Raw genomic sequence first — 72089 nt, 5'->3', positions numbered from 1 at the left:
AGTATGCAACTACAGAGATGAATTTTATATGTGACGTACTATCGTGCAATCAAAGTTTTAGCAGCAGAAATGCAACAATGGGTGAATATATTTGTATGTTTACATGTACATACCTACGCATGCAAGAAAAAACAAAAACAGAAAATTGCAAATAATGAAAAGTAGAGCAACAAAATTTAACAAAAAATACAAAAGACGTTCGGAAGGAAGTAAGACAATCATTAAAACTATAGACACCAGTTTCAAGAGGAAGTCAACAGACAGTTACAGGAAAAGTGCAACAATGCCACAAACGATAGCAAAGGAAGAAATAGTGAAATTGCAAAGTAATAAAGAACAAAATGAATAAAAGGTAACTAAATCAAGCTAACACTAAGAAAAGCAAAAGTAAAAACATAAGAATTCCGAAACTGTCATAGCCACGAGCTACAAAAAAAAGGGGCGGAAACAGATAAAGGGCAGAAAGGGGTGTTAAAATGCACTTAAAAAGTTCGAAATAGCACAGTTGAGTTCTATACAAAAACAGAACGTAGCAACGGAAAGTGATAAAGAAATGGGAGTAGAAAAAAATATCTACGAATACATATACATACATAAGTTTATGTGTATGTATTTTGTGAGTGATATTGCATATCTAAGCAAGTAAATACATTCAGAGGAATTTCGGCTTTTCTGTGTAAGCTGCAGTAAAACGCTAAAAGCGTCTGTTGCTAAAATGCCAAGCAGTGCGGAAACGATTGTTGCATGCCACATTCAATCGGCAAACCAATACAAATGAAGGGTAATGCGACACTGCATAAAGGAATACCCTGCAGGGAAAAGCCAAACTAGTGTGGAAACATTCTAGTTGAGTAGTGCAATTCACTAACTTTAAACGATTCGACTATTGTTATTTTTGTCTACAATATTTGACGTTTGCAAATTGCAATTATTATGTTATGCTATTCACAAGCGTATATTCAAACTGATGGAGAGTAGCATATCTGTCAAATTAAATATCCAAATGAGTGAATAACGCAAAGACGAATAGCGGAAACGACTACCGTTTACTAGCCAATATATTCAATTCAACTTTCCAACTTTCTTCAATTATATTTGCGCAAAGTAAGTAAAATAAAATACCTATTTATTTGGGATTAATATTCACACATAACTTTTTGTAAATACAGGGTGAACGATGTGAAGTGTTACCAACATCACATTGCTCGTATTTGTAAAACAGCTCATGACATCAACGTCAAAATTGTTCTAATGACAGTTCAATATATTGTTTATAAGCCATCAAAAACATTTCGTCTCAGTTTTGTTGAATTTTTTTTTCTGTGATGGAATTGAAACGTAATAGTGTGATTGCGTTATATTTGGCTGGAAAATCACAACCAGTCATTGTTCGTGAGCTCAGTCACTTCAACGTGAATAAAATGTTTGTGTATCGCACTATAAAACGTTACACTGATACTGGTAGCATCGCAAAACTCTATGGAGGTGGACCAAAAAAAACCGCAACAAACCGCCAGAAATGGTTCGGAAAGTGAAGGCTCGACTTGTACGAAATCCACGTCGAAGTGGAAGAAAAATGGCCAAAGAACTGAAAATACCGAAAGACAGCATTCGACGCATATTGAAAAATGAGCTCAAGGTCAAGGCTTACAATTTCCAAAAAGCACACGATCTTTCACCCCAGCAAAACAAAGCTCGGTGCGAAAGAGCAAAGGAGTTGTTGCGCTTGCACGAACGTGGCGAATTTCCTAACATTGTGTTTTCTGATGAAAAAAATTTCCCAATTGAGCAGTTCATAAACACTCAAAACGATAGTGTTTACTTGACCGAACGCTCATACGAGAATTTAAGCCTACGTATGGCCACTCGAAGCAATTTCCCATCGCACGTAATGGTTTAGGCCGCAGTGACCACTGATGGACGCTCTCTAATCGTTTTTATCGAGCCTGGTGTCAAAGTGAATGCGACTTATTGTCGGGAAAATGTTTTAGAAGCTGCTTTAGAGCCGTGAACACGCAAACATTTCGGTCGTAGACCATGGACGTTCCAACAGGACTCGGCACCGTCTTATAAAGCACGTGTGAACCAAGAATGGTTAACAAATCATGTTCCACACTTCATTTTGTCCACACAATGGCTTTCGAATTCGCCAGACGCAAATCCGATGGACTATTTCATCTGGTCCATTTTGGAGAGCAAGGTGAGGACTAAAAAATATGCCAGTATGGATGCGCTGAAAAAAGCGATTATGCAAGAAAGGGCCAAAATACCTTAAGATCACATTCGTGCAGCATGCAACTCATTTTTCGACCGTTTGAAGGCTATAGTCAAGACAAAAGGTGGTCATGTCGCGCTAAAGTGAATATATGTTAAAATTGTAATCATTTAGAACAATTATGTCTTTGAAATCAATAAAAACTAATTTCACACAAAATGTTATGGTGTTTTGAATATCGTTCCCCCTGTATATTGCTTTAGGATGACATCGACAACTCCCAAAAGAATCCGCGCCAAAGTCGAGCAACCCAATCAAAAATTTAGGTGGTAAGAAACTTCTTCTTTGCGCAAGACATGGAGTGTTTGATGTACTCGTATAGTACAGCTAACAGACGACTGGCTCATGGATATTCCCCTTCGCTAACCTACGAGTCGTTGATAGCATCCAGTTCTGAAAAATCGCAATTCAGCTGGAACCTAGTAATTTAAAAGCAGAATTTTGAATTGAGTAAGTTTGAAGGTAATAAGATTTGACTGTAAAGCTGAGAATTAATATGAATTAAAATATTTTAAAGCGTTTAAATGGATGTTTAAGGGAATTACAACTGTCCTCAAACTGTTTTTTTTTAGAAGCATATTGGACTAGATTAACATTTCGTAGACCATCGCCGTGTTAAAAATACCACCTGTTTACATGGAAAAAACATCGAACGCGAATTGGTTGAGCTGAAAAGCGAACTGGCAGTATTCTGGTTCACAATTAGTACTTTTCCCTGCAGGGCACGACGAGTACATACAAATGTAAATGGAAAATGTAGTGGAAAAAATGGAACATAAAGAAAAGGGAAAAGGAAACGCACAGTCAATAGATGACCTAAAAAATTTGAGAATGTTTATTCGTAAGCGAACGTGATATATATTAGTTCGTGTGTGTGTGTTGATTGTAGTGGAATAAGGTCACTTCCATATGTATGTGTATGTAGAGGAATATGAAAATTAAGCAACAATGCTTAAAAAAATAAAGTTAAAGAAAATTTAACAAATTGAGTTATTAATCAAAAACCTACCCAACTCATTTATTTGCTGCATTCACAGAAAAAATTAGTACTGAACTGGTGCGCTCCTAGTGAATTTAGGTTTAACCGAAACTTTTAATTCGTGGTCCTTATTTTCCCCCATACGCAATTATTAAATTTCTACAGCGTAATCTAAAATGTAATTCTTTCAAACCACCATCAAATTCGAAATTTACATCTACATACGTATGAGATACAAAACTGTAACTTAGGGATGGACACCGTTTCCAAATTTTCGATTAATAGCGGTTTTTTTATTTAGGTTTTAAAAACTGATTCACCTTTTTTTCAACGGTTGTAAAATTAATGGAATTTTATGGCTTCAAACATTTGCTTTATTATAGTAAAATTTAATAGCCTTTGAAATTGCATAACAAAAATTCTTCTGAAAGGTTTTTGGAATCTTTTGAATTTTTGTACAATATAAAGCTTGCAACTTTCATTTATATGGTTTTTGTTTATATATTTTTATACGAAAAAAGGGAAAAATAGTTAAAATGTGATATCCTTTTGTCGGGGGGTGTATGTCAAAAGAAACTTCATCGAACTGTGGCAGCTGTCTAAACAATGCATTGCTAACAAACAGACTTGAGCTTGAAAGACCCCGTTTTTAGTTAAAATCATAGTTTTTGGTGGAATCACACAGCTTCACGCACGTTTACATGGATTACGTTATTGCCTTTCCTCACCGTCTACGTTCACGCTTGAAAAAGGATATCACGGCGTATTACGTCATCCAAGTTTCTACTCGAAACTCCCTCAAAATGCCGATGAAAAGTACTTATCAAGCTTTAGGCGCAAATTACGTACATTATACATACATACAATACGTGTATGCATACCTAAAAGTATTGGCACACTTCATCTTGTAAACCTCAGTCGAAATTAATTTTTATTTGTTCAGATACCTATTAAATACAGTCACTCACATTCAAAGTCGGGCAGATGCATACGAAAATTTCTAGTCATAATATCTATGTTTTGATGAAAGAAAACACTTTCTACCTTTTTCTGTTTTTTCACAAAAAGTGTTTTATTTAGTCTCTTATAAAATATACACGAAGGCTTAAGTTAAATAAGGTCACTTTTCAGCCTCACATTCAAAGTCGGGCACGACATAAAAAATCGAAAAAATTTGTACACAACGCAAAATTAATACTTCGTTGCTCCACCTTTTTGCTTTTCAACAGTTTGTAGCCGGCTTGGCATCGATTCCACTAACTTTTTGCAAACATCAGGGCTTATTTTATTCCATTCTTCCTGCAGAGCAATTTTCAAGAGTTGAATTGATGTACACTGCCTTTCCTGCATCCGGCGCCCTAATTCATCCCACAAATGATCAATGGCATTGAGGTCGGGACTTTGCGCAGGGGTTTTTATTACCTTTGGACAGTTATATAACAACCAGCTCTTGACGCCATATGCGGAATGTTTGGGATCGTTATCCTGGTAGAATTGAAAACTACTTTCGATGCCTAGTTTTCTCACGCTTTCTTTCAAATTTTGTTTCAAAATTGTTAAATAAACGTGTTTATTCATTATTCCATCAATGAAATGCAATTTTCCAACTCCCGACGCCGCCATGCATCCCCAAACCGTTACAGATCCACCACCGTGTTTAACCGTTTTTCTTAAATTCTGGCCTTCCAGCTCCTTGTTCGGTTTGCGCCACACTTTACCCCTTCCATTACTTCCAAATAAATTAAATTTACTTTCGTCAGTAAATAATACCTAAAGAATGAATATTAAAATCATGAAATTGTTATTTTTCCCCCACTTACAGTGCTCCAAAAATCGTAATCCTTAGCCATATATTGGCGAGCAAAAACAAGCCGCTCATTCTGGTTTTTCTTGCTGATTAGGGGCTTCTTCCGCGCAACTCGGCCGTGAAAATCAGTTTTTCGAAGAAGTCTTCTTATTGTTTCGGAATTTGCCTCCACCCCAGAAGCTTCTTTAACCATCGCAGTTAATTTTGGAGCAGAAATGAATGGATTTTTCTTCACTTCCCTTAGCACCATGCTCTCATCTTTGGAGGAAAGCTTCTTTGGACCGGTTCCACGATGCTTATTTGCAATGAAACCATTTTCATTGTATCTAGCAATAATATCGTGCACAGTTGACTTGCTTTTTTTTATCAATTTTGATATTGCTCGCTCAGATTTTCCGTCTAAGTGCAGTTGAATTACTATTTTTCGTTCCTCCAATGTAGACTGTTTACCATTACGCGGCATTTTGCAAAATACTTTTATAAACTCACCCAATGATTGACAAGGCAACAATGAACAATAACTTTTAATACAAGTATAGAAAATTTAGAAATAACGGTATGCATATTTGCAAAACATGGTTTGCCCGACTTTAAATGTGAGACAGAGAAGTGGCCTTTTTCACTTTTTTATACATTACCATTTTATAAAGCAACTTGGAATATATTTTTTTTGTTGTTTTTAAATAAAACAATTTTTGTGAAAAAACAGAAAAAGGTAGAACGTGTTTTCTTTCATCAAAACATAGATATTATGACTAGAAGTTTTCGTATGCATCTGCCCGACTTTGAATGTGAGTGACTGTAAATATATTTAGAAAATACCGTTTTCTATTTTTTTATACTTTCATTAGAAGAAAAGTTATAGCACTGAGAACTTTGATTTTTCGAGTGTGCCAATACTTTTTTGATTCACTGTATGTAAGTATTTATGTGCATAAGTAAATTTTCATTTGCGCAGTTTTCACGCTTAACACTTAACTAATCGAAATCACGGAAGGATATTAGCTGACGACTGGAAATTCCGTGAATACCATACTCACCCTTGTTGTTGTGACGATTCAGAACGCAATTTTTGTCACAAAGACAGTCGAAGGTTACTCGTAAAAACGCAATTCAATACAAAAAACCATCTTAACAAAATGACAGAATAGTAAACGCAATCAAAATTACACACATACCTACATACATACATCCAGCCATACATACATTCTGACGGTATTCAAGTGCGTTTATTGTGACGTCATCTTTTACGTCTTCTGCAACTGTAGCTATAGCAGCGGCGTCAGCTATCAACATTCAAGTATTATTTGCTTTGTTATGGAAAGCCCATGAGCAATCGCTGCATTTATGATAAAACGCATATTTTATTACGTTCCAATTTTCGAAATACAGCGGTGGCGCACTAATTAGTACAACTCGGCGTGTTTGAGTATTAGTACTCACTTCATCATATTTTTTCACAACCCCATAATTCCAATCCTTTGAGTACCAAATCCTGATTAAATAAATAATAATAAATTTTACAGATATGTATGACATTTGGTAGGCAGCACTTCTGCGAGATATTGCTCAGGGGCCCTAAGCAGGGACCAAAAATAAATGTATTTTCAATGAAAAAAATTTTTAGCTCCCAAATATCATAGAACAGTTTTGAATACAACACAAGGGCTGAAATGTCTTGAGCTTAACACATACATACATAGATGGAAATAGTATTATTGCATTCACCAGTTTTTTGGTTAATACTAACCTTAAAAAGGCAGCCTTTAAAATTGCATGATATTCTATTCATTAATTCGTGAAATATTGTGCTATGAGTGACGGTACTTTTCTTATTTTCAAAACAATGGATCAAAAAGAATTTCGTGTTTTAATTTTACACTGCTTCTTGATCGGAAGAAATGCCGTTCAAGCGAAGCAATGACTTGAAAAAAACAATAATTTTATTAGAATTATGTCTACAAAACTTTCTTTTTTCTTTCTTTTTTCCGGTGTTTTCTTTGCCGTCGTCCATTTTATTTCGTTTTTACTATGACGTTTCTCTTTGATCTATAACACAGAAAACACATGTATGTAAAAAAGTATGCTAATAATCTAGGATTATTTTATAATCTCAGATTTCGGGAGAGAAATTTTGTATGGGTAATCTCGCTTTTTAATAACGCACGAAAAACTAAATAATCTACTTATGTATATGTGAACGTATTATAACTGTATGTATGTATAGTTAAAACTTCTTTTCTGCGCACTACGCGTTTTATATGCTACAGAGGCGCCAAGAAGCCAGTCCAAATCAGTGGTCACTTAAATGGCTATTAAATCACTTGGGAGTGGCCGCCAATTAAATATGGCCACACTTCATACTGCGTAAGAGGGAGGTTGTCTGCACGCAGACACACGCTTTATTGCACATGCATATGCATGTATGTATGTATGTATGTACGTATGTAGTTCTTTGCAATTACCCATAAAATGAATGGTTTTATAGCGATTTCAGTCATTGTACTTTTCCGATTATTACGGCTTTTCTACCGTAATTATTACTTATGGTATGTATTATTATTATTTACTCCTTTTCAGAGCTCGAATCCTTTTTAATTAATTTCATATACAAGTAGTATATCGAGTAGCTATTGGGAAGTATGATTAAAATATATCCCAATATAAGGTTGTGCATAGGTATGTGATTTGGTTTCTATAGCAATTACTTACTACGTCTTGGTGTAATAATTTTTTGCGTTACTCGCCATGAAATAGTCAATATTTATTAACTGTGTGCAATTTGTGTTGAGTTGAAATATAACTTCGGCCTAGTTTTTTGTGTATCTTTACTTCTGCATAATTGGTTTTTGCTGCAAATGTCACAACAATTCAAATTGTGGTAAATTGCAACGGAAAAATTTACGAATATAGCAAAAACATATTCGATGGTTGCCTTTTACATAAATAAATGAAAACATAATAGGACTATCAATAAGTTCGTGCGGTTTTTTTTCGAAATTTGAAACTTTATTGACGTAAAATGGTTACAAATTTAATATTCAAAATATTGTCCATCGCTTACTACTACTTTTTCCCATCTTTCTGGCAATTCACGGATTCCCTTTGTGAAAAATTCGGTCGGTTTTGCCGCAATCCACGAATCGATCCATTTTTTGACTTCATCGTAATTACGGAAGTGCTGGTCAGCCAGGCCATGTTGCATCGATCGGAAGAGATAGTAATCGGATGGCGCAAGGTCTGGACTATACGGCGGGTGGGGTAGGACATCCCATTTGAGCGTTTCTAAGTATGTTTTGACCACTTGTGCAACATGTGGCCGAGCATTGTCATGTTGCAAAATAACTTTGTCGTGTCTATCGGCGTATTGCGGCCGTTTTTCTCGCAGTGCTCGGCTCAAACGCATCAATTGTCGTCGGTAGACATCCCCCGTAATCGTTTCATTCGGTTTCAGTAGCTCATAATACACAACACCCAGCTGGTCCCACCAGATACACAGCATAACCTTCAGGCCATGAATATTCTGCGCCGACGTCGATGTTGAAGCATGGCCAGGGTATCCATACGTTGCCCGACGTTTTGGATTGTCGTAATGGACCCACTTTTCATCGCCAGTCACAATTCGATGCAAAAAACCCTTTCTTTTGTGCCGTTGAAGCAGTTGTTCGCATGCCATAAAACGGCGTTCAACGTCTCTTGGCTTCAATTCATACGGCACCCAATGGCCTACCTTTCGGATCATTCCCATGGCTTTTAAACGTTTGGAAATGGTTGATTGATCAACTCCCAAAGTTTTTGCAACCTCTTCTTGCGTTTGAGCCGGATCTTGATCGAGCAATTCCTCTAATTCGGTATCCATGAACTTTGGCGGCGCACCCTCGCGTTCTTCGTCTTCCAAGCCAAAATCACCACTTTTAAAGCGTGCAAACCACTTCTGGCACGTTCGCTCAGATAGAGCATGCTCACCATAAACTTCCACCAAGATACGATGACTTTCGGCTGCTTTTTTCTTCATATTAAAATAATGAAGAAGAATTCCCCGCAAAAACACATTATTTGGCACGAAATTCGACATTTTCAAGTGTGGTAAAAATATTGTTGTTTACGCTTCAAATAAAAAACTTATACTGACGTTTGTGCCTTACGACAGTAGCTCTCCAATGAATGTTTGGAAATGTGGATCGATGGAATAATAATCAAGTTACGCCATCTGTTGTAAAACCGCACGAACTTATTGATAGTCCTATTAGTAAAATAATAATAAAAATGGCGCTATAGTTTTTAAAAATAATATTCTTGGAAATGAAAATACTTCTGCTTTCGCTTGAACACATTTTCAAAGCACTTTTGCACGCAGACGTGGGATGCCTTCAAAACCCGCTGATTAAAGGTTTCAACAGCTTCTTTAATTTTTAATGCCCGGAAACAAAAAGAAGTCATTAGATGTCAAATCAGGTCTGTAAGGCGGATGTGACATTAATTCGAACTTTTGGGTACGCAAAAACTCTTTTTTGAGAGTCGATACGTGAGACCCGCATTGTCTTTATAAAAGCTGATTCGTCTTACGGCGTTGGTTTTCATTGATTACCCGCAAACTTCTGCCAAACAAATAGTTGTGTACCACTAAGAATTAACGGTTTTAAGTTTCTCTAATCGTAGAGTTGCGATATGACCAGATTTTCTGAAGAAAAAACAGGCTTTAAGTTGCTTCTACCGCGAAAAACGTCTATTGCATTAAGCTCGTTTTGGAACACCCATACTGTCGATTGCAGTTTTGATTCCAGCTCATATGAATATGTAGATCCAAGATTCGTCATCTGTTACGATATCATCGACATGATTTGAAACATCAATCGACTCGAGTTATTTTTTGGGTAGTTATCCAACGAGAGCAAATTTTCTTGATGACCATATGTTCATGCAATATTGATTGCATTCTAGTCTCACTATTGCCCAAGGAAGTCTTTACCTCGCGATAACTCACATGACAATCTCGCATTATCAACTGACGTACAGCATCGAGTGTTTCCTGCTCAAGAACCATTTTGGACGGCTAAGTGGCTAAATGTGGTGCTTCAGTGCCAAAAGTCGTTGTAAGTTCATGAATGCACTTCTATCTCGATAATCCATGTTCAAAATCGTAATAAATCATCGCACAAAAAGGTTCTCGAGTTAATTACATCTGTTGGACAGACTGAATTGTTCAACTCACCGAAAAAAGAACACGTAGAGCTCGTACGTGAAAACTATATATAGGGTGGGCCACGTAAAATTTGCTTTTTGAATCGGCTATAAAAAAAAAACTAATCAATATTTTTTCAAACTTCTTTTTTACTTTGAAACTTTGTCATTTACCTATGAATGAAAAATAATATCGTTCAAATGACTGCCACGACTGGCTTTACAGTAGGCCATTCGATCAACCCAATTTTTAAGCACATTTTTGATTGTTTGGGCTCCGATTTCATGAATGGCAACTTCGATTTCGTGTTTTAAAGCATCAATCGTCTCTGGATGGTTCGCATAGCATTTGTCCTTAACGGCTTCCCACAAAAAATAGTCCAACGGGCTTAAATCACAGCTCCTAGGCGGCCAATTGATATCGGAATTTCGGCTGATTATTCGGTTTTCAAAAACGGTAGCCAAAAGTTCGAGTGTAACTTTGGCAGTGTGACAAGTTGCACCGTCCTGTTGAAACCAAATGTCGTTCATATCATCCTCTTCAATTTTTGGAAACAACTCGTTGAGCATGTCACGGTAATGCTCGCCATTTACTGTAACCACGGCTCCTCGCTCATTTTCGAAAAAAATGGCCCGATGATGCCGCCAGACCAAAAACCGCTCCAAACAGTGACTCGTTGTGAATGCATTTGCTTCTCTACAGTAACGTGTGGATTTTCCGAGCCCCAAATCCGACAATTTTGCTTATTGACGTAGCCACCGATGTGAAAATCAGAAAAGAAGAAGAAGACTCACCACTTTGGAAATAGGTTTTCAATATTTCCCAATTTTGTTCAAGCGTATAGCGTCCCATTTCGTAAATGTCAAACCTTTAAGTAAATTATGAACACATTTGATATGTCATTTGTGTTACCATTCTTAAAAAAATAGGTGGTTCAGAAAGCAAACGCTATATGGCCCACCCTGTAAGTTTATGCTAAAAAATACCAAATTTTCGATTAAAATATTGAATTACAGTGCATAACACGTAGTGTTGCGAATGCGCAAAGTCTCGTAATAATTGGCAAATAAAAAGTTGCCTCCGGCTGATTATATTTTTCTCGGACAAAGATGATGGCCGACTACAAATGGAACCATTTTTCTAGTCTCTATCGATCCTAGTTTAATAATTTCCACAGCAATCGCTTTCCTTCACAGAAATCCCTTCGAGGCACTTCTAAGTGCCCCAAATACTCGTAACGAATATTTTTTTTTATATTTTATTTTTATTTTGATGAATGAGGTTGTATCTATAAGACCCCGTCTTTTATAGATAGTACATCAAAAGGCATTAAATTACGCAATTAAAAACCAAATTCTGAAATCTGCGACAAGTACTTTAACGAAATAACAACCCATTATATCTGCGGCCAAGATCATACCGTTAACCGGCTCTCAACCAATTTGAAAGAATCAGCTCATTGGTTGGGGTCATGAAAGCGATTTCTTTAGGAAAAAATTTACATTGGGTTGGTGTGGTGGAGTGAGTGAATACGTGTGAAATGAGCGGACAAAATGTGGCTGCCGAACATACGAGGATAATTTTATCCCATGAGGAAACAAACTACCACCTAACTCAATACCTTTCAGGGTACGAAATTTTTCTCCAAACTACCTAATCTACACGGAGAGAAAAGAAGATGTTGATCACGTCTTGTCCCACGCTATATTTTATGCTGAAATCAGCTGATAACTGGAAAATATTCTGTGCGCATTTAAAACATATCCGTAATTATCTAAGGCGCGCGTAACTTCATCGACGTCCACAATAATTAGCAGACTATGGAGGAGTTCCGCAGGAGGAGTGGTACATAGCTTCAGCTTTATTTTTAGGTGCAGCGCATGCCACATTTCGTCTTAATTCCACTTCGGAAACTAATTTGTAAAGTTTTTTCTGCCTTTTTTGTTAATAAAACGTACATTTATACATTTTTTTTAAATATATTTCTGTAAATACTTGTGCTTTCTTCTCATATTACTATACTAAAATCACTGATTTAGCTCCGATTTAGCAGCTTCACTTCCACTTATGCACATTTCTATGTATTTTCTAGTAACCATCAATATCGCTCACCGACTCAGTTTTCTTTACTCCATTGGACGTTTTTTCTCAGCATAGCAGTATTCGAAAATTTCCATATATTCGTTCAAATCCTCATCGCTGCATTAATTTGCCACATACGGTTCCGGCAACATTTTACCACCACCGCCATTTTTAACACACTTTTATTAGGTCGGGTTGTATGTATGTATGTATGTATGTATGTAACGGAATCTTTGAGCTTAATTTTCACTGGCTTCTAAAAATCTGATCGACTTGAAATTTTGCACACCTATCAAGAACCGATGACAATGCAATAATATGATAAAAGTTTTCCATTATCCTTATTAAGATTGCCAGGATTAATATTTTATTTTTTTTACTGTGGGCAAAAAGTAAGGTGAATTTGGTTGTAAAATGAAAAATCTTTATTTATTCTTGTAAATCAGTTTCTCAGGCTCCCTCCACGAAATAAGTTCTTCATTCCGATTACTTCTTTATCACGGCCGATAACTGCATAGCTTTAGACTCACAGTCGATAAGAAAGGAATTAAATATAACACGAATTTAATTCACTGACTGCAATGATAACAATAATTTTCATTCATAATAAAAAATAGTTTAGAAAAAAAACTAAAAAACACGCTTTTTTGCTAATCGAACTAAAAAGTAGAAAATAAAAAATAGTTTAAAAAAACTAAAAAACACGCTTTTATTGCTAATCGAACTAAAAAGTAGAAAATAAATTTTAATGATAAAGAGACCTATAATGAAGTAATAGCAAATCGAACGATCAGTCATAGTCAACTACCTCAGAACAGAATTATAACAAAAATTAAGATACAAATAGAGTAATTCAAATTAGAGTTAAAAGCGTGGGATGCATTTTGCTTCACTTTCATAACCCTCTGTACATAGGTAGTTCCCAATAGAGTGGGGTAGTTCCCACGCTTTTAACTCTAATTTGAATTACTCTATTTGTATCTTAATTTTTGTTATAATTCTGTTCTGAGGTAGTTGACTATGACTGATCGTTCGATTTGCTATTACTTCATTATAGGTCCCTTTGTCATTAAAATTTATTTTCTACTTTTTAGTTCGATTAGCAATAAAAGGGTGTTTTTTAGATTTTTAAACTATTTTTTATTATCATTATTTTCCACATCTTCCCTACACTGGCGCTTCAACGACGGTCTGCCTCGTTTAGGTCGTTTCATATTGAAGAATTTCTCATAGATTTTACCACGTTTCTCAGTGCGATAGTATTCCCGTTTTTCGCTAGGGAAAAGTTCCAATATTTGCTGTTCCAAACTGTAACTGACTTTCAGTGACAAAGGATAATTGTTGGATTCGTAGAAATTCACTATCAGCATGATAAGTTGAGTGCGATGCACATTTGTCAAGTGTCGATGATAGTATTCCAACAATGAGTTACCTTTAAAGCCGGATGAGTTGAGAATGCCTAACACAGATATATTTAGTGTATTTGTTGCCACGGTTGTGAGACGCATCCTCTCGGTATTTGTGGCACGTGTTCTTACTTTTTTATGTCTAAGACTTGCGACAAGTTCCTGTGGCGCCGTGTGTACGCCAATGAAGAGCTTGTGGAATGGTGGTGATTTGGCATTACAGCATCGAGCAGTGGTTTGTTTTGATTGCGACGCCAACGTTCAAAGTAGTATTCAAAGCGTATGCGTGTGCCCAATTTGTAGGAATGTAAGAGTTCAGCGATGTGATGATTTTTCATCATTTTCAATTCGTCGATGCCAATGTTTTCATCTGTTTGAAAAAAATTTGAGAATTGTTTTTCTTATATTTTATAGACTTTAAGTTCTTGTATTTTATAGACTTTAAGTCAGTAGTTCAATAATATATTTAATTTCATATCTTGCATATGTGGCTAATCCCCAAATCTTTAATAACGTTTTCAAGGAAATGTCGTCAGTCATATTCATTTCATGAAAAACCAACTGAAATCATAAAATAAACATTTTCACGACGTCATTGCGCATAATTATTAATCCAAATACGTTAAAAATATACGAGGGGGGTTCAATAAGTATCCGTGTTCGAAATGAAGACACGCCTCGTTTGATCTAATTTGTTTCTCTTCATGTTGGGGAACAAGAAAAAGTCACAGGGAGCCAGATGGGGTTAATACGGGGTGTGGCAGAGAGAAATCAATTGTTTTGATTGTTACTTAGTTTCTGGTGAGTAATGATGAATCCAGGTTTCATCAACGGTGACAACTCGACGCAAAAATTCCTTCGCATCTCGTTCTGTTCTCCTTCGGATACACGGGTTCGAAGTTAATAGCCGCATTCGCTAGTTGACCACTGAAAGCAATCGAGGCACCCATCGGGCCGACAATTGGGCCGACAATCGAACCAATGAATTGATAGATGGCAGCACACGATGCTAATACCAACTTCTCTCAGGAAAGCGTATTTTCAACTAAGTTAAAATCCGGCTGATTCGAAAACACAAAAAACATTTGTGTATGCATCGCTCAACAGTTTCAAACTGTCTTCTTCTATAAGCTACAATTCCACATTATAAGGGTTTTCCAAACAGAGGTGTTGTTTTGATATTCAAAGACAAATGCTATTTTTTAATATAAATGATCGGATATTTATTTCATTATAAAGGGGAAGGTATGCCGTTAATAGTGGAAAATAACATCAGGCAATTGACCACCACGTCCACGCTTACAATTACAAAAGGCTGTACTGCCAAACTACCGACGAAAAACAAAACGAACAAAATAGATCTCTATCAGCATCACATTGTTGTTGTTGCATTTGCATGCAAAATTTTCATACGGATCCAAATCAGTGACCATTGGAACCCAACTAATATCAAGAGTTTGAATAACTAGTGTGAAAATTATATACTAACTATCAGTTATAAACGTATGCTGGGTATAAAAAATATGGTTTCGCCAAAGTTTAAATGTATTTTCATAAAAACTAAATTTAGACAATTTCTTAAGCTTTACACATACAAGTGTACTTAGCACATATTAACATGGAAGTATTTAAACGTATAATTTCAACTGCTATTCACTATTTCACTACTTAAATAGGTTCAGTTTGAGTGTCCATTTCACTTCACTAGAATCATTAATAATCACCGTCACTTAGCGACTCAGTCTTCAATTGCATTGCACTGGGCGATTGCTGGGCATGCCAATATTCGAAACTTTGTGCAAAATCCTCCACATCCCCATCACCACATTCAATGCCCACCTCCGGCTCCGTTAATATATTACCAACACCACCACCACCACCTCCACTCTCGTCACCATGTTCCGCATCCTCTATCCACTTGCGCTTCAACGTCGGCCTGTCACGTTTATAACGTTTCATATTGCAGAATTTCACATAGATTTTACCACGTTTCTCAGTGCGGTAGTATTCCAATTTTTCACTGGGGAAAAGCTTCAATATCTGCTGTTCCAAAATATGACTGACTTTCAGCGACAAATGATATTCGTTCATATCGAAGAAATTCACTATCAGTTGTATGAGTAGTGTGCGATGTAAATTCGTAAACTGCTGATTTTGTTGATAGTATTCCAGTAGTGAGGTAGCCTTAAAGCCGGACGAGTTGAGAATATGCAACAATGGCCCAGTGTCAGTTTGTTCGCTATCCGAATCGTTGAGGTTAAATTGAAATTTTGGGGCCAGCCGCGGAGAGCATGCGGTCATCGTCGTTGTTGTTGTTGGTGCTGTTGTTGTTGGCATATTCGGTGCACTCACCACCGCACTCTCCTCCAAAATGCTGGGTTGGCGCATAAGCTTTGGCATTTCACGCAATACATCCCTAGCGGATGGAAGTGGCGTTGGTGGTGTGTCCTTTGTTGGTAATTTTGCCGTCATATCTGGTGTATTTGTTGATGCAGTGGCGTAATGCACCGTAACGGTATTAGTGGCACGTGATTGTAGGTTTTTATGACTTTCGACAGGTTCATGTGACGCGACGTGTGCTATACGCACCGTGGGCGCCACTGAAGGGTTGGTGATGTGGTAGTGATTTGGCGTTACAACATCGAGTAAGGGTTTATTTTGATCACGACGCCAACGCTCAAAGTAGTATTCAAAGCGTATGCGTGTGCCCAATTTGTAGGAATGTAAGAGTTCAACGATGTGATGATTTTTCATCATTTTCAATTCATCGATGCCAATATTTTCATCTGTAAGCAAAGTTTTTTAGCTGTATATTTGTATATTTACATACATATGTATCTAAGCATGTGTTTTTAGAATTTTTATTGCAAGTAGTAAAAAGTAGAAAATAATTCATACCTTGAAGATGTGGCAACAACTCGGCCAATCCCCAACTGTTAACTAATTGTTTCAGTGCAGTTGAATCAGCCATATTTATTTTATTTAAAAACTGAAATAGTATAGAAATATTCAGATATTATCTATCTTGTTTATATAAATCATTATCTATCGCATTTAAGCATTCTGCTAGTACATACATACATACATATTTATGTATTATGTACAACTTTACATGTCTCGCTACATACTTACATACATGTATATTTGTTTTTAACGATTTCAAATTCATTCGTCTTTCGACATACGAAACATATGTGGGCGTGTACATACATATGTATTTCACTACATTATAATGCTTACTCCTTCAACATTTATTCAACAAAAATGATTAGATACATTTTACTTCTTTTCACAAAAAAGTTACCCACACATCGTATTTGTACATCCAAACAGAACGAAAGCATGAATTGGACTAAACCAGTTAGCGCTACATCCAACCCCTACGAAATATAAAAACATACACACATATGTATACACACATCGATTCATCTTTTCAATGAATGTCTGGCACAATCAACATCAAACACAGTTTCCAGCTGACTCCCTCTATTGGCTGCAATTTAATGTTGTGCCATAAAGCAGAGCGGGCATATAGCGAGCTCTTTTTCACATGCATACATTCGTTGAGTAGACATGAAATTCTTCGATAGAGAAAAAAATACGAAAATTTATTCATTACATACTTTGCTTTTGTTTGGTGTTCTTCGACTACGTATTTCTGAACTTCACTTCGGGTCCTCGTTGTTCGTTTTTCATGAACATACATATGTACATACTTACATATAAAAGAAAATAATTTAATGAAGTAAATATAGTTTTAATAAATTTTATTCAAAAAACTGTTTAAAGCTACACGCATATGCATATGCCTATATGTATGTATGTAGGTATACATCTGCAAGATGTTTAATCCTTTGTTTGCTGTAATGTATACCAAATACCCAAGTCTGTATGTACGAATATGCATATGTGTAAAAGTAAGTATGTAAATATGTAGAATTGATGTTCATGCTACTATTCGTTCTTACGCACGACGTATTCAGTTGCATCACCACTAAGCACAGTGGGCTGATGTCATATAAAACATTTGCAAAGCCAAGCTGCATTTTTCATTCCACCCTGGATTTAATAACTGTGATTCATAATAATAGATACATACACTTGTGTTCGCAATAATAACAGGGCTACATTTTACAAAGTTTTGACTACATACATATTTATTTTGCATTTAATATTTCATAAAAATATAGATCAAAAGATGGAGATCCATTTCTTTATGTGATATTTCGAAAACCCTTAGACCCCAGTACAATAGACGCCGGACTCAGAAAGTCCTGGGGACTCCACGTCATTCAATTTCCAAACTCGTAGCTATACTTTCCTATAGTTTTAAGGCGACTCCGAACAGCAGATATTTTTTTATGAGGAGCTTTATCATGGCAGAAATACACTCGGAGGTTTGCATTGGCTACCAAGGAGCGACCGCTTTTGGAAAAAACGTTTTCTTCATTTTGCTCTTTCACCGAGATTCAAACTTGCGTTCTCCGAATTCCGAATAGTAGTCACGTAACAACCCATTCGGTTACGGCGGCCGTTATATAAATATATTAGCTTGGGGAAAAATAAGTTCATCGTTTTTGCGTAATTTGGTTTAAAACGATGCTATGACTACTAACTTCAATTATTTCTGTAATTTTATCGATATTTTCTTTAACATCAAAAATTCATGAACGGAATCGACGAAACCAAAATTGCACGTAATCAGCTATTACAATATCGGCACCATAAACACAATTCATAATTTCAGCAGCATGGCTTGCATTTTCGTCTTTATCAGAGAAAAATTTTAAAATGTACCGAATTTTCTCTTTGTTGAATTCCATTTTTAACAGCCTGTAACCCACAACTGAATGGAACAAACAAAAAACAGCAAACGAAGTTTTTTAAAGTGAAATGTCACCTTGACAACGAGCATGAACTTTATACAGTTTGATTTATGAGATATCGATTACTATAGCTGTCTGCCGAGAAAATAATGGAATTTTTTCTCCCAACCTAATATTTATTTTTAATCTAAGTTTTTACAAAAATATGGTTCATACTAGAAATAAAAACCATGTGAATTGAAGTGTTGAACTTTGTAGAAAATTAAAAAAAAATTCAACAAATTTTTATCAAAAGTATTATATGTTTTCTGTTCTTGACAAATAATAAATAACAATTGATATTTATAAACTTAACTATCGCTCCTATTTGGACATAGAGCAATAACGATTTTCTTCCAACGTGTTCGATTTTGCGAAATACCCTTAATTTCCCCCAACTTCTACTTTCAGCATTCACTGGCCGGATCCAAGTTTCGATAGGTCTACCTCTCCTTCGAGTACCTTGTGGATTCCATTCAAAGGCCATTCTAGGAATGTCATCTTCTACTTTTCATAAGGTACGGCCAATCTAGTTCCATTTTCGACGTTTTATTTCCGCACCAATCGGGCTGCAGCTTGTTATGGTTATGGTAGAGCTCTTGGTTCCAAATTATGTTAGCCCAAAATATTCTACATATCCTGTGCAGGCATTTATGGATAAATGTTTGTACTTTGCTCTATTTAGAGCCGATATAAATATTAATGCGATCGGGTAAAAATCCCACTCACTTTTCTTATGCAAAGACAAAATTTCCGTCTGCGGTAATTCGAGATAGAAAACTCGAAAAGAGCAATAAAAAATTGCAATTTTCGGGCGCAAAAGAATTCTTGTTCGAAGAAATTTTTTACTTAATACGGCAATGTATTTGCGTTCATCACGCGCGAAGACACAGCTTTATAGCTATGCACAGTTATGGTTCTCGAAATTATTGCGACCAAAAACACTGTTCTCACGCTTTGTGATTTTTGATTTTTACAAATAACTGTAAAATTGTAGCGCTGATATCATAAAATATGGCATCGAATCGTTTGTGACATTCAACACGCGTTAGTTTCAAGCTGGTTCTTGAGAGTAAAACAATCGTTCGGAGTTTGAATCATTTTTTTTTGCTTTCATCAAATAAAATCATGGGAAAAGTGAAAAAGAATCTACATTTTCTTACATTGAAAGAAAGAGATGAGATTCTCCAAAAAATTGAAAAAGGCGTTAAACAAGAGATCTTGCATTCGAATACAAAGTTGACTGCGCAACGATTTGCCGAATAAAAAAACAATCCCGTTCATTAAAATAAAATGCAAACAATTCATTTTCACTTGGAAATAAACGGAAAACTTTGCGGTTGGCAATCATCCAGAGCTCGAGAAGCGTTTGTACCAGTTTTTCATGAATCAGCGGCGACGAAATGCTTCTGTTTCTAGCTTGATATTGAAAAGCAAAGCATTAAAAATATTTGATGAAATAAAAAAGGATGGAGAACAATTCAATGCAAGTGATGGATGGTTTTCGCGATTCAAGAAACGTTTCGGACTTCGCTATTTGACTGTGACTGGTGAATCATTATCTTGTGATCCAGAGACCATTGAGCCATTTAAGGAAACATTGACGGCGAAAATCGCTGAAAAAGGATATGTAACATCACAAATATATAATGCTGATGAAACGGGGCTCTTTTGGAAACTTTTGCCAAATAAAACCTACGTTTCGAAAGATGAAAAGAGTGCTCCAGGCAACAAAGTTTCAAAAGATCGAATCACCTTTTGTGTGCAAATGGTGATGGCAGCCACAAAATAAAACCATTAACGATCGGCAAATCTATGAATCCGCGTTGTTTTAAAAATTTTCGTCTACCGGTGAATTATGCTAGCAACAAGACTGCTTGGATGACGCGGGATATTTTCAAAAAGTGGTTCTTTGATAATTTTGTCGAAGAAGTGAAAAAATTTGCCAAAGAAAATGATGTTCCACCCAAAGCATTACTCTTGCTGGATCAAGCCCCATCTCATCCGTCCGAAGAAGAATTAGTTTGTGGTGAGATCGAAGTGATGTATTTTCCGGTCAATTGCACAGCGATTTTACAGCCAATGGATCAAGGTGTTATTAACTTGACAAAAATTCAATACAAAACATTGCTAATGGAAACCATAATTAGTGAAAAAGATTCTTCATTACATGAACTATTGAAGAAAATTGATTTGAAAACCGCCGTGATCATGTTGAGCCAAGCATGGGGGAAAAAGTCCAGCATGAATCGATTTTTGGCTGTGTCAATACAATTTTGAAATGGGGTGAACAGAACGATGTACTGTCATTCAATCAGATCGCTTGTTTGCATGATATCCGATCAAAAGCACTTGAAAAGTGTTACGAGAAAACGCAATCGAAAATAACAAAGTTTTTCCAAAAAAAATAATTGAATTTTGGAGCACGCACTCATATGTCCTTCCGCATTCATTCATTCATTTCATTTTTCTTGAATATCGACCTTTTGAGCTCATTAATTGCATTGAATAGAGTTAAAATATTTTTCCCTAGGTATTCCTCGATCCACAGGAGAAATTCGCAAAAGTGCAATTTTTCGCTAACCTCTTTTATGGTCTTAACTCTTTTTATTTCAATCGTTGCGTTTCATAAAATAATTGATTAAAATTTTAATTTGTGGTAAGCTATAAGTGTTTGGTCATCATTAATATCGTTTTCCCTTTAGAACAATAATAACACAGACAAACAACAATCTGATAGTCAAGAATTACTCATTTTTATCCACATACGAAGCGCTGTACCACACCTTGCCTACAGCACAGTGTTGTTACTTGAGACTAGACTAGTTTATGATGATTGATTGGATCTGAAAAACAAACCGTACAAGGAAGTATTATAAGAATTTACGGTATATAAAAAGTAGTATATTACTTTTCAACATATTCACACTCATAAAGAAGCAAACACCTATTTTAAATTTTTTTTACATGGTATTATAAAGATAAAAACTTAAAATAAACTCCACAACTTCGGGTTAGGTAGTCAATTATTTTATGATTTTAAGACAAATCATTGAGAAACTGAAAACAAACGACGAATCGAAATCAAATTATGTCTTTGTTTATTTTCATGCCATTAAATGTTTTTATTTGTTCCATTTTGATTTCGCTTAAATTTGTTCTCCTAACAATTTTTTTTGTTTTGTTTTTGTTGTCCTATTATTAATTTTTTTTAGAGTAATGAGAAAATTTTACACAAAACCCACCCAAAAAAATATTTTAGTCCATTGAAGCTGTGAAAAAGGTACATATATGACTTTCAGTACTGCTTCGAATAGTAGAAAATTCGCTTGGAGCTTTATAAGAGTAAAGGAGGAGTGTATATTGAGGAGTCCCAATAAAATATTTTGCATCATCAGTCTCGCTATTTAATAGCGACCCCTCGCATTGCCTCTTATTGATACTCACTAAAACAAATTTTAAAATTTCGATATAGTATGTATTTAGATGCTCATTTTTAGACTACATTTTTAAACTATAGGCACATGTATTTCTGCATTCACCCAAAAAGTTTTTTCACAATTAATTCATAAGCACAACACTGTTATTCATACCTGTGTCGTAGCAATCATCCAGTCAGCCAAGCCGCGTTTTATATGCTAACGAATGAATGCGCAAAGTAATCATGGAAAATGAGACGAACAACGAACAAACAATGCGAAGGGTTTGTATTGTAGCTGTCATGCATGTGACTATGAATATGTATGAATAAGTGAGGAATTATACATGTACGAGTATGCATAAAGTTACAAACGCAGCTGTAGAGAGTAATGAATTGGTATTTTATGTAAGGCAGAATATATTAGAAACTAGTTTAGTACTAAATTATAATTTTGAATCTCAAGGCAAATTTTACAGTCCAAGCAAGGTTGTGACTTTGATGAATGAATTAATGAATTATTCAAAACTCCCAAAAAATCATTATTTTAACTGAAAATTTTGTTAAAAACCAAAAACGGAATAAATAAATAAAATTCTGCCTTCGCGTGGTTACAAATACACGAGCATACATAGTTGTTGGAAATGCAGATTAAATCCGTATTTTTAAGGGGGTACATACGTCCAGCAGCACCAAAAATGCGCTAAAAGAAAAACTGTTTTTAGAAGGGTTAATAATAGAAACAAATATAAAAAAATTTTATACATTGTTTACTTGTACTTAAACTTTATAAAAACATTTATTTTAATTTTTTTTTTTTTACAAAAATTAGTACATAAAAAATCACGTGACCCAAAGTACAATGAAAAAAAGTTGCTCAACGGTCTGCAACATTTCTCCTTCAAATGTTGATGGATCTGTAAAAAGTAAAAACAAATTCTTGTAAAATAAAGTTGTAGTTATAGTGCGTCGAGCCGCATTTTTGAATTTCGAAAAATGTTGCAATTTACGGCAAAATATGTGTTAAAAAGGTCATAAATGTCATACTTTAATTATGCTTATAAAAATTTTTAATTAAAACATCAAAAATCGAATCTATACACTTTCGAATATTTAGAAAAAATTAAAAAAACTTTATGAGTTATCATGCAGATCATGTCGCAAAGAGTAGTTTCTATTGTAGAAAAACGAGTTTAAAGTTTGAGGTACAGGAGCGCGCGGACCGCTCTCTCTCTAGTTAATGGGCTGTAGAAGCTATAATATTGGGAATTTCTGCATGAAAATTTTACAGTATATTCTTAAGATACTATACTTACGAAATAACGAAAACAAAAAATACATTTTTTGTAAATTCCTTAACCTTCAAACGTTATCCTTCAACGTTTTGACGATGGTTTTGTATTTCAAATCGTTATTAAAATGATCATGGACATCAATAAATAAGGATCACAGTGGATTTTATTTTTATGTTTAGTTAATTTTTAATAAAAATTAAAAGAAATGGGAAGTGTACGAGTATATTCCGAATATCTGGGGATCTCCTTCAGTTTACGGCTTTCTGGCTACTGTAGTGTATTTAAGGCTGAACTGATGTCAATACATAATAAAAGCCGTGACACTGGATATGATATCTACATTTTCACTGATAGCCAGGCGGCGATAAAATCCCTCACAAAACAGTCGACAACCTCTAAGATAGCCATGAAATGTCGCAGATCTCTTAACGAGTTAGCCGAGTTATTCCATTGAAAGGTAATATATGTATGTACTTACCTTGCCATTGTGGCATTGAGGGTAACTGTAGGGCCGATGAACTAGCGAGACTCGGCACGAAGTTGAGTGATGAGTACACAGACAATGGCGTAGGCATAACCTCAAACACATGTAAGCTACTTATCTTTGAGGAAATTGTAAGAGCAGCGGAATGAAAGAAACCACCTGCACCATCGCCCGGCAATTCTAGTCGGGCACGAATATTTAAAAAAGATTATCCGATTTGAACTTTCAAGAAAAATTTTAAATAAAGTGAAAAAACAGCTGCCGCAAAAAACAAAAAATAAAATAAAAAATAAAAAATCACCCGGCAATTGTATCTTAGCCGACTCTCAATGCTAAACGCTCAGAATCTCTGCTAAGCCAATATAAGTGCAGTCTTAGCTCACTAATTTCAGGTATAACAGGGCACTGCCTAGTAGAAATGACGCTCCCACAGGACTTCAGCAATAGCTGTCTAGATGAGAAAGAAGAAGAGACGATCTCGCGCCTCCTATTCCAGTCCTGCACTATCCAACGTAGAGTTACCATTTTCGGTATACTTATACAATTCTTTAATGAATTGGATGATCTCACTGCTGTGGAAATCAAGATCTTCAAAGATTTTTGGAAAGTACACACTGATTTTAGAAAGGGGGGTAAGGGTTTGCACTTTCAAAAAATCGATTTTTTTTTGTCTTATCTTATTGCTTAACATTTCAAGAATATAGAAAAACTTTTGGAGTTATTGTCCAATTAGTCTCGCGTCTTAGCTCTGACAGGTGCGAGCGTTCGGGCTGTCAAACTTTTAAAAGCGTTTTTCTCAAAACTACTTTTTGAAAGTCGGTGATCACCGCCATTTAAAAACTACTTGACCGATTCATTCCAACCTTGGCACACATTTTTTTCATGTAAAATGCAACGTTTAGTTTACTTTTTTTTTTTTGACATGAAGGGGGTTTCCCGCCCACAAAATGGCGGACATTTTCGTTGAAAATAGAAATTTTCACTTTAGACCGCCGCCAAAAATTTTTAAACGAAGAAAAAAATTAGCGGACAACGTTAGGGGGAAGGGGGAAGATTTAATGATACTTTGACTAAATTTGAATTAGTTTTGGTTTCAGATAATTTCCGACCGAGATACAGTGATCACTGCAAAATGTGTTGTTTTTTCAAGACGTTCCCGGATATGTTCTGTCACCGGCTTATTTTTAAGTATTTCCGCATGAAAAAATTACAGAATATAGTTAAAAGTATGCTTAATAATGTACAAAAGGTTTCAATAAATTTGCTCAATCCATATTTATGAAAAAAATTCCCAAAAATAGTGTTTTTTTTTCGATGGAACCCTTACCCCCCCCCACCCTTTAGGAGAAATAAGGACAAGTTCCTCACGCGTTATCACAAGGAGCTATGAGCCTGAGTGAGTCCCACAGTGGATATTCGCTTCAACCTAACCTAACATAAAAGAAATATCATTTCATCGTTTTTAAAACTATAAAACTGCAAAACAATCTTAGCTATATATGCAAATTAAAAAAAATGGAACCTTTTTTCGGATAGCGGAATTTTTTATTGTAACGCTTAAGGCAAAGATATTGATTATATTATTATTTATGGATGATTGATATCAGCGTTGCCAGGTATCTAGATCAATGCCTAAATAGTAGATGCAGATATCTTTTACATTTTGCTTTAATAAGCAGTCTGGAGTATTGTGGCTGTCCTCGAATTGGAGCCATGGCACTCAGGGTCAGAATATCCTTATGGCAGTGCAGACAACTGTAACCGAGAAAAAAAAATGTTTTAAAATGTTTCAACGAGTGAAAATATTTCAAGTTACTATAGAATGATATTCGTTTTTTTTATGCGCCGATATTAACGCCAACTAATCAGAGTAGATTTTGTAACAGAAGGTTATTAATAAATCCTACATTGTGGCAATACTGCCTCCCATGACAAAGAGCATTGGGAGTCTTCTGATTCGTTGAATATGTTACTTAGCATTGTTTTATTATTATTATTGTTATTATGAGCTGATTTAGCACTGCAACTTAAATGATCAATTGTGCTATTCTCATGGGTTCAGAGTGTTTCTATGAGTCCAACTTACTCAAAAAATTGTAGCATTTGTCCTATTTCATTGAGATTTATTTCCTCCTCTGGTAAAATGTGTTTACCCAGTTGCTTGTCCCGCTTATTGACCAGTACTGGGCATGATGCCAGCACATGTTTGACGGTTTCATCTTCCTACCTATAGAGCCCTCAATATCCATTGGAGTATATTCCCCGGTTAGTAAGTTGATACTTCAATCAACAATAAATGCTCTGTTAAAATCCCTGCGGTGATTCGCAAATAACTTTAATTTAATTCCATACAATCTTTAAATGATTGATTAAATCTACCCATCATTAATTTTGATTGCAATAAGGCCGGAAGATTGTCGCAGTATGAGCTTCTTTGTCTTTCCTCTACTTCCTGAATAAGAGAAAAGAAGTCACGCTTTTATAGACCCAAAAGTTGCTCTGGTCCTATGAATGGGGAGGTCGTCCCCATTCTAGCTAATTTATCTATAATTTCGATCGTTTTTCGTTTATTTAAAAAGTTTAACTGTACTCAGTGCTTTTAAAATTTATGAATTTTTTTAGTGTGAAAATTACTATTATTTCTCTCGCACCTTTTTTCAAATATTGCTCAAAAACTACGTTTGCGAAAATATTCCTACGGATGATAGGTCAACTGGTGAGCCCGATTTTAATCCTTTAGACTTAAAAATTCGAATAGATTTGTGGGGGGTTGGACAAGTCCAAGTACTCAGTCAGGAAGTGGAAGGAATAAAGAGACAGGATAGATACAGTATTGATGCTAAGACATGGACTAGACTTGAAACTATTGTCCGTCCTGGAGGTTATCGCTTACGCTCTGCGTTATCAAAATCTTGATTCTGCGATGCCTGTCCTTAGCCGATCAGAGGGGAATTTTTCCAATGTTAGTGTGTGCACGGCACACAAAAAAAAATACCAACAATTGAATCACCCTTTATTAGTAGATTCAGATTGACCACATTGTAGTAAAACATCGATATAAAAATCTCTGCTTGACTTAAGAAATAAAATTGGAGCTGATGGTTTGGTGCGTGATCATCACCTTACCCTTATGAAGGTACGTTTTCGCACTATTCACGTAAAAAAGCAAGATGTCGACCAGGCCCCCGAAATACAATATCGAGAGACAGAAGGACTCTGCTGCAAAAACTCAATTCCTAGATACCGAACACAGTCAAACGCTGCCATGTAAAGACGAACAATTAGAAGTGAAGTGGGAAGCTATCAAAAATAAGCTTAAAAACTGTGAAGATAACACCCTTGGCCCAGTCACTAGAAGCAAAAAGGTGTGGAAGAGCGAAAAACATTTAAAGGATAAATTGCAAGTTGCGCTGATCGAAATGGAGCACAGTCTAAACCAGTGGCAAAGCAGTATTAGAGATCAGAGATGCAACACAAATTCGCCAATGTGGAGAACACTTTTTAACTGTGCTCAGCGACGTACTCGAAACTGAAACCGTTGAGTCAATTCTCGAGTAAATACATACCCGCCAAGTCTTATGGAAATCTCCACGGATATAAAACAGATATCTAACGGCAAAGCTGCCGGAATAGATAATGCACCTGCTGAGGTGTATAAAAGCGGTGACGTGGAAGCATCTATAAGCCCCTGCCTGGCCGGTTTCCGTAGTGGATTCTCTTGCGCCGATCAAATAAACAGACAAAGAATTATTATCAAACAATGGGTTGGGTATAAGTCTAAGTTGAAGTCATTTGTTTTTATTGACTATGAAAAAGCCTTCGACAGCATCAATCGGGAAACCATCTTGTCTGCTCTGCGAAGAAGAGGTATCCCATATAAGCTAATTGCTCTGATAAGGGAAAGCTACAAAAACCGCGAGCTGCTACTTCGTGTACAAAGGATTGCTTTCTGAGCCTTTTCAGGTGCTAAGCGGTGTGCGATAAGGATGCATATTGTCTCCAATGTTGTTCATTCTTGTCATTGAGGACGTCCTGAGCGCTGTTTTCAGTAATGAAAATCGGCAGAAATACATTAACTGACATCTAAACAATCAATTTCTCAGGTACCTGGCATACGCAGATGAAATCTGCTTGCTAGCTTATTACTTGACGACCTAAAACTGCTTACTCAAGCCATGCAGGAAAAGCTTCAACGGTAGAAAAACAAAAGCCCTGCATCTCAACGGCATCATATCAGAGACGGTTAAAGTAGGTGGACAACAGTATGAAAGTGCAGAGAAATTTTGCTATTTTGATTGCATGGTCCCCCCAAAGATGGCTCGGAGGAAGATGTTGAGTATAGGATTAGAAAAACTACGGTTACACATATGAAAAGTAACCGCGGCAATAACGAGACGCCTGAAAAGGCTTGTCAACCCTTGCATGCGCCGTATTTTGCAAATTTTCTGGCCCGTACAATATCCAACTCGGATCTAAGAAAAACAACCTAAACAGCTTAGCACCGACTGATGTTTGAAAAAGAAAGTGGCTTAAAAAAAGTGATGCCCGCTACCAAAAACCTGGCCGAGGAGTGGGTAAGTCACATACCACCTGGAGACATAACTCAAAACCACGTCCGTTGGCGAAGAAGTGTAGTTGACGCCCTATGCTCCAATAGGAGTATTGAAGTATTTAGAAAATTTTTTTAGAAGTATTTAGAAACATTAAATCTTCTTAAAATAAAAACCCGTAAAAGCTTATTTATTTGTATTAATTCTGCTCCTAAGCAAAAGGGAGATATTTTTATTCTCATGTCAAAACAAAACTACATTCAAATTTATCAACTTTCCAGTAACTAAGTAATTTGGCTTCCGAAATACAAATTATCACTTCAGCACTCATATATTTATACACATATGTATGTGTGTATGGATGTATATAAATGGCTATTCTTAATAATGCAAGCCAATGGATACAAAAAACAAAGCATAGCAAAAAACTAAAATGCCATCACTGGCACTGTAATTTTTTCTTGTTCTTTTTCTCTTGTCAAAGCTCCCTTTTTCCTTGGGGACAAATTTCATAACAATGAGTGCAATTAATTGCATTATTCAACACCATTCCCCACGCCCATAGATCAATTTAAGTGAGTTAAGACTACAAAACAGAGCAAAACTGGTATACATAATACACACCCCATAAAAAGCAAAGTTTTTTCCTGAGATAAAGAAAAATCTCAATATATTTTGTAGGTACCCAGAAATGAGGAAAATTCGCCAAAGAAATGAGGAAAATGAAAAAAAAAACAGGAAACTGCAAATAGCAAATAGCAAATGGCAAACAGTAAGCAGCCGAGAAGAGAAGCAACAAAGTGTGCAGAAGTTGAGTAACGCTGCATAAGAATCGACCCGTCTGCAAAGTCAGCAACATGCCTGCCGTGTAAATGTATGCAAAAAACATATGTACATACATATATGTATCTAACTATAATGTGGAAGAGATAAAACCCCGCAGCCCCAGTCGATTACTCACGCCGCTTTCCTAGCATGCGCACAACGAATGTTACAACACGAATAAAGCCAGCGCCGGCCCACAGCCCTACAGCTCCACTGAGCTGCCGAACTAGCAAAATAGCGAACCAACGACCCATCGGCCTACCGACACACCGACCCAAAGCCCCACTTCGAGGCCGAGCACATACATCACTGCACACACAAAGCATTTTGTATGGCATTACATTATACCATAACGGGCCCCCACTGACCGCCCCTCGTGTATGGCTCCCGACACATGACGAAAAACAGCGAATGTTAAACGAATCGGCGCCGCCACTGCACTGAGGTTGGAGGTTAAGCGCTACTGCTATTGCCTCAGCTACTTCCCCAATATTGTTGTTGGCTTACTTTGCCACTTTGTTTGGTTAACTGGTCGACTAGGTTGATGGGGGGACCGATGCATACAAGCATGCATGCACACACACTCGCATACTAGGTGCTGCTCCCCACCACAACACTCATCATTCCCAACAGGCGGCAAAAGGGAAGCGAGCGGGCTTTTTGGAGCAACTGAAAAGCTGCTGCTGCTGTTGTTGTTGTTGCTGCTGCTGGCACTGCTGCCTTATTGACGCTTAACGCTTGCCATTGTATAGCAACATTTTTGCAGGCAATGGCTAAGACACATTAGCAGAAGTAAATTCATTGACGACAGACGCGTACATTTTGTATAGCGGACTCGCCGCACAGCCATCTGTCATCAGCGCTCAAGCAATCAGCCGTTCAACTAGAAATTCAACCAAGTATTCAAATACTAAAAATCCACTTTGCCAATCGCTGTAAATGTGTGATCTGTGCAATGAGTTATACCACTTACAAAAGTACTTAACTTTTGGGGAGATTTTTATAAATAAATTGAACTATGTGTACGCGCATACACAAACACATGCAATATGTACATAATTCTAAATATCGTTTTTAATGGTCTAGCGAATAGTTTTCAAGTGGTTTAGAAGTGATGAAGTGGACAAACAATTTATGAATTGATGTAGTTATTGAAAATTAATCAAACGCTTTTTTTGTATGAGTATGGATTGCTGGCGTAGCAAAGTACGATAGTTGAAGTGTAACGCATACACTCACATACATACAGTACATATGTATGTGCGTGCTGTAATTACTTTTATGTATACAGAAGTATTGAAAAATTCAATGAGCAGTTCGTTTACTAACTACAACAAATTTTTATTGGAGTGCTTATGCCATAAAGCAGTTGATTTATTACAGGGCAAGAAATCCTAGCTGAAGACTGAACGCAATTCTAGGTGAGTAATGCTATGAAGTAAATCATAGAATAAAAATCATATGCGTAATCTCGATATAAATTGCGCAGAAAAGTAATAAGTTTATACTCGTAAAAGCTTTGTATGGAAAAAACCTTTGCTTACACATTTTTTATGATCAACTTCTCTCTTTACAGTTGTTAAGAAGTCAGGCCGTACTTCGGGTATATTCAGAAACGCATTATAAATGCGCAGTAATTGCAGCGCTGGCAGCACTGCCAATGTGACAAGTGTTGCAATTGATAGATTGGCAGTATTAAAATTTTTCCTGCAAATAATGCGCGACGTTTGATACAAAAATGGCGTTTTGGAACGCGATGCATTTGCAGTACTGCCATATTTGCATTTCTGAACGCATTGCCAACACTGCAAAAGTACGTTGCGCATTATAATGCGTTATTGAATATACCCTTCACTAAGCCATTACAATTTTTTTTTTTTTCTCATGAGAATAGACACAGAAATGGCTTTTAGATGAGCAATTTTTTGTATACCTATATAAATTTAATGTTCTGTTTTTTTCAAGAAAGCAACCCTTCAGTGCATTAACAAATTACATTATTAAGGAACCAAACCAAAAACCTAGGAACCGTAATGCATACATATAATGTGCTTCCGTTAACTCTTTATGCCTGATAACTTTCAAAACCATAATTCAAAGCTTTCTGAGATCAAGAAGACTAGCTCTTTAATGCATTAACGAGTTACGAAGCTTTTTAGAATATTATAAATATTATATATATTATATTTTTTTACACAAGTTAAAATTATATTTTAAGCTAAGAATTTGATTTGTCGCCAAGTGGGACTAGCTTGTAGCGCTGCTGCTTCCTCTAGTCGCCTTCACGTGTTAGATGGCCTATCACATCTCCGACTGCCTTGCGGATTCCAGTCTAGGGCTGCCCTTATGATAAGAATTTTAGAATATTAGCGAGTTAAAAAACATATTCCAGAGTTCAGTTAAAAAACTTAGATGCTTACTTTACGCCCAATAATTTTAAGAGCCTTATTGCTTTGAAATCTATTGACCGCTTTTGTTTATCAGATGTTAAAAAAATACATGAATTTCTTCCTTCTGCACTATAAATAAAACATTACTTTCAAGGTTTCGCGGATATTAAGTTTGATATGAGGCAAATAGTCGAAAATAAACTCATATCCTTATTAAGTACATATCTTTCTATTTTGAAACCAAACATTCCAGGCTTAAGCCATCAGGATGAAAGCAACATCATCTGATCAATGCCTCGACGAATTATATTATACATATTAAGACACAAAATTGCTTGTGTTTTTTTTTTTCAAGTAAACAATATTTTGTTGCCAAAACTGAAAAAAATTGCGTATGTGTATGTATGCACATTAGGGAACATCACTCCTCATACCAAAAAATATCAGATGGGTTTTTCCGTCGGAATTATATTTTAAGACTTCCGCCAAAATATTTTGGAAATATATTATGAATAAATGAATGAAAATGAGCACCGTCATTTGTGCTTTCTAATCATCACAGTACCTCATTCAAACCCAGTTCTCTTAATAAAGCTAAGATAGAGCTGGGTAGGGCTGAGCGTATATGCCTTTCTTCCTTCCTGTCTTATTCTTCTTCACGCTATAGCATCACATTCGAGAACACCTTCTTCTGTACTCACCAGCGAGAGGAAAATATTAAATATTAAAGCAACTTCAAAAATCGGGGCGTTCTAAAGAAAATGAGTTTTTTTACATATTTCTTCAAGAAAATCACTTCGGATGATATCAATGGAATCAAAACAATGAGGGTTTTTGATATATAATATAATATTTTTGTTTTTTTGGAAGATAGGTTTAGGGAAAATTTGAATAACCTATCCAAATATTGAGCAATTTCGACTTCTAAGATAACATTCGAAATTTTTTTCTAACCCTTTTCGTTGCTTGAAAAACAGTCGGTTCTACGTAACCGGAACGGCACAGATTTATACCCGGCCCAGGACTGTCACTTCAGCAGCACTCCCCGTGTATGTATGGGGAATGTTTATGCTGCTCCAACAACAACTCTTGTGTTCCTGGAGTGGTGTTTGTTACAAAATTTTCTATAATTAAAGCTTCCTAGTTTATTATTAACAAATTATACATCCAATTGTTAAATAGTTTCGAAGTTGTAATGAAAATATAGTTACTACTACTTTAATCTTGTGGAACACGATATATAAATACATAAAAAACTAAAACTATTGTATATATTTCATAGATAAATTTTCTGCTTATTTTATATTCCAACCTGCTGAGTATGTTGAAAAACTATGAAATGAGAATGCCTATTTAGGCTTAGCTAACGAAATTACGTCTCCTAATAAACGAGAGATTCAAGATACTTTAAATACGGAACACTGTGAAGGCCAATGCTTCAACGCAATACTCAAAATATACAATTTACTTCTGGATATGCAGTATATGGAGTAGATTTTTATCACCAATACATTTTCAAACATGTATAACTCATTGTACATACGCATACATAAATAGATACATATACATATACATATACATATATTATATGCGCCAAGTATGTAAATATGCAGAGATAACCGACTTAAATTGATAAGAGCATTCACACCTAAAAGCATTCACACCTAAAAGCGTTCACACCGCCATGAAAAAGTTTCGCAACAAAATCAACTGCCATTCGGAGCCAGTCATAAAATTGTAGACTCCTCCATTTTACGAGACAGCCTTAAAATACACGTCATAAATTGGAGACAGAGCTCGAGGGTATAATCTTTCAAGGTTGCATGCGCCACAGTACTATTATCGTATAGTGGCACACGGCCACTAAAATAGAAGAAATGTCGGGGTATTGTTACAATTTATTTTATAATTGAAACCATGATAACGTAAGCTTAATATCTTCTTGAAACGAGTTCATTTGAGTTACACAGTGAACGACTTGCTTTAACAATACTCTTGCCTTGATTATTCAATGATACATAAAGCATTATATCATATCTTTCATAGTATTTGGAGTTTTTTGAGGTAGATTTAAGTTAGTTTTGTGGTAGATTTTTGAAGCTCTCTGCAACAGCGAAGGCGCTTCGACAAATGATTGATGAGTTGTATGAATTTTACGACAGTATAATCGCAGTAAAGCGAATGAAACCATATCTGTCGATTAGACCATGTCGCTGTGATGCATGCTACGGCTTCCGCTCTGAAAATATTCAATACAAAATTATTCTTCATGCTTTAATTAAATTAAAGGAAATTGAACTCTATAGGCCTTGAAAACACCCAAAAACAAAAAAATTAAAAATAAATTATTAATCTCGTTTTTTTTTATTTTGGTAGTGAAAACATTTCATAACAAATTTGCGGAAAAGTGCATTTCTTCCTCTGTAACTTCGATGTATGTATAGGTGTATATATGCAGCTTTATATGTCATTGTGTACCCAAGCTGGGGCACTCACACAGATAGTGAAATACTGTTTCCTTAGATTCTTCTTGATTGTAGCTCCTACATCTATCGTTGTACGAAACCCATCTTCCTGTTTCCCAAAGAACAGTAGCAGGTTATTGTTGACGTAATTCTGAATATGTCTGCTGGTAGTTTTCTTAACAACTCGTCAGTTCTGGATTTTTTGAAATTGGTGAACCTATACCTTTAACAATATTTACGTCATTCTGCCATGAATAATGTTCTTGTAGAATCGGTATTCACACCATTAGGTGCAGTCAAGAATGCAATTTCCCAAAAATACCTTCTAATCGCGGATTGTAGGTGGAAAGCCCAGACGAAATGGAAAATTAGCAGAACGTTATGGCCCACCTACAACCTCAAGCAATCGTCGGCACTAATAAGAATGAATAAGACTAACGGCAGTCAAAACTGGCTTTTGGTCTATCGGAGAACAAACAGCCAAAATGGGTATCCCTCATAATACATACTGTCACAGTTGTAAACAACCGGAGAAAAAGGAGGTAATCTTCCATTTCCTCTGTGAATACCCTGCCCTATGGAGGGACAGAATGTTTATCCTGGGCCGACCGCTGTTTGAGAATCTCGAACAACTATCTGGCTTAGACGTCAACAACTTAATAAGGTTCTTAAACCGCACAGACTGGATATAGTCATGCTGTAAATAACCGTAAATAACCACCATACTTTTTAAACCAAAACCAAAGTATCTTTTTTCTTAGCATTTTTTCATCTATTATATAGGTATGGTACATTTTTCATTATTTAGAAATTAATATCAAATAGTTGGTGAAATTTCATAAAAAAATGTTTTTAGTTTTTTTTTAATTTTTTACGTGGAGGCATTCATAAATATTTCAGTGCCCGTAAGTGGATGTGTTAAGTAACTGAGCTTTAGAAGTACATACATACCTGAGAACCGAATCATATAATCATATTGATAGTTAGACAAAGAAAAACTATTGTGGAAGTGAGTTTTATACAATAGAGGGAAATGTAAAAGATAACGTTATCGTTTGCACGGAAGGAACGTCGTAATGCAAAAAAATATTGCAGTTAGATTTACAGCCACATAAATTACTGTGGCTGCTTCACTTCTATGCAAGAAAAATCATACTTAAGACTTTCTAATTATAAGATGCATATATTTTAACATTAACTTAATTTTTTACAAAAAAACTGTCATAAAAAATAACATTTAGTATTATTTATAGTTACAATTAAAAGAAATTTAGCTTTTCGTAAGAACACTCAGCGGAGTTTATTAATTAATTCAGCACTCTATGTATATATAGGGTGGGCCATGTAAAATTTGCTTTTTGAATGGGCTATAAAAAAAAACTATTGTAATTAATATTTTTTCAAACTTTTTTTTTATTTTGAAGATTGAACATTGTCATTTATGAATGAAAAATAATATCGTTCAAATGACTGCCACGACTGGCTTTACAGTAGGCCATTCGATCAACCCAATTTTTAAGCACATTTTCGATTGTTTGGGCTCCAATTTCATGTGGATTTTCTGAGCCCCAAATCCGACAATTTTGCTTATTGACGTAGCCACCGATGTGAAAATCAGAAAAGAAGAAGACTCACCACTTTGGAAATAGGTTTTCAATATTTCCCAATTTTGTTCAAGCGTATAGCGTCCCATTTCGTAAATGTCAAACCTTTAAGTAAATTATCAACACATTTGACATGTCATTTGTGTTACCATTATCAAAAAAATAGGTGGTTCAAAAAGCAAACGCTATATGGCCCACCCTGTAGTACGAGACATATGTCGTTGTATACGTTTTTACATTTATTACATTTTAGATATGCACATTTCAAACCTTGGCATTACTTCATAGGCATACATTTCCTTCATCTTCGTGAAGTGAAGTTGTTATTAAAAAGGTTAACTGCTGATTCTACTGATTTCCTCGTAAATTGCCATAACATTTAGTTATCTCTACAATACTCCGTTTCGTACAAACCATAGCACATTGGCACACATGCGTAACACCTTTGACTGGAATCTCTGCACAATTTCTTGATCAAATTTTGAAGCGGAGCCCCATATTTCGACTCCGTACGTGCATATTGGCTTAAAAAATGCTTTAGATATGAGGTCTTTATTGTCTAGTGACAATACTGATTTGTAGTCAAGTAACCAATGAAGTGAACGGCGTTTCGGCCCAAGTTGTTTTCGCTTTAGAAATATATGCGAGCAGCACGTGAGACGCAGAATACCTAAATATTTGGCATTGTCTGTCTGAGGTATTAGAGTGGGCATGAGCCGTAGCGAAGCGTGAAAGAGATATGGCATAGATTTGGTTTCGTTAGCTTTTATACGCCAGGTTTACAACCTGGAACCAACACTGTTGAGATTTTCTTATAAGTAGCAAGAAGCAATTGAAGTTTATAACTTGTGGACATTATAACCGTATCATCGACATAAGTGGTTGTATTTGGGCATTTCGTCAATGATAGATTGGCTGTGCACAAAGTGTATAAAACGGGTCCTAAGACACTTTAATTTCTTGGAGGCTGGTAGTTTCGTCGTTCATATTAACAAGAAAATGTTTACTATTCAGGTATGATTTTATAAGCATATAGTACGTAGTTATGCGGTCGGCTTATTTTAGGCTTGTGTAGCAGGCCTTCGTGCCATACCTAATCGAAGACTTGTGTAATATCTAAAAAAAGACTGCGGTACAGTAGACCTTTTTCTCGAGTGCTTCTCTAGCGAATTTGTACACACAATTAAACTGCTCTACGTATAGTGTAGTTATGTGTGCGGAATTCAAATTGGAGAGTTGGAAGAGGATTTCTTTACTCATTTATCTTATATATGTATTTGCTCAAATACGTTTCATACTTTTTACTCAGGGAGACACGGTAATTTGAAAACTTTAAAGACGGTTTTCTCGAATTATCGCTTTTTTAATTATTACGTTCTTCCAGTAAATAAGCGATATCTACAGGGTGAATTAGTTGTAGAGTAGCTGATTTGTTTGTTCCCCTCACAAGTTTTGGTGGTTTGAATGACTAAGTGATCTGTTTTGTTTAGATTCTGATTGATATTCTTGGAAAATTCATGGAATTCATGGAATTCATTGAATCTATAGGAAGTAGTCAACTGATTTTGCCATTCAAGCCCACAAGTTGCAAAAACAAAATACATATAATATATTTTTTTTTTGTTTTTCTTTATAACTGGCGTATGTATGCCTGGCGGCCGGCGTAGCTGAATGGGTTAGTGCGTGATTACCATTCGGAATTCACAGAAAGAACGTTAGTTCGAATCTCGGTGAAACACCAAAATTAAGAAAAAAATTTTCTATTAGCGGTCGCCCCTCGGCAGGCAATGGCAAACCTCCGAGTGTATTTCTGCCATGAAAAAGCAGTCGGAGCCGGCTTAAAACTGTAGGTCCCTCCATTTGTGGAACAACATTAATACGCACACCACAAGTAGTAGGAGGAGCTCGGCCAAACACCCCAAAAACAGGGCGTACGCGCCAATTATATGTATATATATTTTTTGGTATGTATGCCTGGTACTATACATACATCTGCTTAATAAAAATATTCAAAACCTTCTGCGTTCAGATTCCGCACACACACACACTTAAAAGGGGAAAATATGATCAAATTAAATTTATTTCTGGTATTAAGGTTTCAGGGCCGCTTAATGAGCGCCTATTGCAATGGAGTAGCTCCACCACTACATGTGCAGGTTTATGGGAGAATAGCGATCGCAACATTAACTATTAGTCTAAGTTTCTCTTTAACTTTGCAGTTTGCTACTTGAGTCGAATTCAAGGTTTAACTGACCCGTTCGTTTTTTGTGCTTCAAAAGCTACAGTATTACTTGTACGTAAATATGTATTGAGATATGTATACACATGCACATTCGTATGCATTTGTATTTGTAGCGAATTAATTGCGACTTAAAGAAACATCTAGCAGCTGTTGTAACTCACGCTGAGAACTTTAGACGCTTATGAAACACAACTAACGACAAAATAATGAGCAGATACAAAAAACAATAACATCGTGTAGAAAAATGCAGCAACAAATAATTTAATGAAGTGATATATAATATGTATTTAGCAATTTTTTTTATTTATTTCCTGTGACTAGACTGAAAGTTATTGTTGTCTGGATTAGACAATAATTGCAGTGTTGAAAGGCTGTAAAGTAGGGAAAAAATTAATTAAACAACTGAATTACGTTAAAAAATAATCCACAAAGCAGAGTGCAGCTGAAAGAAATGTGTCAATAACGTTTTTCAAAGGTATACAACCAAATGCATGACATAGAAAATAATAGACTTTATGTACTTAAAAATAAATTTGTATTTTTATACAAATGCTTGTAAATAACTCATAAAAACTGGCACGAAAACTTATGGCTACAGTGCCTCTGTCCACGGTGTCCACAAATGCATGCAAAAGCTCAATATATGTATGTAGCCATATATACAAGCAAACAGACATATGTATGTGTATATTCACAAAGATGTATATATATATATATACATGTGCTCAAAAATATATATGTATGTGGATATACGAAATTGCAATTGCCCCACTGCATCCCAGCAAAAATTTAGAATATAATGAAAAATAAATATTTTTACTATTGAAAAATTATTTTCTTCTAATTTAGAGAGCTATGTGCTTTCACGCTTACAAATTACAATCCATAAGCCATTATTAGTTTTAACTACAAATTATTAAACAAAAATTAATTTTACCACAAGTACAGATAATAGAAGTCGTATAAAGTTTTTTTGTAATAAGAAAACTACCGCTTTTGCATCAAATAATTTATAAGCAAAAATCAAATGACCACAGTGTGCATAAAATATTACAGGTATTCATTTAAAAACTTTGGGAAATGCAGCGTAGACCACGTAAACCTTGTAAATTTACGAGCTCGTTAAACAGCTGTAGCTGCTTTCGATTCACCAACCACCTCGCAAGTAGTGAACAAAACCAAAAATTTCCCTTGAACCCAACGTTGCATATAATTTGGCAGCACTGCAATATTTTCGTTTTGGCAGTTCGCAAATAAAAAAATCTAATGTTGAAACAATTTGTTTTGTTCAAAGAGAAGCAAACGAGAACAAAATTAGCCATCGCAGAAATCAATGCAAAAATTCGCCCCTAAAGAAAAGAAAATGCAAAAACGTTAACGAACGGAAGGTTTGGCTTCACTTGCAAAAAAAACACATTTTGGAAGAAGACATATCAGCTGAGTATGTTTAGAAAAGTTTTTGTGTTGTCCGAAAAAACTACCATAAATATACGTTATAAACTCGCCTTTTGCTGATGAATTTTCCATTTTATCATTTCTGACTAAATTTCAAAGTGTCGCAAGAGCAAAAGTACACAAAATACCAGTTTCAATAAAAAATAAATTCGCTTGTTTGCAAGAAGTTCTTTCCAACATAAAATAAGTTTCTCTCTTGCATCGAACTGTCACTTTGCTCTCTCCATTTTTGAATGATGAATAATTTCTTACTTTTGCTACTTGCAAAAATTATTCCCAATTTTATTTAAACAATTTTCAGTTATGCGCATTGATAATGAACGATTAGTTTTGGTAAGAAATAATAGAAAAATAATAATAATATTAAAAAAATATATAAAGTAAAATAAAATAAAATAAAAATATATCCTTATACCTGTGCTCACAATAAGAGCAGCGCGGCAAAGTTTTAACTATTTATTTATTTTTTATTTAGTTTTTAATATAAAAAAGTGTAGTTTTGAGCAATGTATTGTACAAAGTTTAAAGAAATTAAAAAAAAATACATCGAAAATTCGAACTTTTTAATCAGAACTTTTAGATAAAATCGTGGTATTTGAAGTTTTTGAAGTTTTTTGTATAAAGATTATTATAATATTATGGCAGTTTAAAGTATAATAGCTTAAAATACGCCGTGAATTTTTGATCATTTTGTTTTGTTGACGATATTAAACATATTATTCTATATCAGGAATACTCGAAATATTTTTTATATGGACGAAATGCACAAATCGCCGCAAATCGTCAAAAATCAGCGCGATTTCAGAATCACTTTAAACATGCGCTTTATTATATCAAAATACAACGCTCGAAATTATCCTAATTCTGATCAAAAAGTTTGAAATTTGGCTGAAATTTTTCGGTTTTTTTATAATTCTTTGTTTTGTTTTTATGGTTCTTATTGTGGTATGAACTATATTTTTCCAAATAAAAAAAAACAAAAAGTTTTAAATTAGGTAATCAAAATGTTTCTACATGTCGCGCTGAATTTTTGAATTTTTTCATAATCTTTTCGTTTTATATTTGTTATAGTACGAACTATATTATCCAAAAAAAATTATTTTTAATTAGATAGCCAAATTTTGCTATATGTCGCGCTGCTATTATTATGAACACAGCTGTATACTTGGTAGTACTAGGATGTGCACTTGGTAGTACTGGCAAGTCGCTTAAATAGCGCTAAACTTTTCATACTTTCACTTAAAAATTGTTCGCTTGCCGAGCAGCGGAATTCTCCAGCGAACAGAGAAGTAGTAAGTCGAAAGCGGCTTATATGATATTAAAAATCGTTTACACAAATTGTTTAAGTTTAAGCAACGAAAACAACCCTGCTAATGGAATTACACAAATATTTCTCTACAGGCTTACAAAATAATCGGATGATACGAGTGTAGTGCGCTTGCAAATTGTAGTGAGTGTATGAGTTTTTGGCCGAATAGGTTGGCGCGTGGCTACCATTCGGAATTCACAGAGAGAACGTAGGTTTCAATCTCGGTGAAACACCAAAATTAAGAAAAACATTTTTCTAATAGCGGTCGCCCCTCGGCAGGCAATGGCGAACCTCCGAGTGTATTTCTGCCATGAAAAAGCTCCTCATAAAAATATCTGCCGTTCGGAGTCTGCTTGAAACTGTAGTTCCCTCCATTTGTGGAACAACATAAAGGCGCACGCCACAAATAGGAGGAGGAGCTCGGCCAAACACCCAAACAGGGTGTACGCGCCAATTATATGTATACATATATATGTACATATATGTATGAATTGTTTGGTGAATATTGCCTCCAAAAATATTAAAATGGAAAATTGGTTTTCCCTATATCCTATAAGCTATATTTCTGCTACTACCCCAACATTTGCTTCATAAATTTTTCATTCTTAGCGTTCAGCTATTCCCGGAGCAGCTTGTAACCCATACATTTTGTCCCTACTAAGTAAAGTGTTTGCTGGGCTAGCATAGCCAACAAGCAAATATGCACACACATTTTTATGTATTATGCATATAAATATATGTATGGGTGTGTATGTATGTACGTATGTATGTACTAGCAACTGTTGTTAGTCATACGCCGCGTTCAACTTCAAGGTTTTCCACATTTTGCGTGCTCGTTTGCTTGATTTGTTGATTTTCTTTTTGGTTTTTTTTCTATTTTTTTTTTTTATTTTATAGTTTTACAGCCACTACTATTATTTCTATCGTTCGCATCAAAGCTGCAATTTTCTATTTGTTGCTTTTGTTTTGTATGGTTGTTTCAGCTTTTATAGCTATTGCTCGCTGACTACATTTAATTATAAGCGACACACAAATGCAAATGAGCTTAACTGCAGTAGAAGCAAAAAAACGAAGGAAAACAAATATCTATATTACATATACACAAACGCATGTAGAAACACATCGAATTGAATAGAATCGCATAGAAAAAGCGTCAAGTCACTTGCATTGATGGATGAATTTGTTAACATAAAAGTGCTAAGTAAAAATGAAAAGAAAAATATACGAAAAAGATCAACACCATTGTACTACATACATACTGCATTTTACATGCATCCATACATACATACTACATTGTACATAAACACATACACGCATGCACTGAAATTCTGATGGCCCTGTCTCATATTAAATACTACGAGTATTTAACTACTTTGTTGTTTTTCTAATACAATAAAAAATTTTTCTCACACTTTATGTAATACATACATACCTACTGCAATTACAAAGACTATGATTATTATTAATTTTCACTGACTGACAGGGCCATCATCGTACTGTCATGCTTTGCTATGTACACACATGCGAGCGAGCATCTAATAATGACAGTAATAATAAAATGGAAAATTTTAAAATGAAAAATGACAGCTTGTCAATGTACTAACTTACGTACATACATGCATAAATAAATACCTACATACTTATATATGTGCAATACACCCTGTTGGAAGTATTGCTTGTACTTTATAAACAGTGCCTTCAAAGAAAGTGGACACTAATTAACAAATAAACTGTCTTGAAAAAGCATAAAAGCAATCAAAAATGGTTTGCGAAATTCTGTATATTCTGTATATAAAAATAAAAAAATAAAAAAAAACTTTACCAGAATTTTATCCCATTTAAAATGTCCAGCATAAAAATAATCATTTCCATACTCGCAGTAGACAAACATTCCTCTCTTCATTTTAACAAAGAAAAGTTTTACTTTCAGTGAAATGATAATATCTAGCGCGCACTGCTGTCTACTTGATAATTTCATTTAGCCTGCTTTCAGAAGGGTTTTGCTAGTCACATAAATCTGTTAATTTTAGCGATTTGCCTTCCAAGTGGATGTTACAATCATTCAATTGGATTCAAGTTAGGAACAAGGAAAATACAAGGTACACAAAGTATGAGGGTTGCTATTAAATAAAGAGACTTGCAATAGGTTCACATATAATTAGAACATCTAACTTAACTCCGATTCCTTAATTAAAAAGCGAGATTACCCATACCAAATTTCTCTCTCTCAGATAATAAATATACTTTTTACTGTACAACCCTGTGTTTTCTGTGTACCGATTATTATTTTATTCCAATGTAAGGAGAAACGTCAGTATAAAACTAAATAAAATGGATACCGGCAAAGAAAAGAGGTCTGTAGACATAATTGCAATAAAATTTAAATTTTCATATTACAGAAAAAAGCGTGTGTCCTTAGACGCTTCGGCCTATTATTGCTTATTATAAAATTTAATATCGATTTTTTGCAACCTCAGTGGACCTCGTTTACCGATTTCCTCCAATTTCCTCGGATTTCTATCACTAGCTTCTCTTTGCCTTGTCTTCATATCGTTAATAATAATTAAACAAACAGAAAACAATAAAATATACCACCAAACCAATTTCTACGAAGAAACCTTTCAAAATATTCTTGACAGCTGGTTGCCAATTTTGCAGCTGATCTGTCATATGTGAGCAGGTAAATTAATTTTAGATTTATTGCTAATTACTGCATATGTGAAAGTACTTTTATACTGCTACCTGCTAGCTGTTTAATTTTCGAGCTCAACACCTCTCGCTTCTTTAAACAAATCACCTTACTTTGTTTGGTTAAATCGTTCAGAAATTTCTCATATTTTCTCAATTTGGAAAAAATTGGCAGCATCAATGCTTTCATTGTCTTGTTGCAAATAAAAGTTATTTCCGGGAATACATTTTTTCACTATTTTCTTAAAATTTGTTTAATATTGAGATGGCACGTTTTGTTCATAATACAAAAAATACACTATACCCACCTATTTCAGTGTATCCATCTATACTTCACTGTATTGATCGTATTTTTTCATTCGCGGTTAATATTGGTGCCTTAGTTGTATTTACTCGTATATATGTATATTGAAAATTTAGTCTCATTTCTTACTGGGCTTTCTAGTAAGGTTATTCTTGAGCAGAATGTTTGACCAATTTTTTCATGAACTTACAGTGGTAAAAAAAAACCCACGGACCCTTCGGGGAGCGTGTAGGTTCGAATCTCCTTGCATGAACATCAAATCCATCCAGGATGAGCTCGGCCAAACATCCAACAGAAGAGTAGGCGCAAACAAACACCGTTAAGTTTTTAATAAAAGTCATATGCATCAAACAAAGTTCGAAACCTCATACAAAAATTTTCAAACTTTTTATATTTTTTATTTATTGATTTCTTTTGCCTGATACAGAACCATAAGTTATTTTTACAATGTTTGACCTTAAAACTAGTTTTCATATTAAAGTTGAAAGTAACATTTGAAACTTAAATTAATAAATAGCAATTAATAGTAGAAGTGGTAGACGAAGTATTAGAGAATAGAGATGTAAGGAGTAGTGGTAGTATGCTAAAATATTATATTAAGTAAAAGAGTAAAAGGTCTAAGGTTCCAAGCAGAGGTCATCTACATTAATGTTCTCGGGCATAAGGTGAAAGAGAGAAGATACAAATGAAATAGTACCTCGAGTACATTCAGCGTTATTCGACAAAGTAACGAAGCAATTCATGTCTACAGCGCAAGGTCCCCTTTATGTTTCTAATTTTCAGGGGTAAATTGCTCCACATGCGGACAGAAAAGACAAAGAATCAGAGTTTTTATAAAATTTTTGAATAAGCAGCTTTAGAGCCTATTTTTAATTTAAATATTTTTTTTCTTTTTGTTTGATGATATTGGGAATTTTCTTCGATAGAAAATATTTATATATTTTTGTAGGGGGAGGAAAATCACATCGTCGATTTTTGAGACACTTTAAACCTTCACCTTAATATACTAGAATTGTATGGGCTACAAAACTGCATACTCAAAAGTTTTCTAAGAGGACCCTCTTGCTTTTTCCCCATCTCCATACTCCTTCGCACAAATATGTAGTTCTGTTCAGTGCGAGCAGATATTTCTGCAAACAGAATATCTTGGGATCAATGCATTTTTCATTATTTGAAGTATTCTGATTTGCCTGCCAAAGCGTAACTTATAACTAAATTCTTCCCTCAAAATCCGGTAATTGATATTGCCTACACTACCGACCACCGATAGACTATCGGGAGAAAAAAAAATAACTTTGACCAGCTGGGTATGCAAATGCATAATAACTCGTAGACATATGCAACATCACCACCACAAACAACAACCAACTGCAACCACGAATCAACCACATTTTGCTATTCAAGTCAATCACTCAGCTGTTGGCTGGCAAGCGTGCGTCAGTTAGCTGAAGTCATCGAGTTATCCAAACGGTAACCAGTTCAATTATGCAGTCACACAGTTTGCGATATCCACACACCCACACGATAAACTCCACACTCCATTGCCCTAACTAACACGCTAAAGTAGTCATGGATAGTCAAAATCGTCCGATTGAATACTCCTCTTTACCTTCTCTCGATCACAGCAGCTTTCTCAACATTTTGCTGTATTTTATAGCCACATTTAGTTGGAAGGACTACTTGTATTCGTAGTATTTATAGTGTATTCAATTTTATTGTCCCTCTATTATTTTATGTAGCTTTCGTGGCGTATGGATCTTGAATGACAGTTGGCGTGACAGCACCAGCAACAGCCAGTTGTGGTGACAGCTGACAATTATTTTATTAATTTTCCATTAGTAGTTGCTACGAATTCAACCAAAATGGTCATACATAGTACGTATGTATATATAAATCTGTTCTGAGTTGGTATGTAAGTACAGGTCGTTACCATTTTTCTATGACTCCACTTGATCGATTTCTCCCTTCAGCATAGCAAAAGTGCGGTTAATAAAAGACAAAAATTAAAATTAAAATAAAAGCATATAAAAGCAAATTGTTAAAAAATTCGAATTAGTAAAATTTTATTGATTAAATGTGAAAATTAGAATGAAGAATGTAAATAAGAGAAAGATTATATATTACCATTAGGGGTTATGTGGAGGCTTTCAGAAAGGAAAATAAACAGTAAGTAACGATTTAGTTATATGAGGCGCTCTGTGTGCCGATCAGCTAACAGAGAGACTAACCAGTTTCTAGTGAAGACTATTCCCCATAGCAAAATTTAAAGCACCACATATTGACAAGTCTTAACGTATTAAATTAAATCATCTTACCAACTTTTAAACAATGCCTGCCGTATAGATTAGTGCTAATATTAGTAGGGCGAAAAAGAAATGCATTTATTTTTGCGTAAAATGTTTGCCCAAATGATTTAAAATTGTTTTTTGGTCGATCTTTAGCTTCTGGGCGATCCTACACCTACTAACATGCCGGCCAACTTCGATTATTTCTCGCAAAGTATCGATGATTTTCGACATTATCGACATTTACTTTAAGGGGTTAGGAGTAGTCAGAGACCCAAAAAAATTATGATTTTTAATCAAGTGCTTTTCTTTACAAAAATAAAAAATAGCATTAATACCTACATCGTGTTTCGACTTGACTTTAGCAAAATTTCAAAATAAAAATTAATAATTGTAAAAGTTATCGGTGTTTGTATGTAGCCCATTTCTTCAGAAGTCCCTTGCGGTGATCATTACAAGTCCTTGAAGATTCATCTAAAATCAATCGGACAAGAGAAACTAGTTTTACAGGTATTAATAGATAATCATGTGCCTGATGAAGTTGTTTTTTTTAAATTAACAATATGATTTTCAATAGCAGTATAAATTTTATTGAAATCGACCAAACGGTTTTTAAGTCACAGTGATCGCCAGTTCAAAAACATAGTTTTGAGGAAAATGCATTTAAAGTTTAGCTACTTGCTTTGTTAATTGTTGAATAACTCGAAAAGTATTTGTCGGATTAACTTCAAAGTTTCACATAAAATTTTAAAGATATTATACTTTAAGAAAATGGAAAACAATTCAATTTTTTGAAAGTTCTGACTACCCATAACCTCTTAACATCAAAAATGTCTGAACGGAATCGAGGACAACTAAGAAAAAATTGTTTAAAACTTCGTGCGCGCGGCCCTGATGTATATATTTTTATTTCTTAATATTGCCTAAATCGGCGAAAATTCATTCGAATCTAACAATTTTGAAAGAGAAAGCACAAAAGCGGCAGCACTGATTCGGCAGCCAGATCTAGAGCGGAAGCGGTCAGAGTAATAAATAAGCGGAAGCGGTCAGAGTATAGATAAATATTATATAATACATTTGTATGTATGTATATACTTATTTACATACATATATAATAGTTTTAGCTATGTAAATATGCAGTATTTGTAGGCTGTCGCTTGTTTTTTGTGTTCCACTGCGCATATGCTTCCTATAAATGTTGTTGTATTTATTGTTGCTGCCTCTGATGCTGTTGGAAATGGGTCGCCTATTGAAATGGGTTCGTACGTGGCATCGCGTCCGTGTTCGGTTATCATGCAGATATACTGCAGCACCAGCAAAAGCACCGTGGCCTCCTTTAGATTTTTAGCTTTTTTCCATGCAGCAGGTATACCCAAAGGCGCGCTTGCCTGCAATCATACACACAAACATACATATGTGCATACGTATTTATGTTCTTGCATAGTAAAACCTGTACAGTTAGATACCAGCCGAATTTGGATAACCACAAAATGTTCCTGCACTTAAATAATTTGATATATGAAATAGCAAGTGTTCATATTCGAATAGTTAAACTAAGGCACTGTGTATATTGAAGATATTACAATATTCTGCTAAATTTTTACCCACCAAGCCTTCAAATCCCTTCTGCTATTGCACAATATCTGTATTATCGTATTCCTTTCTACGTTTTTCAGTTGTAGATTTTGCGTGAAATAACTTATATTAGCAGTAGGACTTATTTACAAACTCGGCAATTTATTTGCTTCTTATTTAATTACAATAATTTTTTAATGAAATTTCGAGTATGCAGTTTTATAACCCACTAACTTACAGTTTAGCAAGTTTCAAGTGACTCAAAATACGCGTGAATTTTTGATAATTGTGTTTGCTGGCGGTTTGGGTGTTTTCTTCTATATACAAAAATTTCGATCTTTAGTTGTACAAATATGGGAGAAAATGAAGAAGACTGCATATTTTTGCCGCCAAATTTTAGACCGGAATTAAAAAACACACAATTTTACAGAGCTCTTCGGTCGATTTCAGTCTGGAGTCATCTCCCATGGCTATGCTATATATTTTTTTATTAAATTTTGCTAAATGTTTTCAAACGCTTTTTGTTTTTAATTTCGTGAAGAAAATGCTCAACATGGACGAAAAACAAAAATTTCCGTTCCTCGAAAATAAGGTATTTAAACTCTGTTCGACCTTTTGAGTGTTTTTTACAACTTTTTTTAACACGTTCTGTCTCGCGAAACCCGTGCTTGGATTACGGGCATGCTTCCGTGGGGGTCACGTAACCCATATATGGGTTGCGCTTTTCTGGTTCTAGTTAAATACGACTTTTAGTTGCATTTTGAAAACACATCTAATGGAACAAGTTCTGAAGTTTAAATATAGAATATACAACATAAAAGTATAAAAAAGACTTACTAGTGTTGCAACGGAATCATGCTTGGTACGGAACATGTTAACGAATTTTCTATTGGATTCATATCCGGGCTTTGGGCTGGAATATGCAACACTTAGCAGCAATAAAAATAAACTACATTTATCCAAGAACCTGCTGCCGAACTCACTCAGAATCAGCAGCACGAAATAGAAAAAACTCGTTTACCCACAAAAAAAGTAATTTTTGATTATTCTTCTTTTTATAAGTGGATATAAAATATATATGTAGTCAAAGTTGTGCATAAACAAAAGGTGTAACACTAATTTAGTTAAAATCAGTGCAGTCTTTTCCGAAATATAGACGTTTTGAGATTTTAAAATTATACCTAAAATTAGTCCCTCCTCCCTAGCACCCGTAATATTAATTTACACAAGCAATGTTATATACCATTCAAATTGGAAAAAACGTAGGGCCCAGCCACTTTTTCGTTTTTTTGCGAGGTGCGTATTCGCTATTCTGCACTTGCTCTCCGAGAATGTCCAACTTAGACGGGTTTTACTGTACTACAAATTTACTTTAACGCGTAGGTATGTATATTTGACTGTCTTGTAGTCAACCAAACGGTATTTTATTAAAACCCAGTCCGCTTTAACCAGTTTCTATTTTGTTTTCAATCTTTTTTTGGGTAAAGTTTTATTTACCTGTCCGTTGCGTTCAGTAAAGTTCCAAAGCAACTTTGATTTGTAAATTGTTTGAGCCTTTGTTTTTTTGGTTCTCTTGTTTGTTTATTTGTTTGGTTTGCTTTGGATTGTAAAATATAATTTTTATGTTAACTTTTCCATTCAATTTGCTTGCCTTTGAGGACCAGCATAAAGTAATTTTAGTGCTTTGATTTTCTACTAAATGCGTTCAGCTGCTTTTCACTTTGAAGCAAACGCATTTCAAAGTTAAAAAGTTGTCGGATAGAAATCTGTGAAAATCATTAACCGTTATATGTGTGATAAAACTACAGTCTCAGTGGAGCGTTCACGTACTCGGCTATCTTAAAACAAACACAAAAGGTATTATGAGCTCTTACAAGCATATATATTTACATTTATGTACACATCCATACATACATTAATTGTACATAAAATAGAAGAAACGAGCCAATCCCACTAGTTTTATTATTATTGCTGTAAAGTAATATGTATGTAAAGCGATTGCTTGTACATATATAGCTAGAGATCTAAAAAAATTGTATTGGAATAAAAAGCATCCCATTTTTATGACAACTTTTGTGTCACTTTTAAATAGGCGCTAAAAGTAACTTCCATATAGTGGCCAGGATTGCGGTCGTAAGACAATTTCTTTGACTCTCTACAAATTCTCACGCGCAGTCAAACCTTTTTTACGCATAAACACGCATATTTTTGTGAAGGATTTCTCAAAAAAACTTTGTTTTTTTAATATCTTAACAGTTTTGACTGTTGTTTTACTTTATTTTTTCACACAAGTATAAGCAGTAGAAACTTTGGAAATTGATGCAGTGCGTTCAGTTTCGCTCGGAAACCACATTAAAATTATTAAAGTCCACTATGGAAATGGTGGATCCGTAAAAGTTACATTTCATTTTATTTCTCTTTTGATTTTAAGTCCATAATTACACTAACCTTACAGATTAGATACAATTTTGCACAAAAGAGAGACATTATGAATAGTGGGACACGATTCTCGAATGGGAAAGAAATCTTGACTTAGCAAAGTATAGGTCGAGCAGTCTGTATGTATGTAGATACTATTTAGCTCAGTAAGAGGCGTCATAATAGCGGCAAAGCTCTAGTAGTGTTATTTTACTATTTTGACGTTAAGGGGATAATAAAATTGTGAAGTTTGATGAGGAAAGCTGCAAGAAGTTCTGGACAAATAATATCAAAAACAAACATGAAGGACTGAAGGGTACGTCTATTGGCAAGGAACCCCAGATTTATTAACATGCATCGAGCACTTTAGGGTGGTAATGGATCAGAGAAATTAAGAGGTTGCAGGGCGACTCGAATACAATTTCGTTGTACCCTTTCAATTCTATTTGAATGAGAGGCATAAATTGGATTCCATTTCAAAGATGCATATTCGAGCTTGGAACGAACTAGGGATTTTTATAAAAATTTTCACGCATAGGGACTCAGATATGCTAAATCAAGATAAGCCTTCGGCAATATCTGACTAACATGTTTTACAAATGTAAAACCAGAGTTAAATAAATGTGACGCCTAGTTCGGAAAATTCTTTAACTTTAGAAAGAACAGCATTTAATAAAGTATAAAAAGAAGTAAAAACATTCAGAGTTTTTGAAAAGGTGGCATGAAAACATTTATTTATATTAAGTGAAAGCTTATTTTGGTCATTTCAAGCGACAGGTAGTTTAAATCTTGTTGTATTAAAGAAGCATCCGATTGGCAAGTTCCTGTACTAAACAGTTTTTGACCGTCAACATGGCGTTAAAACTTACAGTGGTTAAAGCAGATCGCAATTGCATAAAATTCTTGATATTTTCCATTCTCTTTGAGACCGTTATTAACGAAAAAGATCCGCCATTTTGCCAATAAGTGATTGAAAGTTTTGATGAAAAATCTACCAATTCGTACGTGGTGGACATACTCGTATGTTCGATATTATTTTGCCATTTATAATTGTCAATCCTTCCTCTTTCTAATACAATAAAAGTAAATTTTTAATTTTCATCTAAATTCTTTATTTTATTTTATTTTGAATACAAACATTTCATGCTGTGTGTTGATGATTTGGTGGTTATCACAGGCTTTTTTTTTTTTGAAAATCATCAGCGGGTTGGGCAGCATCAAATTCGTTCGAGAATGCAACCACTTTTTATTGTAAGAAATTTCTTTAATTAGTTTTGTCGAACCAAAACCATTTCATCTTATATTTATTTGGGCAAAAGTGTAGTGGTGAAACCTGAATGGTGGTTCTCGCTCAAGAGTTATGGCAATCAGTTTGTAATCAATCTTGTGTGGGTCTCGTATTATTGCCCAAGCTGTTCAGGATTCTTCACTTAGGTAGACGCCGTTGTAGCAGTATACTTAACCCTGTCAGTGTTATATAGATCACTGGTCATCTTAGGCCAAGGAAACTTGCTGTTTCGACAGGTTGGGTTCAGAGGGAGAGGGATGTTAGATGATTGGGTTTGATGGGGCATGTGAAAAGGTGGTTAGTGTCGTGCGGGGTGCCTTCACACGCTGGGCACATGTTTAGTATATCGGGGTCAATTCTGGATAAGTAGGAGCTCAACCTGCTACAACATCCAGAATGTAATTGTGTCAAGGTAAAAAAGGTAGACGCCGCACCAAATGAAAAATTTTACTTTGGCCCTATGCTCCGCAACGGAGACTAAGCTATGATGACGATGATGAATTTTAAAAATTAGAAAAATATAACAACATTATTACTTTTGCACAACTTAGAATAAATTTATTTGTTATTAAATTACGAAATCACTTGCCGTCTACCAATAAATTTTTTCCCCTTCACGTCAAAAAATTTATGTATGTATGTAAACATGTATATATATGTAAGTATACGTTTGTACTCCAATTTCGTAGAAGCAATCGTATCAACTACTCCACCTCACCGGCGTCTTCTAGCCTACTCATTTTCAACAAAAACAGTACAACTGTGAGTTTGTCTTTCGCGCCTTAAAAATCTCAAATTATTAAAATTCGCGTATGTCATCATATCAGGTTTGGAGTTTCGCTACCTTTGCATATACATATCTACATAAGTACATATGTATGTGTGTATGTACAATGTACAACATACAATGTACAAATGTATGTGTTATGTAAGTATATGAGCATTACTACTCTTACTACCGAAAATGTTATTTTCCATTTGATATTTGTTTTTTTGTTTTTTTTAAGCATTTTGTTGTTTTCCTTTAGTTGCGCAGTTCAACTCGTCACGCAAACGTAATAAAATTGTGTTCAACTGGTTTTTCTTTGACGTTATTTGCTACTTTCTTTTTTACACAATTTTTTCACATTTCTTATAGCTTTAGTCCGTAAACCCATTTTGTGTTACTTGAATTTTATCGGTTTTCATTTTAGCGGTTTTATCGTTTTATTTTATATCCCAAAAACATGCCATTTGTATTTGATAGCTGGTATTACAAAATTAGTGGGAAGCGCAAATGCATAAAAATATATATATACATACATATATGTGTGTATGTCTGTATGTATGTATTTATAAACTAAATGCACTGTGTAGCCTTAAAAACTAGTCAATTTTTTATAGAAATCAAGTGATGGCGTCATTGATTCAAATTTCTTTTCATAAAAAAGTGCCATGACGAATTTCTAATTATTCACATTATTAAGAGAGCGGTACTATAAAATGTATAATACATATTTACATATGTACATATACATATGTATATGTATGTATGCACTTTGCCTTTTTTAGTATGAAGAAAGCTAATAATAACTCTATTGTGCTTAGAAGATTAAACTTTCCGTCAACCAAGATGCTATAATTTTTTCATCCACTACGAGTATATCCACACGTTCATTTATTTTAAGTTCACTAGTTTTCGAATTGGAGACTTCTTTGCTTTATTTGAAGACAATTCTAAATTTTATAGGATGCGAAAACAAAAGATTTAAGCAGAAACCACAACTCACTTTTCCTTTATATAAATTCAAATGTTCGTAAATCCAATATTCGCCAATACAATTTGTATCGATTTACGTAAAAGAAAATGGTTCAAAATGGTTCATTTGTCACTTTTTTATCAATCAGTTTTAGTTATTTAAGGGGACAGATACCCATAAACGGCCATACTTTCACTGATTTTCATTAAAATTATTTAAAATGCAGAAGTCAATATAATTTTTTCCAAAATTGGCATATAGTTTATTTATACAATAGAATAATATAAATTTTTTTTTTATTTTAATCATTTAAAATGGTTGATGTACACTCAATACTTCCAGGAAGGGCGCAGCGGGGCTTCTCAGCGGGGCGGACATTGTAGCATCGGCGTCAGTGACCTGAATACAAAAAACCAAAATTTTGGTTTTATTAATGTCATGATTTCTATATGAATTAAAAAAAATGGAAAAATTAAAATTCGCGAAATAAAATGCTTCAAAAAAAAAGCAAATCAATTTCGGGGAGACTACTACTATTTTTGCTTCGAAAAATTTTTTTTTTTCCAAAAAATTTTCGAAAACTTGTAAATTCACATAGAAAGTAATATCATAAAAAAGATGTGTGCAAAATTTCAGGGAGATCGGTCAATAACTTTTCGAGTTATCGTGTACGCCATTTCGAAAAATATAGTTTTGAGAAAAACGCGTCTAAAGTCGGCAGTGAACTATACCTCTCCCAGCGCTCGAACGCAAAGAATAGAGTCATCACGGTTGACGATCTATAATATAAGAAATACTTAAATTTACGTTCTAAAATTTTTTTGATATATTCTTAAAGGATTATAGTATATTAGCATTTTATGAAAAAAAAAAATTTTTTTTCGAAATTTTACAGGTACCTGTCCCCTTAAGTTCGAAATTAATTTGAACTGGGTCACAAAAAAGTTTTTCATAGCGGTTGCCCGAAAAGCAATTACATTCCTCCCGAGACCAAGTTTGCCATAAAAAAGGCTTATCGAAAGCAACTTAAAACTGTAGCAATAAGTTTTCAACCAACCAGAGTATAAAAAAGGTACAAAATTTAGCAACGTTATTCATAAATTATCTTCATAAAATATAAAATTCAAATAAGTTATGTATCCGCAATAAGACGGGGCATAAAAGCACTTGCAACTATTACAGGCAGATTTACAAGTGGAAAATATTCCTACTCTAATATTTACTCTTAATTTAACTTAACTTAAGAAATTTCTAAATTTGGCTGGATAGGTCCTTCTTACTGATGCCTGTCGGTTGGTTTGGTGTTTTCTTCCATGCTTGGTGAAAGTGGTGATTCTCCAAGAATCCATAGCGCTTCCGCACCATTTTGTTGCCACATCCTCCCTACCAACAAGCTATACAGGTTTATCTTTGACGACTATATCCAGTCTGTGCAATTGAGAAACCTTATAAGTTTGTTTACGTCTATATTAGCCAGCTCTTCGCGGTTTGCCAGTGGTTAACATACTCACCTTCCTTAGAGCAGCGCATTCACGGAGGAAGTGAAAGTTATTTCCCTTTTCTCCGGGTTATAACAACTATAACAGTATAAATTGTAAGGTCTACCCATTTTGGGTATGGACCAGAAGCCAATTATCACTGCCGTGAGTCTGCAGGCATGCTTTCGTTTCATATTTATCAATGTTGATTTTTGTGTATGGTTGTAAGAGGGTCATTACGTTCTGCTAATTTAGCGTGCCGCCTGATCCATCATCTGTCGGTATCTTGAAGAGTTTGAATTATTGATTGCACCCAATGGTGTGAATACCGATTCTGCAAGAATGTTACTCATGACAGATCCCCCTCTTGACAGTTCGTCTGCTTTTTCGTTTTCTTCAATGTTCCGATGTACCAGGACCCAGATTAAGATGTCGTGATGCCTGTACTTCGCAGAATTATTTGTAAGAGTGAGTTTTAAAAGCGAGAATGTCCGTGTACCAACATAAGTTAGGTTTTGTTAAGCGAGCTCATGGGCATTTAAAAGAAGTGGGTTAACTCAATTTCAACCCTAACCCAATTGTGTTAATACATGAACGTCTCTCGGTGCATATGATAAATTTGCACACAGCTTGCACAGTAACCGTCTTTGCTCCCACCACAGAGCAGAAATTTAGCAGCAAACCGTGTTTTATGAGATATCCAACTTGTAAAGCGAATGCAAAAAATTATATGTATTCGTCCTTGTTGTTGTTGTTTTGGCAATATAAACATTCCGCATACATTTACGGGGAATGCTGCTGGGGTGGCTGTCCTTGGACGGATATAAATCCAAGTCGTTTCGGTACCGACTGTCGTAGGAACGACGTATTGATCCTTCGGAGCATTTGCTTTGTGAAGTTGAAAAGTTTTGATAATCGCAAATTTATGACAACACCAGCCTATTCCTATCGAATACAACTAAAATAAATTTGTATTTTAAATCAAAACCGTCAAAGCATTCATTTTAACATATCCTCGCTTTAGTGGAGGTGGTGACAAAGTATAGCGAACTTCAACATCACGCAAAAGTTGTATGTAAATAGTCTACATCAATTCAGCTATTGCTCTTTGTGCCATCGGTACTTGTTGTCATTGCTACTGTGTTGATTGCTGAACGGTTGCTGTGCTTTCATCTTGAAAGTGCGCCTGTAACCCAATTTCGCATACATCCATACTTTCCTGATAGAGAAAGAAAACAAACAAATATGCAGCACAAAGTCGTAATGCAACACCAAAAGGCTTGGTTACTACAGCCCATCCATTACATTGCTTGCCATTATTACTCAATCGTAGCTACTGCTGGATTGTTGTTGTTCTCACAAAGCAATTGTTTCTTTTGCAGTTGTGTGCTGTAATTATTTTTTAATTTTTCTATTTGATGCACTTCATTTACACCTTATGCTTACCAACAACAATACTCACCACCACTTGCAAAACAAGTTCTTAGGCTCCTTTTGCTATTTGCTACGGTAACGCTGCAAATTATGTTCCCATGATTGTCCCTCATAGAGCGGCAGCAGGTTCTACTCACCAACCAACAATACAAATGGGGCACCATGCTGCGCTAGCAGATATCGTAAGTAGTTAATCGAGTGTTCGTTTGTGTTGTATTCTCGTTCATCTATTGATATCTATTGATGCTTGGCATTGCCGTGCAGAAAAGCCTGGCCTAAAAACATTATGTCACAACTTATATGTATGTATGTATTTACATATATGTATATATGTGTTGCAATTTTATGCCACCTCTGAACGGCCTTTAATTTACCGCTTGCCCTATTTTTGAATTTTGACAACCATTTTAAACTTTTGTTTTAAATGACCAATTCCTGTTACTTTTATAACAAAATGTAAAATAATTTTATAATTGTAGATTTTATACATATGTATACTATATTTCTAGCAAACTTCGGACAATTTTAAAAAGTCATTTCTTCGTTTTTTTCGTATACATTAACGGCAGTGGAAATTCAAATACTCAAGTCAAAGTCATCCTCCCCACTTTTCTGCCTCTACCAGCTCGTATCAAATCAAATAATTTGATCCATTCGGAATGACAGCTACATACATACATATATTCCCTCGAATACTCCTTGAACTCTTATGAAGAAGATAAGAAATATTTATTATATAGAAACTCGTAATGGTTCCGAATTCCTTAGTAAAGCATATACTAAAGAATTTCCCTAAAGGGTACTTACGTCTATGCATAAATACGTATTTATATACCCATATACTTATGTATATCTATATGTGGATGTATGCATAAATAAGCTATTTTGCCCCACTTTCAGTGTGGAACACTCAACCAGTTCTCCTGCCAAAGCAACCTGTGCATGGCCCACTTTTAGCTACAACAAATTCACATTAGCCTCATACAAGCAACAAAACAACAAGTTTCCTAGTAGTTGCGTTTTCTTGTGCTTGTGACACTGCATTTCTGCATCACCATCACCTACATATACCCGTGTATTTTCCCCGCATTGTTGTGATTCTTTGACTTACTCTACTTACTGTATTTTCTACCATTTCATTTTGCAGCTTTTGAGTTGTTGCTTTTCTTCTTCCCATCGCCTTTTCGCCCACCGTTAATAGTTGAGTTATTCATTTAACCCACTGTGCCACTTTGCGTCCATGTGTAGCTGGGAGTTTGTGTGCGGATCAGATGATTTTTTTACAATGTGATTAGTTGTTGCTGCAGCTTTGACAGTGTATTTGAACATACATATGTATATAGGTATGTATGAGTGTATGAATATCTGCACATAGAGGGGCATAGATATGTAGATTCCCTATTCTAGCGACTAGGATCGATCAAAGAGAAAATTTTCTCAAGTGTTAGTTTGATTTACAGGTATTTACAGCCGCGTAAAAGCAAACAAAATCCATGGAGGCACACAATTTTTCATTTTGCTTGGGACAGTTTTGCAAAGACAAGAGCAAGGCATTCAGAATTGTTTACTAATACATTCACAACTAATACATTCACAACTCTCATTGGCTTCGTCAGTGTATATGATTTTTAGATAAATTTGGCAAATGATTTAACCTACATAAATGGCCACATCGGCTACGTTTCGCTGTAATTCGGTAAAGAAAGCAAAACGTAATCACAAAAAAGCTCCGAATTCGGAGAAATTTATTTCAATTTGGAAATTTTGGGATATCCTTCCTCTTCTCAAATGAAAACCCTAGCAAATCACAGACAGTAAGACCTCTGTTAGCCAAAACTTTGATTTTACTTAGTTTTCATAAAAACTCAGAGGTTATTCGAGATGTCATCAACATCGCAGCAGCGATATTTTGGACCGCTCATGTTTACAATGTTTTGTTTATTTGATTTGTTTGCTTTGCCTTTATTTTGGCTTTGGTGTGTTTCCAAATGTTTTACATTTCTACGAAAAATCAATTTTGTTTAACATATTTGGAGGAATTTTATTTAAAATAAGTAAGAAAAAATTATATGGCAGCAGCAGGTCTCAGTGTGAGTGTGGCCCTTTACTCCCTCACGGAACCATAGAAAATATATAATGTATATGATTCTACCATGGTTCTCACTTTACGGTAAAAACATAAGTTAGGAATCGAAAGCCTACAGCTCTCTATGTTTTCTAGGATAAGTGGAGTTTAGATTAACCAGAAACACGTCATGCTGGTCTAAGAGGTTGGCCTAAGTTACATAAGTAAAATTATGTATAAGTATTGGCTAACAGATTTTTAACGGCGGTTGCATAAAAGTGAATTTGTGAGAGTAACTTTGGCTGGCACTTCATAGGGGGTTCGGCAACAGAATTATGTCCGCTTATTTCATACGCATTCTCACGCTCTTCCAATCAGTCGCTGTTCAGACCATAGATACTATTCAGACGACAACGAAGTAACATGAGCGATGACTGCGTTGATCTTATATCACCAACACAATCTCAGTTCTTAAACCACCGTCACATCCCCTATTACGTCGGCCAATGAGCTGATTCATTCGAAAAAGCTGAGAGCGGGGGCTTGTTCGAGCTTCAATCACAACCGCAGTGTTGCATGATTTGTGAAAGTATCCTGTTCGATGTAAAATTCTGGCAACAGCATCACGTTCGAAGTGTCGAAAATTCGGGAAATGTTGCGCGCGAATACAAATAAATCGGCATCAAAAATTTTTTGTTTACCGAACATCAGAAAAGTATCAGTTGAGCAATTGCAACAGTGTTGCAAATTGTCATCAGTGCAGCAGTATTGCCGTTTTTATTAGGTGCCTCGAAAGAGCCCCAGCTACTCCTTCTGAATTCTCTACATCGTGCACTATATTGAAAAAATTTCTGTTTTTTTAGCTAATACGTGTTTCCAAATGTCTTCAGAGAATTGTCTTGTGTAAACCAAAGCTAAGCAATGAAATGCAATGCAAATAGCGAAATGACTTTTCTTCACTGAGTTACTGCCAAATGCCATAATCCATTTTAACTTTTGTTTTCATTCGTAAACGAAATTTCAGAAGGTTGAAAAATACTTGTGAGATTTTGCCAACTGATCGAAAGCAACGAATGATATTGTCTCTCTCTAATATAATGGAGAGTAAAATTATTCTCCGCTGTCTTCTTATATTCCCCTCTCTTGTACTTTAAGTATGAAACATTTGTATTATCGCAAAATCTAAACGTGTCTTTCGAATTTCGTAGAGCATAGTTACCATATTTTATTTGGAATTTCAATTGTCGTTCTTCTTTATTTTGATTTAAATTTTAACAGATGTTTATGTACACATACATACATGTAGTTGTACATACATAGATAATATTTTTAACAAATCATATATATTTTAAATATCCCAAAATAGTGCTTAAAGTAATCAAATTATTTCTTCTTTCATTTCAGAACTAATATTTGGAATCATAAATACTGTTATGGATAAATTATCGGCAAGACAAGCAGGAACCCGCAGAAATTAAGGGACATCGGACTTTCAGCATTCAAAAGGAGGTATTATAAATTAATTGGCATTACTAATTCTTATTTCGTTTTTTTTTTTTTTGGAAATACGTAAATATTTCACGGTGAAAACAAGAAGAATAATAAAATAATTTTTACTAAACCAGATATTTTTGAAATTTGTTAAAAAAAGGAAAAGACAATAATTGAGTAAGAAATCGGAAAAAATCCACAAATTGTAGTCTATCTAAAGTTTTTCGTTATAACGGAATTAGAAATACTTTTATAGTTCGTATATTATTTTTATATGTACATATATACTTTGTATGCATATCTACAATATACATATGTGCATATTTTGCAGGTCCATTATAAATGATATTTTTTATTTTTTAATTAGATATTTTCTTTCGAATTTGAGGAAAAGATGCTCATAACTATCAATAAAATTTTATTTCCAACCAAAATACGCAGAATATACTTGATAATTCTTGTGGTGTTTTTAATTATCTTATAATAAACGGAAGTTTTTATTTTTAGAAGTAACAATTTTTTTTTTTTTCTTCGTCATAGAACCGTTACACGTTACATAGATTTAAACTGCTTTAGTGACCTAAAAATATTTAGTTTTCGTATTTGAGCTCACAAAATGAACATACGACAACTATGTGCGAGTATAATCATATGTAGGTATTATTCTTAATTTTTTCGCCTGAGGATAATTGCTACTTTAGTTTTAATTGTTTTTGCACAAAAAGCGTACGGAAAGTACCATTTAGTTTGAGTATACATACATACATATGTATGTATATGTGTGTATGTTCTTACCGTCTCTACTATGCTATTAATAAATTTTGAAATATTTATGCGATAATTGAAACATTCGAAATTTTTTTAAATATATACTCACATGCTACATATGTATGTATATTCCCCCTTAATACTGATCACTGCCCTAGTTTTAACCTAGAATTTCCTCAAATTGAACTGTTAGATGCAAAAAGTAGGGCAAAGCAATTTCCAAACTAAATTATTCCAAATTGATAGAATATTCACATACATAAATTCCGGAGGAAGCCAAGCCAGATTTGCTGCTCGCATTTTACCCAATTTCGAAATGTTAATAGAAAATCGAAAATCAATTAAAAAATTTCCTGTGCACGGCTGCTAAGGCCCAGCAAATCTTATTCCCTTTTTTATTGTATGCATACATTTTTTTCCAAAGCGAAAACATATTGTAGTTTCCGCATTTACTTCGAAGTTAAAAACAAAAAGCGAAACAGCAAAGATGACAACACCGTTGGAATAGAGAGTAGTGGAAATTTCCTTAAAAAAACAGAAACGAACGTCCCATCGCTTCGATAGCACCGCAAACAGGCAAGAAAAAGTTGTAGCAACACAAACCAGCCGCAAACAACGAACATACAGACATTCATACATGGAGCATAGTAGCCCCTACATGGGCCAAGTGCCCCACTGCTCCACAACGCGATACAGCTAGCAACTTTTCGTGCTACAACGAAACGATGGCGGTGGCAGCAGTGGGAAAGCAACAAAACAACAAGAGCAGCACTGGCGGTCCAACAGTAGAAAATGTGTGTCAACGACAAAACTTGCTCAACTTGTTTATGCGCATATGTATGTGTGTACATATACGAATACATATGTGTCTATGTACATATGTAAGTATAATAAACCAGTACGCTTTTATGTAAATGTATGTATGTATATACATATAATTGTCTTTATGTATGCATGTCGATTTGCTGGGCAACCACACAATTGTTGCTGCTACTGCTGATTTTAGCAGCGCAAAGCTTTCACCACTACTATATTAGCCAGATTACAATTGAGGCGCTGCAAGAGCATAAAAATGAGAACCAACAGCAGCCAAAGCTGCAAATTAACAAGAAAGCCAGCTACAACTAGCAAAACTATCAACATTTGAAACTACATATACTACAACGCGAGCTGCAGAACACAAAAAGCTCCAAGTCGCACGTCTCAACTATTTCCCCTGTCTGCACAACAGCGCTGCCTAAATAGCTATCCAGCGCAAGCGTTTCTCTTACCCCTTTATACCCTTTCTAAACAACGAAAATACCCAAAACCCTCGCACACATAGCAACCAGAAATTATGTGATGAAAGCTTTTTTGCTTATATAATAAAAGGCAAGCAATCTCCACTACCTCTCATATTCTCTTGCTCTAACAACGATGACGACGACGACGACGACGACTACACACTGCGCTGCCGCCCCCCTTCGGTTTCCTCTCCTATAAAAAAATCTGCTTATGTAAACCGAGAAGTAACTTCTCTGTGCGCAATATGTAACCGACGCAGTAGGAACAAAACTTTTGGCTTTCCCAGTACTTCAGCAAAGCAATACTCAACGCAAATACAAATTGGTTATGTAGTTGTCAGAGCGAACCACAGCCAGTATATTACCCCTGTCTGCGTTGCTGGCGTCTTCGTATGGTCGTATGGTCGTATGGTCGCTCGTCTGGCTTGGTCGGGGCAATAGTTTGAAGTGGAGGTTGATTTTTTGGAAGAACGCATTTCTGTCTCGTTTTTCTGTTTCACAATTCATTCGTTCGTTGTTCGTGGTAGTATACGGTTCGTTTATTCGTGTCGATCGCATAAAATCGCAGTTGAAGGAAAGAAAATGCAAAGTGTGAATAATAAAATCACACACAAAAAAAATTGTGGTTGACAGAAAGTAGCAGAGCTGTCGCAGTTGGGTTCCTCGTTGCTGTGCGCGCTTACTTGATGTTGATGGTCGGAATGGGTCGATTTTAAACTTTCCGCTTGAAGTTTTTGAACAGTTAAAAACAAAAAAAGAAAAAAAAACTGGCGTGTAAATTAAATTGATATATAAAATATCTCGTGTGTGTGTGTATGTGTTGAAGCAAAAGGAGTTGAAAGAAAGGGCAAAGAATTGAGAATTTGAAATTTATGTGAATGGAGCAAGTATACGTATTATCATAACTTCAAAGGACATTTATTTGATTAATTTTTGTGAAACATACTTCTGGATTAAATTACTTTGGCAGCGTTGAATAGCTAATTTATAATTTGAACTTCTCACTTGTGAGTCACTATTACGTAAAAATTTTTTGCAAGCGATAATTTAAAGCACATTTCTTCATGCCGAAGATGAATGGTTTTTGTTGATTAATTTCTGACAAGGCACAACATAGAAACAACGAGTGAACTCCACGTTGAAAAGCGACGAAGAAGCGCATAAGAAGGAAGTGATGAGAGTGATGACACATTTTAGCTTTTCATAGAAATCATGATTACGCAATGTGCTACTCGAAGTTAAATAGCGCTTCCGCCTATATCGCCCGCCGATTCTACATAATAGTACAGTAGAGAGTTAGTAACAGCAAATTAGTATTTTTTTTTTTTTAGCACGCGGCGCCATGTATCAAAGGCAAATTTAATTTCGTGCTTTGAACAAAAAAGAAAGGAAGATAACTTAGATGATTTAGAAAACTAAAGAATTATTTTAAAAAGTAATTTTGTCAGTGGTAACTTGAAAATGTGTTATCTATACGATTAATTTCAAAATGTTCACACATAGTTAATACTCCACAATGAATTAGATTTTTCCGCGATATGTTTTCGAAAATTAAATGGCATTTCCAACTATTAATTATATGTTGTCTTTATTTTTTTTTTTTTTAGAAAATGTGTATGCATCATTAAATTTTTCATAAATTCCTTGCTTTCTCTGAGCAACATAGTTTAAAATTTCCGTGCATTCCAAATTTGAATTAGATACGCGCGAGCTGAGCTCTTCAATATTTGCTGCTATATTTCTTTACTTTTCTCATAAAACTTCCCCGTCACTCGCGCTCCCGATAAGAAGATCCACCGTATTGTTGCTGTTCATATGCGTTGTCATCGTCAAAGAGCCATCGCGCTGCGCCCGTTTGTGCGCGCCTCTCTTCGCATCGTAGGCACTAAACACCGAGCATACACACTCATACACACACACTCATACACACACACACATATATATATGTGTCAGCATTATTCGACTAAAAAACGCGCGCGTTTGTGCGCTCATTGGTTCGTTCAACGTTCGTTTTTCCGTTTCATGTCCGCATTTCACGTTTTGAAACGTCATTTGCAGCTGCACAGTGGAGTCGTTTGGTGGTTTTATTTGGGGCGCACATACATGCTAATTAGTCCCCAAAGTTGTGGCTTTTATTGCCTTGGAAACGACTACATTCGAAAGACGACGTGGCTATAATGTGTGTGCTAGTTGTCTGTGTTTTCAATGCGTGGCAATTAAATCAAATGAAAGCAAATTTGGATATTTTTTTAGTGAAGTGAATATTTGTGTTTGAACAAAATTGAAAGAATGTTTCTTAAATAACGTTCTGCAACCTATGTGGGAGCGAGATAGGGACTTGCTGTCACTTGAAAATCTTTTACAACCAGTCAGTCTTTTTCTCTCTCCTATAGAAATTGCGGGCGTATCAACATATTTCATGAAACATTACTTAAAAAATGAGAAATGTGTAAAAAAAAAAAATTTTAATGCGCGCCAAAAACGTTACCTGCGGGAATTCGCGTACTTGCAATACGTTTAAAAGCGCGCACGAAATTTATTTCTCAAAGGATATCTGACGCATCGTTAGTGAACAACCAGTTTTTATCGTAGTGTGTTTTGGGGTTGCTTTGCTACTATTGCCGCTGTGTTCGCGACAGCTGCTGTTTTTCCATTTTATCATTTCCTCATTGAAAGGTCACACGTGATCACTTGTATGATGAAGGCAAAAAAAGAACACGGTCAATGGCAGGAGAATATCCAATTAGAACTATATTGTACCTGAAATACATTTAGATTGCTATTGGAAAAATTCTAAATAAAAGTGTGCATTTGTAGTGTTACGCTGCATGGCGAGTAATTGTTTAATACGCATGTCCTTACAACAAATGAAGGGTACATTTATTGGGCTCTTGGAAAAAATTGTCAAAAAAAGTCTAGGGAATACCAATCGAAATCTCAAGGATCGAAATTATTTTTTTCTCCATTCGAAAGTTATTAAATAACAGTTTTAAAATATGGCTGTTTTCATTACTCAAATACACTAAAGAAAATACACTTAAGTGTCAAACTTCACTTTCTCTTTACACATTGTGGTACATTTCAACAGTATTTACACAAAAAAATCGGTGAATATTGCCGATAATTTAAAAATATTGTTAATAAAAATCTATACAATTTTTGTGTGCAGAACCACAGTGTATTGCAGAGCGAGAACTAAACCATATGATGCATGGTGACGCAACCCTATTGACTTTTTTGATAAATTACACAGACAAAGAATGCTCAAATATTTTTGTGGTTCTTTATTTATTATTATACAATTTGTTCTTTAAATCCATGAAGTGCCCTTTACGGTAATAATCTAGGCAATACTGCTGTTTCCGTGGCGCCGCAATTTAAGGGCGGATTCTTATAGAACTCGACAAAAGAAAACGAAATGAAAGAATAAAATTTTTTGATATCGCTTAGTTTTCGAGATATTAAATAAAAAATAATAATAATAATCATTTTTTCTTCAGTTTCGATAGAATTCGGCGAGATAAGACAAAATATAGGAGTAAAATTTTTCGATATTTCGTTTAGTTTTCGAGATGTGTTTTATCATCGATCGATGTGTTTTATCATCGATTGATGTGTTTTATCATCGTTTATTGTATTATCTTTCTTTACGATATGGATGGGGAAAAAAGACAACTATATTAGTTTATCAATTGTTGTAATGAAGAATACAAATATTTATCATGAATCCAATGAAAAATTCTCAACTCTTTTGACACGTGTTAAAACTCAGACTTCAATAAAAATCATCTGGCAATGTCTCAGAATGAGATGAGAGTAATTCAAATGTTGCATCAATATCTTCATCATCGTCTTCTTCTACATTAGTTTCCAGGCGAGGCCGTTTTGCTGGGGGAAGCAAAACTTCAACTTCTGGTTGTAATGCAGGAGGATCGATTTCTTTCAAAGTCAATCCATCTTTTACTTCGCCGTCCACAGTTCCTGGATACAATTTTTTGATGTCTAAAAGGAATTGCATGATTCGGGAACCTTTATCACCAAATTTGTTTAAAACATTCTTTCTGTACTAATATAAACTCATATATTGATGAAGAAGTTTTGGTGTTCTTTAATACTTTTTTTTCAACAATCTGTTTTGGTTCTCCAAATCATTGATCGTATTTGTCTCATCAGATTTGTTCACAAATTCTCCTTTGCTATGGTTTGTCTGCAAATGAACAGTTGAGGAAGAAAACATTTGCTCAATTCCTTGATACTGTTTTGCACTATTTGTACATTGCCTAGAAGTATTGTGATCAACATACTTTTGGATATACGGCCATAATTCCTTTTTGCTCTTCGAATTTACTTTAAAGAAAATACCAGATTTATCTTCCTTGCAATATAAACCGAGGACAGTTATTGTCATTTGCTCGATAATACGACCACGATTGTATTTTCGTTTTGTTAGAAACGTTTCATCAATCTGGACCGTTTTACCTTCGCCCCCGAATACAACATCAGTGTGTGATGATATGACTTCAGCTATTTCACGACAATAGCTGAAGCAATCGACAATTGTGTGCCAACTGATTTGGGAGTCATCATTCGATTGACGCCAAGACAGTGAGTTCTCGTACACATCACTGATTTTCATCTCGATGACGAAACAAATGATGATTGCGAGGACTTCTCGCAAGAAAATGCGACAGCTAGTACCATCAAAAAAGGTACCAATACTCGGATTTACTATCGTACGACATGACTTAGATCCTTTCTTCTTTGAACCTTTTGATGAACATCTCCATATCCAACCAAGTTTCTTTTCAGAGGACTTTTCTACGGACATTGGGGGCCCACAACATGTTGGTGGTGGTGAATTACGCGAAGGTATTAAGGTTATTTCTTCCAAAAAAGAAATATCTTTATCTTCACTGCTAATCAGTTTATGAAAAGATTCAAAGATATTGAAATTCTCTAAGTCAGGGTGTAAAGTGGGGTGAAAAAATATCGTGTTGAAAATATTGATAACCGCATTTAATGACAGTTTATAGTTTAATTACAATTAATATTTTGCATGACGGTTATAATAAGAAATATTGGCGGTAGTTTCGAAATTTTATAAAACACATGAAAATTCGCCTTTTTGATAGTCAGAACTTGAATAGGCGGGAAATTTAAATTTCCAAAAAAAAATAAATATAAAAAAAAGACATTTTATATTGGATATTTTTTAACTTGTGTAATATTTCGAAGAATTTTTTAAATTACTTTTCATACATAAAATCCGGAAAAAATCATTGAAACGAAAAAAAATTATTACAGATGTTTCTTTCATTATATTTTTTTTTTTTTTTTGGGAAACTTTAGTATAATGTATATCGCTTTGAAAAAAAAAGGTTAAAAGGGAGGTATAGAGGGGTGTATCCCCATCTTAAAACTGAAAGCCGAACCTGCCGGAGGCTTATAGTTTTTAAGTAATTTAAGTTAAATTTCTTTAATTTAGCGAAAAGTTGGTGTTGCCATACACTTGAAATAAAAACAAAGTTCGTATGTAGGGATGTTCAGTAGAAGGTTCATTGTAAAACTGCAGTATTTTATGCTGTAATTTTAAGTTGAGAAATAATTTTGAAAATAAAAACATACAACTCATTTAAACTTAAAAACAATGATATTAAGCATATCTCAAAAAATAATAAAGTAATTAAAATAAAATTAAATTAATTAACACAGTATTTTTGGGTAGAACTCCTTATCCCCTTAAAACCAGTGCACCCAAAATTAAAACATCATATGCGTGTATGTAGTAAGGAGGCACAATAACCCCCATCCCCAACATTAACACTAAACTTAAATACTTATTTTTTTCATATTTTTGTTTCATTTGCAGGCATCCGGCAACACCATACTGTTGTCATTCCAATCTTCTTCTTATTCGGCTTTAAAATTGGACAGTGACTGTATGGACAAATGCATTTGTATTTTATTTTAATAAAAATAATTCGAATATAAGGATAAAAATAAGTAAAAACACGCATGTGAGTGTATAATAGTTTGCCAAAAATTGCCCAATATACATTATTCTAAATTCCAGCCTTTTTTTATTCAATATCTCGAAAACTAAGCGAGATATCAAATCAAAAAACATTTGTCAGTAAGGTTAATAGAAGCACCTTTCGTTTCAGAAGCTCAAAAGCGATTTTCTGAATTCTTTATTTTTTGTAATAAAATAGTGTGGATGTCCAGTGACCAGTCACTTCTTTTTGCCTTCCTTTCGCGCATATTGTATGCGGGGTAATATCAATTAATTCTAAAACACTGAAACAGAATCCATGTTTTCTGTTAAAATAACTTCTATTGGGATGTGCTAGTGGTAAAAAATACATCGATTACTTTGATTCTATGCATCCAAAGGTACTTTGCTATTTTTCCGAGACATCGTTGCAACTAATTGCTAAATATTTTTCAGATACTATTTCAAATAAGGATTTGCGTTATTCTCTCTAAGTTTTATTTTTCTGCACAATTTAATGATTCAATGTCATTTTTAAGAAAAAACTATTGTACATCGAGTTGAAAATTTTCGTTTTATCGAAACAAATTATCGATATTTATGTAACACCCTGAAAGTTTTCTGTATAACCGTGGTCAAGGCGTGAACGTGAGTTCGCTCGATCCAAGGCGCATTCATTAAAGGTGCTGGCACTACAGCAACAACAATGTTTTGTACGTTTGATTGGCAAATTAGAAAGCAAATAATGAATTCGCCTTGTTTAATTCTGACAGCCACATGGACACGGCGAAAAAAAATACAAATCAGCTGATTTGCTGATACCACCTTTAATAGATTCGACTTCGCTCGATCAACAATATTTATTTTGATTTTGCAATTCGACTGCTTGATTGTCAACTTTCAATCGAAAATGTAAATAATCAAATAATGCAACAACAAAGAAGCGGAGCACTTTTATATTTTTTCAACCAACGAGCCCTAAGAAAAGAAAATTCATTGGAAAAATAAAACATTTCACAAAATAAGTTTTAAAAAAATATTTATAAGTGAATATTTATATCTAAAAATATTTATTGCTATTGAAAGCATATAAAACGAAAGGTGTTTTCAAAGTAAAAACATAAAAGTTTAGTCCCAAGGTTGATAGAATCAATTCACCTTGGATGAGTCGCATGGAGCAAGATTAACATTTACATGAGTTGTGTCTTTGCTATTTCAATTTTGTAAACAAGCAAATCAGGCATCAACGAAGAAACAGGGCATTTGACATCACCATCAGCAAGAAAAAAACTGTTACAGTGAAGTCACTTCGAGCGAATTCGTTACTGTCGTGTGGGATCATTGGAGTTGATACCGTGAGAAACAAACGTTAAAACCAATACTCTTTAAGACATGTTGTTTTTGTAAGCACGAACATATTCCCTATAAATATTTGGGGAAAGCTGTTGATATGACAGCCCTTCTTTGTCGACAACGTGGGGACATTCCGAGCATCATCGGCAATAGTCTCTCATTTTTTGTTAAAATATAAAGACATGGTCATTACAATAATGAAGCGCCGGCCCCTCCGTATATTAAAATTCATAATTTTTTTAATATTCTTACCTACCGGACATTTGGTCTGGTGACTGAAATTTACGCTCATTTTCCGTTTCACTTGCAGCTGGAGAGTCAAATTCAATAAAAATATGTTTTTTAACTAAGATTTTATTGTACATCAGTCTTGTAAATAGCATTTTCTACTAAACAGTTTCGATACTTACCAGAAATTGATTGATAAATTCTACCCACTAGACCTAATGACTCGAGAATAATGTTATAAAAAGCGTGAAACTTAAAAAATCCTTGAGAATCATATTTACGTAGTTGGTTATTTTGGCAACCACTAACATTTCTGTGTCTTGAATAAGAAAATAAATATAAATCTATGGGGAAAAAATAAATAGAAACCATTATCTTTTTTATTTATATTTATGATACGAAAAAACATTGTGAGAATGTAAGCGAATTTAACGCCAATAGTATACAAATATATGGCTCACTGTTTTTATAGCGAATTTAAAAAGAGTTTATTCAAGAGTTATAGAATAAGAGATTGCGCCTTCCGAATTCGCTGTGACGTCGGCTCCGAGAATATACAAACAAAAGTGAGGTGAATTACTTATTTGTGAAGAGGAAGAATAAACGAAAGCAAAAGAAACTTCCAGACATAATACCATTCCCACGACACCGGCACGACCCGGTGTCACTTCATCAGCATTCCTCGTATATGTATGCGGGATTTTGACGCTGTTACATCAAGAACCTAAACAATCAAAGAGAAGACGGTCCGTTCTTCGTTACCAGATCAACCCGGATTGATAACCGGCCAAGGATTGTCATTCCAGCAGCATTAACCGTAAATGTATGTAAAATGTGCTACTCTAACAACAACAGCAAGAGCACAAATACAATAAAGTTTCTAAGCGTGTTATGATATTATTCTCAACTTCTTTTACATATTGAGAATTTCTTACACAAAATAAGTATTTCTCAATCATACCTAGGTAGACACACACTGGGGTATGAGTCGCCCCACAAAATGTTTGATAGGCTCTGGCAGCTACCGTTAGCTGTATTTTAGCAATGCCGATTTTACTCGTCGAATTCATGCAATAAGCCCTCAGTAGTTGGTACGCACCGCATTTATGCAGATCTAAAAAAGTGATTGGGTGAAATTTAACCGAGGACGTCAGCAGGTTAAGGGGGGAGGCTGGTCTAGAGCGCAAAAAATGGGCATATTTTATGAATTTATTTTGACTCAACAAAGGAATCAATCGAAAATCTGTGAAATAGGTTTAATAATATAGCTTTCATAGTACAAATACAAAATTTTTCGTCTGAATTAATTTCAAAATGGCCGCTGTCCAGCAGTTCTCCTAAGGCGCCTTTTTTTCTAGTGGGTCCATTGCCGAAGACGTAAACTCCTTAATTTTTGTCCTGGATCAAAAAATAAAATTTTTTTGGTTTCTATATAACAACAGAAAGAGACGTACGTAGGATTTTTTCGATATTTTGTTTTTTCGCGAAATGGTGCACGTTTGAACAAAAAGTTACAATTTTCACTATAAAGAACGACATAAAATTGTTGATTAAAAAAAAAACTATGTAATATAAATAAAAAATCCTACGTACGTCTCCGGAGAAAGGTATTTCGAATGTATTGTCAAAATTTCGTAAGAATCGGTAAAGATTTGTTCGAGTTATGTCTTCGGCCAGTTTAAAAAAAGTGATTTCGAGAAAAACGCGTTTAAAGTTGTAAGTAGCGTTCGGGGCATACCTGCGAGGCACTGCCGTCGAATGAAAAATTTGGGCATTTAGACATTTTTGCTGGCATCCCTCATTTGGTATATTATTTCTAAGACCCTAAAGCACCTTTTAAGACAAAAAAAAATTTTTCGATTTTTTCAAAATTCTAGACCAGCTTCCCCCCTTAAGCATATAATATTATTTTTCGAGGAACACCAACATCAGCTTTTGCATTTTAAAATGCATATTTTTCAAGAGATTTTCGTTGAAAATGCTGAAACTTTTATTATATTAAATATATTTGTAAATAAATTTTATTGACAAACACTTTTATATTTAAGCAAATAAATATTTACATTCTAAGAAACAGTTGAGGCATTAAAGGTAAATGTTGGAAAAAGATATACGGATTCAGTATATCACAACATGATCGGTTTAATTTTGAGTTTTTTTATTCTAGAGTCACATAGGTAAGTAGCTTGATTAATTAATTTATGCTGGCACCTGGTGATACATATCGCCCAGGTTTCATGCCCGTCAAATCCGATCAGCATAAGCTCTTCAATGATAAAAGTTTCTTGTGAAAGCTGACTGAATGTGTTAATTAAAGGTCCACTTTCTTGCGCCCTGAAGATGAAAGATTAAAACAAAAACTCGTTTCTACGATTTATTCGCTTATAGTGCAGTAGCCACAAAGTGCAAAGTGGTTGCCCACCTTTGTACGATAGCAGTAATTGATTTCAGGGCATTTACAATTTCCTAGAGATATATACATACATACATATGTACATTCTGCCAAAAAAATTTCGGGAATTGTTCATTTAAAAAACGCGTGTTACACATATCTCTAATTTTTTTTGCTGGAATGTAGTTGCAACAACATATATATAGTGTCACAGAGTTTGAGCGTCATGTGTCAATTAGCTCGTTGGAAAGAAAACTCATGGATCTTGCACGATGATAACGTAACGTCTTCCAACGCTCATATTGTGAACACTTTTTTTACCAAAAACTCGACAAATATCATCGAACAACAACCGTATTCACCGGATTTCCCCTTGTGACTTTTTCCTTTTCCCAAAACTTAAATTGTCACTCCGCGGACATCGTTTTGAGTCGATAGAGGCCATTAGGAGAATTCGCTGAAGGAGCTGAAGAAGATCCCTTCAAACGCGTTTAAAAGGTGCTTTGATGACTGGACTAATCGTTGGCATATGTGTATTGCTTCGAATGGAGCCTATTTTGAAGGCGATAAAATAAATTTTGATGATTAAACAATTATTTTGCGTTTTATTGGACAATTACCGGTACCCGGTACCACAGACGCTGCCTGTTACAATGCCTGAGTTATGATCAAATT

The 72089-nt window shown here is 34.9% G+C and overlaps 1 protein-coding gene and 1 long non-coding RNA gene across 3 annotated transcripts; one reads left to right on the top strand and one right to left on the bottom strand.

Moving 5' to 3' along the window:
- Nucleotides 1-14929: 14929 nt before the first annotated feature.
- LOC128866396 (uncharacterized) lies at nt 14930-17066 on the bottom strand. Of its 2 annotated transcripts, none has more exons than XM_054107097.1 (3): nt 16864-17066; nt 16630-16720; nt 14930-16517 (listed from the first exon to the last, which is right to left on the bottom strand). In XM_054107097.1, exons 1-3 carry the CDS (start codon nt 16867-16869, stop codon nt 15445-15447), a joined length of 1170 nt encoding a protein of 389 aa, XP_053963072.1. In that variant the 5' UTR covers nt 16870-17066; the 3' UTR covers nt 14930-15444. The 2 variants fall into 2 exon arrangements, with proteins under 2 accessions (XP_053963072.1, XP_053963071.1); XM_054107096.1 differs by having other exon boundaries at nt 16868-17066.
- A 12484-nt stretch (nt 17067-29550) lies between these two features.
- LOC128866982 (uncharacterized) lies at nt 29551-70402 on the top strand. Its single transcript, XR_008454978.1, has 3 exons — nt 29551-30589; nt 59312-59416; nt 67319-70402. It is a non-coding gene; the product is annotated as an uncharacterized LOC128866982 (long non-coding RNA).
- Nucleotides 70403-72089: the final 1687 nt, after the last annotated feature.

This window comes from Anastrepha ludens, chromosome 6, assembly GCF_028408465.1.
Source record: "Anastrepha ludens isolate Willacy chromosome 6, idAnaLude1.1, whole genome shotgun sequence".
NCBI classification, from domain to species: Eukaryota; Metazoa; Arthropoda; class Insecta; order Diptera; family Tephritidae; genus Anastrepha; species Anastrepha ludens.
The sequence above is the reverse complement of the archived record's forward strand: the minus strand, read 5'-3'. Positions and strand labels throughout refer to the sequence as shown.

Bases quoted from the DNA above. Each gene is read 5' to 3' on its own strand.
- LOC128866396 (XM_054107096.1), bottom strand. From the start codon at position 16,939: ATGTACACGCCCACATATGTTTCGTATGTCGAAAGACGAATGAATTTG. The intron at 16,721-16,867 runs GTATGTAAGTAT...ATACTATTTCAG, and splicing joins CGTTAAAAACAAATATACAT to TTTTTAAATAAAATAAATAT. The intron at 16,518-16,629 runs GTATGAATTATT...CTTTGCTTACAG, and splicing joins GTTGTTGCCACATCTTCAAG to ATGAAAATATTGGCATCGAT.